Source organism: Rhineura floridana, chromosome 11, assembly GCF_030035675.1.
Source record: "Rhineura floridana isolate rRhiFlo1 chromosome 11, rRhiFlo1.hap2, whole genome shotgun sequence".
NCBI lineage: Eukaryota > Metazoa > Chordata > Lepidosauria > Squamata > Rhineuridae > Rhineura > Rhineura floridana.
In genome coordinates, this window is record NC_084490.1 from 5343299 (window position 1) to 5414292 (window position 70994).

A 70994-nucleotide genomic window follows, 5' to 3' on the forward strand; every position below is an offset into this window, starting at 1 on the left:
CGAAAAGGATTTCTGGCCTTGGTTTTTACTGTGGATTTTATTCTGGCTCTTCTGTCCTGGAGACAGTTCTTGTGAGTCGCGTTGAATAGTTCATTTTAGGATGGAGAAAAAGAAGATGAAGAAAGCACCCCTCTCCCCAAAAATGAATTACTCAAAGTGACCCAAATAATAATAATAATTTTAAAAAGTTTTGATATTTGTTTGTTAAGAGTCATTGATTAACAATATTTAATCTACTAAAAAAGTGTCGCCAATTGCAGGCAGCAGATTTAAAAACATTTATGTGTAATTTTTTGGGGGGGTACCTGTGTTCAGAAAAACTGCAGCTGGCAGGCACTATCTTCAAAGGCAACGAGTCTTTGTAAATTTGTAATTTATATATTTGCAAATTTGTATCATTCTTTAATGCTTTCAATGGGATAGTGTATTTATGTTTTAAATGTGTTGCATTTACTTGGAGACCTTTGGGTAATGAGCAACAAGTTTACTTTAATAATAATAATAAAACTATTATTATTACAAAATTTATTGGTTTTTAAGTCGCCAAAAGACAACTTGGTGGTGTTTTTGCTGCAAAAGACTAAGGCTGCAATCCAACACACACTTACTTCTGAGTAGACATGTACAGCCTTAACCAGCTACTACTTTGGAAATCATCTTAAAAGAGGCATTCTCTTGTATTTTCTCTCACTCTAAGGTGGGGATGCCTCTTCAGAGATGTAGGCTCAGGGTTCTCGCTTCAGAAACACCGTTTTACCAAGATGCAAATGTATGCTAATTTAATTGATATGTTATTTGATTAATCGGCTCAAACTCATATGATGAAGCAATTAAAATGACTCCTGATTGGGTTGCAGCCTTAAATAATGATGGATAGTGATGACAATATTTGGAGGAAGGAAATGGCCAGAACAAAACACTGGGATTGGAATGTACAGATCCAACTACTAACGGTTTCTTATGGAGTGGGATGGATCACTGTTGAGGGCGGTGAAAAGAATTGCAGGAATAAAATGGGTAGGTGGGTGGGTGGGAGACTGGAGATCTACTAGGATTGCCAACTTTGTTTTTCCTGGCCCTGCTCCTAAGAACATGAGAAGAGCTAGCTGAACCAGGCCAGTGGCCCATCTAGTCCAGCATCCTATTTCTCACACTGGCCAGCTGATACCATTGCCTTTAATAAGTGTGACACACTGAAGTTTATCTGGAAAACCTTTCCCAGGCAAGGATTCACTAAGCCAGGGCCAGGCAAAAATAGCTCAGGATTCCTGGGTAGATCTCTGGGTGCTTCTTAGCACAGAGCTTCTGATTTATCAAGAGCCAATCAAAATGAATAAATCTCGCCTGGTGCAAAATCTCTGCTTTTCTCCCTGCCTCAGTGTTCCTCATCTGTAAAACAGGGATACTAACTGACTCTCTTTGTCTACCTCTGCTGGCCAAGTTTTGGAGTTTTGCGTAAAAATTCCAGATCTGTAATAATTCAAGTGTAGTTTTGTGTCTGGCTAGGTCAAGCAGAGCAATTAGGAAGAACCGCGCATCTCCAATATTTAAAGCGCAGCTATGAGCTACTAGGCCCAATTCGCAGTGTTGGTACTGGTGTACAAAGCCCTAAATAGTTTCGGTCCCAAGCACTTAAAGGAGAACCTCTCCCAGTACTCACTGACCCATGTCTTAAGATTGGCAGGAGAGGCCCTATCATGGTTCCAACAGCATGGCGTGTGAGACGGAGCCTTTTAGTGGTGGCATCCTGACTGTAGAATTCCCTCCTGGGGGAGGTATATCTGTCCCCCGACATTGCCATTTTTCAGATGCCAGCTAAAGAGATATTTGTTCACCTGGGCTTTTGGGATATAAATATTCAGGGACTCAGCAGTTTTAGTACAGGTTACATTTAGATACGTCATACAGAAATTTAACTAAGGTTTTGTGATTATTATATCTCAAGAAGTTATATATCAGACATCTGGTCTCCTATAGGAGGAAGGGTGATGTGGAATGAATGAACGAATGAATGATGATGATGATATCATTCCTATGATTTTTTGCATCTGGCTGCACCTCCCCCACACACTATTTTTGCACCTTGGGGTCCCACAGACCTTCAGTCTGCTTCCTTCTGCACTCAGCTAGACACAGCCACATCAGAAATAAACCATGGGGAGGTTTCCTCTGCTGGTAACCTGAGCAACATTTAGTTGGGAGTAAAAAACCCACTGACTTCAAAGGGACTTATACCTCAGTGAGCATGCAGGGGATGGCAGCCTAAATTTCTATGTCCCAAACTGCTGATAAAGGCATTTATTTATTTATTTATTTTATTTATTAAATTTATATACCGCCCGACTAGCAATAGCTCTCTGGGCGGTGAACATAAAATAGCATAAAAATACAATGAATAACAAAATAATACTAAAATACAATCATCAATCCAATACAATAAACATTTTAAAAAGTAAATCAGTGTAACTTAAAATGCTTCAGAGAATAGGAAGGTTTTGACCTGGCGCCGGAAGGAGAGCAGAGTCGGCGCCAGGTGTACTTCCTCGGGGAGACTGTTCCATAGTTTGGGGGCCACCACTGAGAAGGCCCTAGATCTTGTCATCACCCTCCGGGCCTCCCTGTGAGTTGGAACCCGGAGGAGGGCCTTCGTAGCAGAACGTAGTGCACGGGCCGGTTCATATCGGAAGAGGCGTTCTGCAAGGTATCGTGGCATAGGAGCAGAGCCAGGTAAAAGAGTTGGCAACCCTACCATGAATGTCCCAAAGTCATTCAATAACAATGTATGGCTGAAATGCTCCATAATCCTTGGTTCCCTAGTCAGGGTTTGAGGAAGATGGTCTCAAGAGACCAATAGAGGCCAATGGACTGTTAGGAGAGTGAGTCTACAGCAGTGGCAGCTGGTAGCTCTGTGTCAGTGGGGCAGTGGAATATGCTCCTGGTTTTAGTCCGAATCGGGAAGGGCCATAGCTCAGTGGCAGAATATCTGCCTTGCATGCAGAAGGTCCCAGGTGCAATCCCTGGCATCTCCAGGTAGTGCTGAGAGACAATCCTGCCTGAAACCCTGCCAAGCCCCTGCCAGTCAGTGCAGACAGTACCAAGCTAGATGGACTGACTCAATAGAAGGCAGCTTCCTATGAGACAAGTTCTATGAGAACTTTCAAGCGGCTGTCCAAAGTACTTCGGACTAAAACCCGGAGTGGATTCCACTGCCCCGCTGACATGGAGCCACCAGTAGCCACTGTTCTACAGAGGACAGGAAATGGGGTCTCTCTTTTCCTCTCTTAAAAAACAAATGTTCATCTTGCCCCTTCTGCTTTACAAAGAAAAACACCACATCCTCCACCAAATGGTGTCAGCTGGTCTCTACAGATTAAAGGCCCTTGCTGAAAAATTAGAATTTAGGGCTGTTCTGCCTTTCACACATCATCTCTTGTAGCTCTAAGGCAGGAGTGGGCAGCCTCAGGCCTGGGGCCCGAATGTGGCCTTCTAGGCCTCTCTGTCTGGCCCTCAGGACTCTCTCCCTCCCCAGGCCAACCCCCTCTTGAGTCACACCACTCACTAGCCCTGCTTTGCACTCTGTTTGAGGCGTTTTTGCCTCACTGGAATGTGCCCGTGAGCTCTGTAATGTTCCTTTATTTATTGAATTTATTTATTTATTGAATTTCTTAGTCTCCCATCTGTCTGGCTATCCAGCCACTCTGGGCGATGTACAAAATAGGCATACAAATATAATAAACATTAAAATCTGAAAACAATGACGATAAAATCTATCCCACCCCAAAAGCCTGCCTGAAGAGCCAGGTCTTCACGGCCTGGAAGAAACTCATTATAGAGGTGGCATGGCGGAGATCATTTGGGAGGGAGTTCCACAGGGTGGGGGCCACAATTGAAAAAGGCCTCTCTCTAGTCCTCACCAGTCTTGCCTAGAGGAAGGAATGAGGTGTGTGTGTGTGTAGAAACTATACTGTACAAAAGATACAATTCGCATTCCATCCACTTTTGCCTCCACTCATCGCTGTCCTGTGGTTGCCCATGAGGAAATGCATCCCTCCGACTGAGAAAGTTTCTCCGCTTCTGCTTGAAAGAACATGCATCCGTCCTCTCCCCAGCTCTAAAAGGCATTGGGTTGTACTAAACTGAGTCAGAGTAGGCCCATTGAAATGAATGAGCCTAAGTTAGTCATGTCTGTTAACTTTGACGGGCGTACTCTCAGTGGGCTAGCACTAGATGCCTCTTATTGTGTCTGTCTTCTCCCCAGCCACCCCCCATCCTACTCCACAGATCTTGTTCATTCCAATGGGGCTGGTGCAGAACATCCCGCTGGATCAAGCCCCATGGATCAGATCTGTCTGCTGCCCTTAATAGCCGTCTGAATCTGCCTTGTCTGATGGTAGGGCTGCCTGGGGAGGGGGAGAGTTGGGGCATAATTTGAGCCAGGAGCCATCCAGGCCTCAACCAGTGTAGGCCCCTAGAATTTGATATAAGAGACACTCAGAATATGGAGAGTACCTTTCCCTCACCAAGGAGTAATCACAACCAGCCCCATCATATCTGGGCACAGGACAAAAGAGCGCACTTGAGCCTCACACTCGCCATCCTTGTAACTCTCATCAGGCCCAGCCAGATAGGGCCAATGGCCAAGGATGATGGGAGCTACAGTTCAGCAACATGGGGAGGGCCACAGGTTTGCCACCTCTGAGTTAAAAGGATCCCTATAGAAAAGTCTGGTTTGTTAGAAGGAATGGGGCTCTCACTCCGCCACCAACCTCAGCCAGCCCCTATCTGCCTGCCTTTTTACAAGTCCATGGGATGACTCTGACTGTCAGCCTCTTTCTCCTTAGCCTAACCTGCCCTTGTAAATTGAGCAGGGGTCAGGATGGGGACAAAACTAGAATGAGTTGGCTCTGCCTGTCACTGGCCCTGGCTCCACCTTCTGTTGGCCAGGGGTGTAGTTGTCCAGGGTCTCAGGGGGTCTTAGATCTCTTGCTTTTTTGGGAGCAGGGTCCTTATGTCTCCAACATTCTGCTAGCCAATCAGCATGAAAGGGGAGTGTGTTAGCCACTGAGAAGAGTCTTCTAACATGCTTCCTTGTCCTTTCCTGCTGATTGTAGCCAATCAGAGTGAAAGGAGGTGACTCAGCCACTGAGAAGACTCTTTTCAGTAGCTAACACTCTCCCTTTCATGTTAATGGGCTCCTGTTGTGGAAGAAGGCATTAACAAGGTTCTCATTCTCAACCCAGCAGCAAAAAAAGAGGGGAGGGGTGGCTGTGACTATCACATAGGGATCTGGCATGTCTGAATTTGCTGCTACACTACTGCTGTTGGCCTCCCTGCCTTCTGCCCTACCAGTATCAGTGGACACCAGCCATCACTTCATCTCATTGCAGGCATCCTGTCCTCTTTTGCACTTGGACACCCCACCTCAGCCTCTCCAAACCTTTGGGTCTCCAGATATTGTTGGACTACAACTCCCATCAGCCCCCACCCAGCATGGCCCAATGGTCAGGAATGATGGGAACTGTAGTCCAGCAACATCTAGGGACCCAAGCATTTGGAAAGGCTGCGGCCTACCTGAGAGCCCGGGACAGTTGCTGCCAGTCAGAGGCAGACAGTCCTGGCCTCTGCAGAAGCCAGTTTCTTGCATTTACAGATGGCAGACCCCAGGGCAAAAGACTAGCTGAGCCAGCGATGGGCAGGGAGAGAGGACACAGTCCCTCAGCCCTGCCCTTTGCCATGTGGGGATGATAACATTATTGACAGGCCTCTCAGACATCTTGTACAACAACCACCGTGCTGAGGAATCAAGGCCATGATTGGGGTGTCTCTCATTTCTGGCAAAATAATGGCAGGAGTTCAGTGATAAAGTGCATGCTGCAAAGGCCTGGATTCAATCCCGCCACCTCCGGCCAAAAGGATCAGGTGGCCCAGAAGACCCTTCTTGGTCCCAGAACCTGAGGGAGCTGCTACCAGCCTGAGAAGCCAATACAAGGCTAGATGGGCAAACCATTTGGCCCAGTATAAGACACAGGAGTATCAGAAGAGCCCATCTCTTGGATCAGGCCAAAGGCCCATCCAGACAAGCATCCTGTTCTCACAGTGGCTTCTTTGGGGAAGCCCAGGAGGAGGGCAGTTCGGTGCAACAGCACTTTTCTTGTGGGTTGACCTACCTAGCAGGGCGGTTGCACGAATAACAAGAAGGTAGTGTCTGTGGAGTGTCCTGGGCACTCTGAAAGAACCATGATATTCAAAGCCACAACACAAAACAAATCAGAATTGCCAGTAACCGGGAAATAGCCTGATTTTTTTTGGGGGGGGGGTTTGTTGATGATGGTGTAGCCTTGACCTTGCCTGCTGGCTCTGCTCCCAGGGACTACATTTCCCATCCTGCTCGGCTGCACCTGCGGAGTGGCTCCTCCCCCCCTCCCTCCCCGCTCGTCTGTGTGTGTGTGTGTGTGTGTGAATGTGAGGTTGGAGGAAGGGGGGGGAGTGAGGAGGACTGAATTGATTATTCCATTGTGTTGGAAGGCAGCCGCCAGGTCCGCGGAGCGAGGGAACGAGGCAGGCTGCGAGGCGGACGAGTGTAAATCAATGGGGAAGCCCCGGCGCGGCGAACCCCATCGATTTTTGCCTGCCTGAGCCGAGCGAGGAACGGCGCGGAGGAGCAGCCAGACGGCGGAGCGCTGACAACTGAGCCTGCCTTGCCAGCCTGCCTGCGCTCCCCCTCCGATCCACCCGTCCTTCCACCGCCGCCGCCCCCCCCCGCCAGCCCAGCCCAGCCCAGCCAGCCACCCCACCCCGGCGGCCAAGAGCGTCAGCGGCGCCTGCTGGTCCCCCTCTCTGTTCCCGCGGAGGTGTAAGTGGCATCGATTTCCTATCCCTCGCTTCGAGCCAGCGAGCGCGTAAGCGGGGAGAGAGGCGAGGCGAGAGGAAGGCAGGCAGGCGGGCGGGCGGGCGGATGGGGGGAAGGAGAGGACAGCAGGAGGAGCGGGAGGAGGAGGAAACGCGGCGCGTCGGAGCGAGCGAGCGCCGAAGGGGAAGGAGGAGAAGCCGGAGGCGGGGAGGGGGAGAGAGGCTGGAGGGCAGGAGGGTGGCCGGAACGCGGAAGGGCAGAGACGCAGGGAGAGGAGGCGAGACGCGGCAGAAGGCTGGCCGGGGAGGAAAGGAGGAAGGGAAGGGAAGCCCCTGGCAGGCGTCGGCGCCGGGCGAGGCGGGCAGGAGGGCGCGCGCTTGGCTGGAGGATGGAGACCTGGGAAGCCGGTGGCAGGAGGAGGGCGCGGGGGAGAGGACGGCCGGCCGGCCGGCTGCTGCTGCTGCGCTGGCCCGGATGGGATGGGATGGAGAGGCTCTTCTGGGCCAAGGGAGGAAATGATTGCGGGGGGGGGGAGCGAGCGAAGGCGGGCGGCTCTGCTGGAGCGCAAAGGCTGGCGGAGGGAGGGATGGCGGGACAATGCGCGGGCGGAGAAGGGGGAAAGCGAGGGATGGCGAGACGTAAGGGATCCGGGGGGGGGGTGACTCGAGAGGGAGGGGTTCGTGTGTTTGCGGCGGGGGGAGGGAAGAGGGCAAAGCGCATCCGGAGGTGTCCGGGAACGCGGGGGCCGGTGCGTGGGGCGGGGAGGTCGATGGCCGGGATGGAGGCGGAGGACGGGTCGGAGCGAAGAGTTTGGCCGGAGGGGTCCAAGGAGAAAGTGATGGAGAGAGGGGGCATGTGGGGTTGAAAAGCCGGGTGAAGGAGGTGAGGCGAGGGGGCGCTGCTGGCAAGTGTGGCAGTTTCTGAAGGTGACAGCAGAAGTGGGGGGATGAGGGGTCTGGTGGTATCCCGCATTCCCTCCCTCTTCCCGCCCCCTTTTTGTTTGGGGTCTTAATCCTGCCTCCCCCCTCATAAGAGAGGAGACAGCGGCTCCCTCCCCATCACCGAAGAGAACCGAGGGGGGCACTAAGGAGTAAGTGGCACTGGGGGGGGTTAAAGGGGAAAGGAAGACAAGGAGATGGGGAAGTCTTTCTCTCCTGCCTTTCTCCTTGCAACGCCCCCTCCTACCCACCCCTGCTTTTTTGGGGCGGGTGGGTCTTCTGCCACCAATCCTTAATCTCCAGTTCCCCCCGTTTTCTGAGGAGAGGAGTTGCTTGGGCCCCATTTCCTTTTTTCGGGGCCCCCTTTTGCCCCCATCGCCCAGGTCAAGCCAGTCACCTCCCCAACACTCTGCCCATTCCCCCAAAGATCTCTCTCCCCACACTCTTTTTTCCCCTTTCCCTCTGGCTGCATCTCCCCTGCACAGATCCCTTTCTCCAGTGATTCTTTCTTTTCTTCGTTTCCTCCTCTCTCTCTCTCTCTTCCTTGCCAGCCTCCATCTAACGGCTCCCTCCACCTTCTTCAATCTAGACCCGTAAAACACCCCTGGGTGCCCCCCCATCTCTCCTGCCCTGGCTCTCATCTTCCTTTCCTCCTCCCCCGCCTTCTGACCCCTCACCGGCCTGGGACAGTCCCTTCCCGGCCACCCCTGTATCCTCAGACCTCTGACAGACAGGTGGAGTAATGATGGAAGGGCCCCAGGAAGGCCGACTGGCAGAGGTGTGGAAACCAGGAGTGTATTTGGGCAGCTCATATTTTCCACTCGGCGACAGATTGTCGACACGACGCTCCGTTAGCAACTCATTTAATTGATTTTACAATCTTTCTTCCTTCCCGGCCTCCCTCCCTCGCCTTCTGCCTCCTCACTCTCTCTGTCGCGCTTCCTTATAGCCCTCAGGTACCCTCTCCGGATCAAGGTGGACGTTTAAAAGTGGAACAGAAAATTAACCACCACCACCCCCCAAAAAGGGGGGAAGAAAATAAAATTAGGCTGGCAGGTGTCTGGACCAGGACCCTTGGGTTCTCCAGAACCAGGGGAGGGGGGTTTAGAAAGAGCAACAGGGGAGGTGGTCTCCTTTCTCTAAAGAGGCTCTGGTGGATTAAAGTGGCAGGAAGGGACCAGGGCATTGCTGCCCCCTCCCTGCCCCCCCCAGGCCCCACATAGATTTCAGGTGTTTGAATGCTTCTCTTTTGTCCATGTACACTTCAGTTCAGGACTTAATGCTGAGTCCCCTGATGTGGATCCCTTCTCCTCTCCATCCCAGAAATATGGGGGCAGGCTACATGGTGAGCAAAATACACTTTTTACATGTTCAGGGGGCACCCTGGCCTTTCTTTTAGTAATAGTGGTCCATATATGCTGGTCCTGGTGTTGATGCCATCAAGGCTGCAATCCTTGCCCCTCTTACCTGGGAGTAAGCTGATTTCAATTCAGTAGGGCTGACTTCTGAGTAAAACACAGGTTAGGATTGTGCTGTAAGTCCTTTTTGGATGTGTATCTATGTTTTCATGGCCGTTTTGTCGAGTGCTTTTTAAATTTGCAAAAGCATTGTATGGTTCTTAGATCCTGTTTTCCCTATGACATCCCTATGTGATGGGTCCTCGTTATTCCCATCTTGTAGATAGGGAGACTGAGGCTCAATGGAATCCACTCCTGAAAGCTTAGACTGAGCCTTCAAGGAGCTGTCCAAGGTATTTTGGACTAAAGCCTGAAGCAGATTCTGCTTCCCTACTGACATGGAGCCACAAGACATCACTGATTCTTAGGTTTCCTAGGTCCAGGTTCCGTTTAAATTAATTTGAGGTGTGAGTTTGTGTTTGTGTAATTCACAAAGTCTCCTTTACTTTGAATTTGCTAGTTACATTTTAAATTCTAGTAAGACTTGGGATGGAGAGGAGGTGTAAAAAAACCTGGGTTTGTTGAGATCATACAGACCTGTACTGCTTTACCGACGAGTATTTTTTTCAAAGTCGTGTTTCATATATGAACATCTGCACATGTTTGGAATTCAAAAAGGGTTTGAAATGTTTGCCAAGTTTTCTACATGGTGTTAAACTTCATTTCTGTTCTCTCCCCCCCCCCCCGCCATCCCCCTAGGCTATGTTTTTTAATGCTCCCGATTTCAGGAATTTCAGCTGAAGGATGATATCAGCATGTTGGACAGAAAGTCAGGACTCAATGGGGCAGCGCTTTGGGAAGGAAATCATGCTGGGGGCTGGGGGGTTATATTAGCATACCTAACACCACAGGAATCCTTGTAGCCTCTTGTACTGTGGATCCCTCTTGCCTTTGAGTATCATGTTGCGTTTGAAACGTGGAGTGCTTTGGGGCACCTTGTGGTGCTGTCTGGTGATGTAGGCTAAAGGCACTGGGCTGAGTTTTATCTATTTGTAAGAGTATGATTTGCATACGTTCCAGAATACTACATTAGGGTGAGGCTAGAAGTGGCCGCAACTGCTGGGAGAGCGGCAGATGGTATACCACAAAGTTAAAAATAATTTCAAAAAATCAAGTGACTCACACTGCCAAACCTTTTCAAAGCCACGACAAAAAAAAATAGCCCTTCTTCCCTCAAAATTGGACAACACCAAGCAATGCTTCAGTCCCTTGCATGGTCTGAAATTGGGTACCCAACTAAATTTGCAATGGCAACATGGCCCCAGATAAAACAACAAATCAGTTGTGCAAAGAGGCTTGCCCTGTGCAAGGTGACTTGTGTTGTAATCAGAAATGGTTTGCTTCTAACTCTCAATATGTTGGAGCTATGTATAATCAATAGCACAGTTTTATTTTGCAAGGAGCCTCAAAATTGATTAAAAACAAACAATCTTCTTACAACAAGGCTGCGAGGGGAGCCCCTTGCATTCCTATTTTACGTCTGGAGAACAGAGGCTGAGTGTCAGTGACTTTCTCAACATCTCCCAATGAATCCTAGGCAGGTCTGAGACTTGAAGCTAGGTCTTTCAGTTTGCACTCAAACCTTATGTTGTCTTTACTGCACTAGACCTCCAGAGTGACACTTCCTAAGCCTTGAAGTCCTGTCTCCAGTCCAAAATATATGTGGGCTTCCTTGGCTGTCTGCTGAGAGAAGAATGTTGATATCGATGCCATTATTTTCTTATCTCACACCCTGATAATTTTAGCAAAGGGTGGCCCACCATTAAAAAAAATGAATAAATAAAAGAAGGCATTCTGCACGTGGCCAGAGGCTCTGTATTTACTATTACATGCTCCATTGAAGATTTGTTCAGTGGCTGACTCAGACGAAGCCCCAGGAATAGTAAAATCCCACACTACTCAATAAATCAATTACGTACAATCCCATGCAGACGCTGCACAAACTACCACTACAGTCAACTTCTTCACACAGCGCATAATTAACTTATGGAATTCAGTTGCTCAAGATGTAACGGTCACAGACTCTGAAGCTTTTAAAAGAGGATTAGACTCGTTCATGGAGGAGAGGACTCACAATATCTGTTTGCCACCCCAGCTGAACTGAACCTCCATATACCAAGCCAGTCTACCTATGAATTACCAGATTCTGAAGTCAAACAACATGAGAGGGTTGCTGCTGTCATGCCCTGCATGTGAGTGCCTAGAGGTATCTGGGGACCAGGGGAACAATGCCAGCTTATGTGGATATTCTGATTAATCTGTTGTTCAGTTTAAAAAAAGAAAGAATATTCTGAGCACTTGGACTCAGATGCACAGAAGGGCAAACAAACAGGTGCAACAAACTTGTGTGCAATCCTACCCTGAGCATGTGTGTCACAGCCTCGCACACACAGAATGGCAGCACAGCAACCCTCCGCCACAGAACGTAAAAGTTCCCACAACACAACTCAAACCCCGAGCGGGGACTCCAGCATTCAAGCTTCTGCAACAGTTGTGGATGGTGTAATTGTTGCAAAGTTCAATGTTAGGAACATACATAACTCGACTCCACCATTAAATATAAAATGGTAGGGCTGTGGAATTGCAAAGTTGAAAGAGGCCTTATAGTGCATCCCCAACAGATGGCTGTCCCCCCCTTTGCTTATAAACCTCCAGCTAGGGATAGCCAAGCCCCACATTCAACATGCAGTCCTAGATTAACCATTGCACGAGAAAGTGGGGTTAGGTCTCTGTCCCTTAAGAGTCAACAGCTCTGGAAGCAATCAAATAATTCAAATATACAAAGTCCAAGTTAATTGTCATAAAGACACAGCTGGTGTCTTTATATTGTTTTGAGAAAATGTATGAAATGTATTTTAAAAGGATATATAAGACACATAACAACGAGAGAAAGATACAGAGTGCCCAAAACAATGGTTAATCAGTTGCTCTTGTAAAGACATAGTGGACACATATGTAAATCTCAGTAATCTGTGCAACACTCCTGTAAGGTAGGCACAGAACTGCATACATTATAGCAGGCCACCAGAGCCAGGTCTTCACCACTGTGATAATCCTCATTCTTCATAACTCCCCTTTGATCCACCCAGCTTCCCAAAAGCAACAACACATAACCAGCCTTGCTGTTGGTCATTTACCATGCAGTGGTTTCAGACCCTCCTATGTCAGTACGCACGCATGCACCCAACCAAGATTAGTGCACAGTCATATGGACACACTGAGGGTCTGTCTTGTGAGATTGTTTCACCACGAGTTGCATTTGCAACTTCATCCACATTTCCCACGGCATCAGGAAGCTGCCCAAGTGGACTCATTGCAGGAGAAGAAAGTGTGGTCCTGTAGACAAAGAATCTTGTGCCATGGATTTGTGGCCTTAATCAAGTCACTTACCTTTCAGAAATGCACCCCTTTTCCTCAACCGTACAATCTGTCAGGGCCATGCAATGCATAGGAGTTCTAGACCCCAAAGCCACTGAAGTCCTTGGGATGCATCCCCAGATAACATCTCTAGTGCCCAGTGTGCACATCCTCCATGCCCCCAGCCTTGGGTTGAGGTAATCTTAAATTGAATGGTACCAAAACAATCTTGTGAATGGTCCAGCTATGGTGCCATGTGGCTTTCTTTCTGAAAATGAAAGCCAAGTTGCTAATCCTTATGAAGCCAAAAATCGGCTTGAAAGATTCTATCAGAAGGTAGATCGGAACGCCTGAAGAGGCTTTCTAGAGTCGGTTGTTGACCTACCCAATGTAGCTCTTTTAGCCCTTCTTGTTAGCACAAGCAGAATAAGTTATGCAAATATATGCAAATGTGTGTGATTTATGTCGTTATCAGAATTGGCTCTTTTGGGTGTCAAATTCAAGATTTCTTTACACCCAGTGTGCACTCTGATTTGTTGACTCTGGTTTGGGTTGTGTTGCTGCTGCTGTTGTATTGTAGGCAGGTATGTGGGGGGGGGGAAACAGGCATAAGAAAATGATGTCCCTGCAAACAATGAGAGCATGCCCCATAATCTTCTGTGGCATAGCAAAGCATTCTGGGACATTACTCAGTTTTTGCTGGAAGCAGACCACCCATACTGGCAGCAGCATGCAGTGGCGGCTGGTGGCTCCATTTCATTGGGGCAGTGGAATCTGCTCCAGGTTTTAGTCTGAACTTTCAGGGAGCTGTCCAAGGTGCCAGAGTGGATCCCACTGCCTGACTGACATGGAGCCGCCACTGGCAGGAGGAAAGTGGGCGAGCAGCCCTTGAAATCATGCTGCCTTAGCAGGCTGCTTAATCTACCTGTGTGGACAGGCTAGCTGTGCCTCTGCTTGCAGTCCCAGGATGGGCGGCACACAGGTGTAGACCTCTGAGCTTCCGTAGTTGCCATCTGCACTCTGTGTGAAAAGCTCTTTCGAACTGTACTTGAAATGATTTCAAGCCATTGCTGTATAATGCAGTTTGGGGGAAGTGTTCTCAGAAGTGCAGCAGCAGAAACAGAAGCCTGCCCAGTTGGATCACACCTAAACCATTGGCGGTTGCCCTGGGGGATGCTGGGATAGCTTAGTCCTCCAAAGGTACACATGTAAAAGCTTTCAAGCAACTCTTGTTAGCGTTATTTATTCTTTGAACAGCACCATCAATGCATGGCAGGGGTGGAGAACCTGTGGCCCTCCAAGCTTCTATATCTGGCCCTCAGGACTCTTTTAAGGCCATACCCCTCACCTGCCTTGCTTCACATCCTCCCCAAATGCTTTTGCCTGGCTGGAGTGGGTCCTGGAACTCTTGCTTCCCTTGATGAGGGACAGAGAGGAGTGTGTGAGTATGTGTTAGCCTACTGTGCAAAACTACAATGTACATTCCTGGCTCCTCCCAGTTTTGCCTGTGGCCCTGCCCACCACTGGCATGTGGCCCCCAGAAGGCTGCCCAGAAAGGAATGTGGCCCTTGGGCTGGAAAAGTTTCTTTGCCCCTGGTGTTCATGTTTGCAGGGCAAACAGAAGCAAAATAAAGGAAAGGGCAAGTCCTTGCCCCAAGGAGTTTACAAAACATGGCAATGCACGTTTCTTAAAATGCTTCTCAACAAAGTGCTTCATTTTAGATGCCTGTCACCTAATAGGAAGCTGGTGCATTTGATTAGGCCCTCTACATCTCCCCTTCCCCTCGTTCTGTGGCCTTAGAATGGATGCTGGTATCCGAGCCTCACCCCCCCCCGCATTTCCTTGTGGTGTTGTGCAATTGTCTTTAAGATGTAGATGTCCTTGGAGAGGACACAAGCCTCATATTATAGCAATGCGTGCACAAGCACATTTTTCTGTCTTTCACACTCCACAAGCATACATACACACCCTGAAATGAAATTTCACACACATTCAAAACTCAGCAAAACCTTGCCATTCAAATTCACCCTTAAAAAAAAAAGTTGGAACATTTTAAAACGTCCCTTTTGATGTTCAACTTTAATTCTCAAAACACACACTCACACCAAAAAACCAGCCCCCAAGCCTTATATCTTGTTAATGAATTGTTAAGGCAATCATGCTAATCAGATTGTGAAGCTCCATAATTTTTCCACCTTTGACTTTTCTCTCCCACCCCCACCTCCACCTCCACCCCAGCTGTATCTATAACTGGTAAAATGCTTTGGGGTTGACAGAATCCAGATTAGGAAGAATCTCATTTGGCTTTGCACTTTTGCAGGCTTGGTTCCCCCCAAATTGGCCCAGGATCTAATACAGCTGTTGTACAAACTGGGTTTTGATGGGACAGCTTCAAATGGAGGGTTTTTTTAGGGGGGGGACTAACATAATCTTTTTTATCCTGACTCTCATACTAACTTTCACACCAACACAGCAGGCCCTGGTGCTCTCCGGATGGTGCAAAGTATATATTTGCATACACCATTTGGGGCATGTCTTTAAGCCACCCCCTCTCTGTGCCCCCTCCCCCTCAGGCGTCAGGTTGGAGGGTGCACAACACAACCAGCCAGAAAGCCTCTGCTAAATATTGTATGCAAATCATATACAAATGAAATCCTAAATGCGTTGCAGGATTAAACAAAAGCAGCGAGGAGAGGGTAGGGGGGAGGAGGCGCATTACTCCGGATCTTTGCACAGCCCTGGCCCCTCCCGACCCAGCAATTGCCCCTTAGAGGAAAGACAATAGGTGGAGAGCCCCCCCCCTTTAACAAAAGCAACTCCCTTCCAGACCACGCTGGGAATCTGTTGTCAAAACCACCCTTCACCTCCCCCCCCCTTCCCTCTCCTGGCTGTTCACATTACTCTGATCAAACAGTTTAGCAAATATTTGATGATGGGGTGAGGGAGGAATATATATCTATATCTGGGGAGGGCTACAGCGTGGGCTTGAAGGGCATTAGCCCAAGTGTGGGGAGGGGGGTGGAGATCTGCGAGCGCCTCCCCCTCCCCTCCCCGCTGCGCAGGGTAATTTAAAGCGCTGCCTGTCACTGTGCTTCTCGTTTTATTGACTCTCGCTGCCTCCCCTGTCACCCCTCGGCATTAATCTCCCCGTTAATCGCCCTGCACGGAGCCCCTCCCCTCCCCCTGCAGCCCCCTCACCTCTCCCCCCTCCCAACACGCCGCCGCCTCCGTTTCTCTCTTTTCTTTCACGCCCGGGCCTGCCTTTCCTTTCCTTCCCCCCCCCAACATCTATCTGGAGAGGAAGCCTCTCTGTGTCCCCCCCCCCGTGCCATTTCTCTTCTCTCCCTCTTTTTCGCTCCCCCTTTCTCTTCCAGGAAGCTCTCTCTTTGCATTCTCTGTTCTGGTTTCCCCAAATGCCACTTCCTTCCACCTCCATAGTTGCTTGTCTTTCCTTCAACCTCTGTCCCCCCCCATTCAATCCTTCCCTACCCCCCCCCATTTCTCTCTCTCTCTGGGTTCCTGTCGGCCCTTTTCATCTCCTCCACCATCTCTCTCTCTCTCTCCTGCCTTTTTCTGTCTGGTGTTTCCCTCCCTCATCTGTCACGCTTTGTCCTTTCCTTTCCCTCCACTTCATCATGTTGGGTTTGCCCCCCTTTTCTCCCTCTCCCTCCTTCTCCTCCCCCACCACTTTGGCTGAGGCCTGATGCGTCGCCTACCAGGAAGTAAGCCCCACTGAAACAAGTGGGGCTTCCGTCCATGTAAAATAAAGGCATTTAGGACTGAGGCCTTTATCTGTGTATTCGTTCTTTCAGCCCTCAGTTGCGTCTCCTCCATTCCCCCCCTTCATATTCATTCTCTCTTCCTCATTCCTATTTCATACTCTGCCTCATGTCTCTCTCCTGCAATTTCATCTCTTCCTTTTTTTAACTCCCACCTACCCACCCACCTCCTATTTCTTTCTTTCCATCCATCCGCTCTTTCATTCCTCCCTTCACACTCTCCCCCCCCCCATGCCTTTGTGTCTCTGGCTTCCCCATAATAAATATGCAGCAGCCGCCTAATTATGTCTCCCGCCTCCTTTCCTCCTTAATGAGACAATTTGCATTGACTAACCACCCTCTGAAAGGGGGAGGGAAAGGGGGGAGCAAGGGCGCAAGAAAGCACATTTCCTTTTTCTCGCTCTCTCACACACACCCCATTCCTTCTTCCTCCTCCCTTCCGAGCAGAGGAATGAACAGAAAATATTAAAAGTTAACAAGGTGTCTTTACTACTCCAGGGACACAAAGATGATAATGTTAAAGGGCTGAGGTGGACAGATGTGGGGGGGGGCAGAAAGCGATAGGCATGGGCAGGGCCATAGCTCAGTGGCAGAGCCTATTCAGTTGCCATGGATTCTGGGATGAGGGTGGGGCTAAGGAATCTCTCCCCCAAATTCTTCCCATCTTGAATTCCCAGGATTCTCTGGGGGACGCCATGACAGCCAACACCTGTGTCAACCCAATTTTGGCACATCATTTGAGTCGCACTGTTGAACTCTGAAGTTGGAAAAGCCCAACAAGGAATAGACAAAGGAAGATTCCCCGTCTTTGCTTTTCTTAGGAGCCCCCAACCCCAAACTTGCAGTGACCCACAATCTTGGTAGATTAGGTTGCTCCCATGACCTCCAGCCATGCTATCTGGAGTTTGTGAGTCCAACAACATCTAGATGGCCACACGTTCCCCACCCTTGATCTTAACTATAAGACAAACCGGTTGTGTGGATCCTTCGCTGCAATGTCATGGCTGAGTTGGCCGAGACATAGAATGTTAACAAGGAAAGGTGAAAGGATTTGTGATTGAATTGATGGATGAGTCATATTGTTCTTGGAAATGGGGAAAGGACAAGTGTTTGGTGGACAGGTGTGTCAAGTTCACAGAATTATCCCCTGGAATTGATATGATGGAAGTTTATGGTAAACAAAAGGTGTTTTGTTTTGGGTTTTTTACACATAAAGCACCATTAATTTATGGAATTTATTGCCACAGGATGTTGCGACTGCCACTAGCATGCCCCCCCACCTCCACCAAAGGAATGATGGATCTGTAAAGGACCGGTCAGTTTGTTGATGACAACTAGTCATACCTGCTAGATGAACCACCTCCATTTTCAGAAATGTGAGCTCCCACCCTCTCTTAGTCACTTGGCTCACACCCTATGGAAGATAGAAATCTTGAGCTAGGGTGGACCTTCGGCCCAACCTACTGTGGCAATTTCTGCATACACATGTTGGGGGAAAGGATAGATGGTGATGGTGATAGAATTGTAAAAGGGGCTTAAGGAAGTGGGGAAGGATGCTACAGAGGGGAGAGAAAGGATTAAGTGGATAGACAGGTGGACAAATGGGGGGTACCTAGGCTAGTGTGTTGTGACTGGGAGAAATGGAAACAAACAAGCATGGGGGGGCCAAATAGACAGGGCCTTCTTGATGGTGGCACTTAGATTATGTGGAACTCCCAACTAAAACCAGGCAATTGCCCTCTTTACCTGCATTCAGGAAACATGTAAAGTTATCCAGGCTTTTGGCCAATAGTTTATTAAGTGTTTGTTCTTCTGCTGTTGGTTTTTTCCCCCCATGTTGTTATTTTAAACAAAAAGGAAAATGATTCTGATGATTTTAACTGCTGTGAGTAATATAATGTTGTGTTTAATTGTCTTTATGCAATTTTATTGTTGTGACCTGCCCTGGGATCCTTTTGGGGAGGAAGGGTGGGTTTTAAATTTGAAATAATGACAGCGATGATGTGCGATGGAGGAAGGCACAGAAAATGCATTCAAGTTAAGTGTCCTGTGGATAGACTTGGGATAAGATTGTAGTTCAAGTGGAATGTCAGGCGCAGGCTAGTAGCAGTATTGATCTTCAATCTTCCTGCCAGGCTCTCGGCCCGGTATTATGGTTGCTGCTGTACTCAATTGGAGTCTGGCCTGGGGAGACTTAGAGATAGGTGGATTTGTCTATTCAGGTACTTAATTTAAGTTTTTCTTGAACCCCCCCCTTCCCAGATATCTGGGGAATTAGTTTTGGTTTCTCAGCAGTGAAGAAAAGGCATTTTGCACATGCTCAGATGCACTTTTATGAATTCGGGATGAGCTAAGTGTCGTGTGGAGAACAGGTATTACTGATTGACAGAGCAGCTGCATTTTCCATAGGGAAGTCTGCCGTTCCTTGAGGTGATGTGAACCTGGCACATTCAGTGTATAAAGCCTGCACTTTCTCCCTGATTCAGGAGCAGAGGAAGGTGCCTTATATCTGGCCATACAACCTTGTATGTGCCTATTCTGTCTACCAGCAGGTCTCCAAGCAGGAATAGTTCCTGTCCTCTGTTATCTGACGCTTTTTGGCTGGAGGTGCCGGGGATTGAACCTGACACCTCCTGCATGCAAAGCAGGTGCCCTACTACTGAGCTACGGTCCCTCCCATAGAGTTTGATCTGCAGCACCTCCTTCATACATACAAGGCATCCCTTGATGTTAAAGTCATCAGCTGGAGAACAGTATGTGTGGACGCTTCCCCGGAGGGAAAGTCATTTGATGTCTGCCGATCCCTCTGCCCATCTGGATATATTGCCCCGAGTACAGTTACATAGAGCAGCCTCCCCCAGCCTGGTGCCCCCCAGCTGTTTTGGACTAAATCCCATCAGCCCTAACTAGCACGGCCATGATGGGAATTATAGTCCACAACAGCTGGAGGACGACCAAGTTTGGGAATGGCTGACACAAAGGGAGGTTATCTGTTTCTTCTTTAGGAAAGAGACAACAGAAAAGATTCACACATGGTTGTCTTTTTTCCTGTTTTCTCCTCCAGGGTCTCGGCTCCCGTGCTGAGATGACCCCTCCGTGCTCCTCGCGCCCGTACCGCCATGGACGCCCCCTCTAACTCTGCCTCCTCCTCCTCCTCTTGTCCCTCCGCTGCTGTCCCCCCGGCCGACAGGCAGGATGACAGGGCCGTGGTTTGGCCCGCTCAGGACTCTCCTGCCTCTCCAGCCACCAAAGAACCCCCCCTCTTGGACCCTTCCTCCTCCAACTCCCCCTCTCCCCAGGAAACCATGAGGCCCTGCTCTAGTCCCCAAGCAGCACTCGGCTCTGCGAAGCTCCCAGCAGCCATCTTATCTGCACCGCTACTCCAAGCAGACTGCGGCCTGGTGACACCAAACCCCTCACTTTTTCCCCAAGCAACACCTCCTGGAGATGGGCAGAAGCAAGAACCAGAAGACTACAGAGAGGAGGAAGAGGATGGTGGACGCAAGGCCCAGCTCTTCTTCTCTGCCGAGGGCTCGGCCTACCTTCTCAGTGGTGGCTATGTTCTCTTACCAAAGGGCTCCCCAAGCACCACAGCTTCCCAGGTGTCCATCCTCCACGTCCAGCGCGGTGGAGGCCCTAACCAAGGCTTTATGTCTACTGACCAAATGTCCCAGAATACCTCAACGCCAGGCGAGTGGACCCCTCATGGCGCCTTCTACAGTTACCGACTGGCCAGGGCCCCCACTCGAACCACATCTGCCAAAAACGCTCCCACCAAACCCAAAGATGCCCCCACCGCCCTCGTGGAGGATGAGGAAAACCTCAAAGGGGAAGCCAACCTTGGCCAAGAAGAGGAGCTCCTGGAGTCACCCATCTGGCTTTGCCTAATATGCCACCTCTCTTTCTGCCAGGGCCATTCCTTGGCCACTCATGCCCATGTGGCCCATGGGGTGCAGCTGAGCACTGACGAATGCCAGACCCTCTCCAGAGGGGTTTCTGCCGTGTTCCAGGGTACCACACTTGGCTTCCTAGAACCAAATAATCCCACCACCGAGGCAGACCTCAATGCCAGAATGTGTAGCAGATGGGTGAATGTAACAGTGGAGGAGGAGGGGAGCCCAGAAAGACAATGTGAGCCATCAGATGCCAAAGATTCAAGGGTCGGTGGCACACACTGGGCAAAGGGGGGCATGGAGGACAAACCAGAAGAAGAAAAGGAGGAGGAGGAGGCAGCATCAGCAGTGGTGGCTGAAAACAAGAAAGAGGAGGGGAGGCTTCTCCCAGACCAAAGCTCACTCGGCCAAAGCCCACCCACGGGTGTTCACACCCCACTCTCAGAGTCCCCGCTGAAGAATGCCAACAGCGACGATGCCACAGTTCACATTGGGTCGCCCAAGGAAGTCGTTGACGTGGAGTTGGCCAACGAAGCTGTTGGGTTGGCCAACCAAGGTGTCAATACAGAATTGGCTCATGGTGTTGCTCCCCTTGAATTAGCTGGCGGAATCAACAGCTCTGGGTTGGCCACCAAGGTTCAAAACGACAGCCTAGCTAACAACTTGGATGTTGGTAGGGTTGGGTTGACCCATGACGTCGGTGCTGCTGAGTCGACACATACTGCTGGTAACGTTGGGATGGCCAGCGATATTGGTAACATTGGGTTTGAGGTCAACAATGGGATAAGCAACAGCAGTCACAACGGAGGGCATTCCCTTGCCTTTGGGGAAGATTTTACAGCCATGGCCTACTCTGGGTTGACTCTATCCGGCCACATGTCCTTGCTTCATTCGCGCAACTCCTGCAAGACTCTTAAATGTCCAAAGTGCAACTGGCATTATAAATACCAGCAAACCTTAGATGTGCATATGAAGGAGAAGCACCCTGAAAACAACAGCCACTGTGCTTACTGTAGCACGGGGGGACCTCACCCTCGCTTGGCCAGAGGCGAGAGCTACAACTGCGGCTACAAGCCGTACCGCTGCGAGGCCTGTAACTATTCCACCACTACCAAGGGCAACCTCAGCATCCACATGCAATCTGACAAGCACTTGGCCAACTTGCAGGGCTACCAGGCCACAGGAGGAGGCGGGCCCCCCTCAGCGGCCCCTCCGGCAGCGCCGACCCCATCCTCCCCTGAGGAGAAGGAGTCGAAAGGCAAATCCTCCTGGCAGTGCAAAGTCTGCAGCTATGAGACCAACATCTCCCGCAACCTGCGGATCCACATGACATCAGAGAAGCACATGCAGAACATGCTCTTGCTCCATCAAGGGCTGCCTTTGGCACTGCCCGGACTGCTGGGGCAAGGCCAAGTCTCGCCAGGAGGCAAGGCGCAGCCAGAGCTCTTCCAGTTCTATGGGACGCAGGCCCTTGGCCATTCCCATCACTCCCATCCCCACCATACTCACTCTGGGGGAAGCTCGGCCCTACGGGGGGACAAGCCCATGGACCAAACCCAGCTCTTACTCAACGGAGGCTTCCCACACCTCAACACTACTGGTAGGAAGATGGCTGCCTTGGGGTCAGGTAAGAGGCGATGGCCTTTCCCCCACTCATCTCTCTGTCACACACACACCCTGATTCTTGTAATGCCACCACTACTTCAGTCCAGACAGGATTTAAAGGTTGGATGTGAATCTTCAATTGACAATGAACAGGCCTTTTTTTTTGCTCTCTTTCTCTCATGGCCTCTGCTACAATTTTATATGTGCGTTTTCCTTCCTGATATACACAACCTTTCATGTGCCCTTTCTAAGCTTTGCTCCTCTGTTCCCTCATTCCCTTGCCGCTTTTCCTGCTTCATGCCTGTTCACACATTGCACTGTGCGTATCTTTTTAAGATCTTGGTTTCCCTGTCTAAGTCCCCCCCCAAATCTTTGAGCTAACTTCCTTCTCTCCTTTGCTTTCTCTCTGTCTTGCTCACCTGTTTTGTTTTGAAGTAGCCCTCATTTGCCCCTATGTAGTCATTTTGTCTTCCCCCTCACTCATTTTCTTCTTCCTGCAGCCCCTGCGTCACTCTCTCCGGAGCCATCGCCACCATCCCCTTTGCTACCCTCTTCTGCGTCAGACCTGGTGACTCCCCAGAGGTTGTTTGGCTGCCTGGTGTGCCAAGTTTTCAGCACGGACAGCCTCGAGGCGCTCCTGAGGCACGCATCAGCCCCGCGCTCCTTGCCTGAGGCTGAGTGGAAGGAGGTGTCTGGTGACTTGCACCGGTGCAGACTCTGTGCTTATGGCACCCAGCTGAAGGCCAACTTCCAGCTTCACCTCAAGACGGACAAACATGCCTTGAAATACCAGCTGGCAGCCCACCTGCGCGAAGGGGGTGTCATTGGAGCCCACATGGGGGCGGAGCTTCCCCTTGGCCCGCCCCTTCACCTGCACTGCAACCTCTGTGAATATGAGACCAATAGCAAGGAGAAAATGCGGCTGCATGTGGCAGGGACTGGCCACCAGGAGGCGCTGCAAGGTTACAAGGTGCCAAACTGGGGAGGTGTACCTCAGGGAAGTGGGTGGGGCTTAAGGATGACAGGAAGAGCAAATGCCCAAAAAAGGGGTAAAGCACAACATCTTTTCAGGATGGTCGCAAAAGGATATGGGTGGAGGCAAATGGAAAAGGGGTGGAGCCCAGAAATGGGAGGGACTTTAGAGGGACATGAGCATGGTGCTTCCTAAATAACATGAGGGAAGGAGGAATGGGAGTGGGGGGGTGGGAGAAGGGGCAGGTGGGGTCTGATTTTCAGGTGGGACCTGGAAGGTCGGATGGTAGTGGAGCAGATCCCTTAGTCTTGCTTCCTTCTTGCTATCTGTTAATTCTTTATGCCTCCCACCAGTTCCTCTTGGAAATGGAGGCCACATTGGCGGCACCATCAGGCCCCGAACCTTCCCAGTTCCGCTGTCTCCTGTGTAATGTGGATGCTCTGAACCGTCTGGCAATGATCCAGCACCTCCGTTCCCCCCAGCACCGTGACACCCATGGCCAGTGGCGCCTCCAGCTACTCCAGAACGGGGAAGGAACTCCAGGTCTCGAGAGATATGTCTGCTTTGCTCCGGCAAATTCCGCTGATAACGGCCCTGCAGGTTAGCCATTGTGGGTGCTCTGCCTGTGGTGGCAGCGAGAATTGCTTCAGGATTGCAAAAACACAGAAGATGGCAGGCTGTAAGGCTTGTGCTGAAAGGATGGCACATGCCTGTAAGGGCGAGTGGGGAGGATCAGGAGGCGCTGCATTTTAAGGATTGAGGAGGGGGGGGAATTAAGTGCAAATCCGTAATCTTAGCACGATTTTAGAAAGTGGCTAGTTTGTGGGAGTCTTGGGTGGGTGCGGGGCAGGGGGAAGTGAAGGGCAGGTACCAAATACCCTTCTGCTCCTCTGTCATTACTGGGTCCCCCCTCCCCACCACTACAGCTTCCCCTTTGCTGTGTTTAATGCATGTCTGTGTCTGTGGATACTGAAGCGCAAAGCAGCTGGATGTTCCATCCTCCTCCTCCTCCTTCCACCGCCAACCTCTCTCCCCCCCCCCGCTTCATAATGGATTATGACAGATACTGGGGTGGTTGCCTAGCAACCCGCAGGAAGAATGAAGGAGAGAAATGAGAGAGAGAGATGTAGGGGACCGCAGCTGGGGGGGAGTGGGGGGAGAGAGTAGAAGAGTGAGTAAAGGGAAGAAAGGAGCAGGAAGGAGAGATCTATCTATCTCCTTCCCTGCCTTCTCCTCCTTCAGCTAGTAGCTGCCCTTGCCCCCTCCTGTCCTGTGCCCTGGGGGACCCTGTCCAAGTGATGCCAGTTGGCCCCGTTCCCAGCTTCCATTTATCATTCAAAACATTGTTGACCCTGCAAGTGTCCCTAACCTGGATGTGGAAGTCAACAAGGACCAGCTTTATAAGATTTAAAAAAAAAAAATGGGAGAAGGCTGTTTGGGTGGTGGGTAGGGGATGACCTCTGACTGAAGGCAGAGCTATGGCCAAGAGGTGTGGAGGCAGGGGCAGTGGCGGCGCAGAGGCCCAGCTAAGTGGAGGGCTGGCAAAGGATGAGGAAAGAATTTGGGTGGACCATGGCTTGAGGGTAACATGGGGAGGACGGGGAAGGAGGGTTGGGGCAGAGACTTCAGGTGGTTAGAATGGCACGATAGCAAAGGTGCTCGTCTGTGTGCTGGGGGGAGGGTGAACACCCTGTGTAGTGAAAAATGGAGGTCTTAACATCTTGGCGGGTGTATTGAATAGTGTTAATTGAGTTGCCAATGGCAGTGAGGTTGCTGCTACCGGGCGGGGAGGCAAGCCCGTTCGATATTAACGATCCCACTTGGGTTGAGAGTTTAATTAGTCTCTGACGAGGATAAAGTCCTGGATCGTGCGTCATTCCAACTCTCGCAATGTCGGAGGCGGAATTCCCTCCTCTCTTCCTTTCCCCCCCCCTTCCCTACCCCCCTTCTCTCTGATCTCACTTTTTTCCCCACCTTCCAAACTTCTGAATAAGAGCAATATTAGACTATCCACAGGGGGTGGGGGTGAAGGAGGGCCCTCTAGAAGAGAGGTGATCAAGGAGGAATGAATGGCAATGGTTATACCTAGGACCCGGGTGGAGAACCAGTGGCCCTCCAGTTGTTGCTGGACACCAGCTCCCATCGTCTCTGATGGTTCACCATGCTGACTGGGACTCATAGGAGTTGAAGCCCGGCAACATCTGGAAGGCCACAAGTTCAGTCATCTCTAACTTAAGCCCACCCACTCTTCTTCCTGTCTGTCCCCCCCCTGCCGCCCCTCTCCCATGTATGGTTCTTTCCCCATTTCTAGGCAAAGAAACTGTGCCAGGGGCCTCATCTCCTGCAAAAGAAACACAGAAAAAAGCCCAGACTCCTGGTGAGTAACTTCTCATGCAAGCCACACCCCCTAAGTCAGGGCCGGATTAAGTTGAGGAGGGCCCCTAGGCTGATTGGTGATTGGGAGGCCCTTCTCCCTACCTTTCTGCTTTTTTTGCGGCTGCGTGCACTGCGCACATAGGTTTGCCATCAGTCAAGATGGCAGCCGAGGTTTCCCTAAGGGGCTGAAGCCTCTGCCGCCATCTTGGTTGATGGCAAACCGCAAAAAACAGCGGAGAAAAAGGAAAGTGAAGTGGGGGGATGGCGGGCAGTTTGGAAGCTCTTGTCCCGCGATCATTTTTTTTAGCTTATGCACGGGCCCCCAAGAGCTCCAGGCCCCTAGGCTTCAGCCTACTAAGCCTAACGGATAATCCAGCCCTGCCCGTGATGTTACTTCTCCTTGAGGTCACTTCTTTGCTGTATGGTTCTGTTATTAGCCACCACCCCCACTCCTCTCTCTTGCATAGGTAAAAGGCTCCTCCCATCCAGAGCCGTCCAGCCCCCCCAATGTGTTTACCTCTTTTGCTTCCCTCTACGCCATCCGCCGCCAAGAACAAAACATTGTGTTGAAAGGCTGAACCTCTGGAGAAAACCCTGTGGCTGGGTGAGAGAGGTCCATCCCACCCAAGGGGGAACTTCTCAGAGATTTGGGAGGACCTGGAACACACACACCCTCCAGTTTTGTGTGTCACGCAGAGCCCAAACAGATTTTGCAAGGGTGCACATATTTACTGCAAAAGGAATATCAGGGCACATGCAGGTGGACCCTAGTGATTATTTCTCCTTGCGGCTGTTGGCCAAGGCTGGGTGGGGTGGCCAAGCCATTGTTTTCAGGGGAGGAAGGTTGTTGAACTGGGTGTAGGGCCAACGCCTGGTTAACTCTTCCCTACTGCAGGGTGGGGGGGAGGTCCTTGTCACAGTGCTCCTGCTCTGGGACACCCCTCCCCCAAAAAGCCTCCTCTCTCATTATACCTGGAGGTTTGGGTTACACAACTGCTCCCTCAGTCAGGCCACACAGCCACTTGGAACGTTCAGCTGCCCGTAGTAACGTTTTGGAAGTGTTTGCATGAAAACACAACAAATCCTTCTCCCCTCCCCCCAAACCCACTCCCTGTGCAGGTTCTGATGAGACCGAAACGAAAGCTGGAGGTGTGGGCGACATCACAGTGAGTGGAGCCTATTGGGAGCTTTGATGGAGGGAGGTGTTGAGGAATCATATAGAAGTTTTAAGGTGGTCCACTCACCCATTCACTCCACATATTTCATGTGCGGCGAAGCACTTGAAATAAGCATCCAATAAAACTTCCCTCGGCAGATGAACTGGGGTTTTTTTTTTGTTATTGTTCCTGGTAGGTGTTCAAATGGGTGAATTAACGCAGAAATGAAGCATTTCTGCCTGGCGGGGTTGGGAGGATGAGATCCACCCAGGGGATACAAATTGGGCATGACCAGCAGTGAATAGCGAGTTAACCACATTACTGAGCATATTACCACCCCTTGGTATTTACCATTAGAACTGTTAATTGTCGGGTAACTAAAGTGATAGGGGTCTGAAAAATTATCTGCCTGTTCTGACTCCACCCTGGTTTAGCCCAGAAAGACCGGTTATTTCTAAAATAAAAACCCTGAAAAGGCAACACATTTTTTTGTCAGATGAATCCTTATACTGGCAAAGTAGCCTGGAGGTTTTTTTTATGCCCATTTCGCAGCTGTCTACACTGAGTGCACCGAGTTCAAACCTGGCTTGGAGCCAGAGGTCTAGGAAAGACACAGAACTGTTCCTTATCACTGGGCTCAACCTTTGACCTCCACCTTTTGTAGATACTCATCTGTCCTTCAGACCAGTGGCTCACAAACTTTTTCCCCCCACAGACCACTTGAAAATTGCAGATGGTCTTGGCAGACCACCGAATGATTTTTCTGCCTGTCATAGCAATTGTAAGGCCCTGTGCGAGATGCTTTTAATTGTTATTGCTTCTTTTATTTCTGATATTGCATTCCATAGAATTCAAATTGTAATACCATAAAATACAGTACGTATAGAAACAAATAAAAGCAATAAAATACAATTAAAAATTAATATGAACGGTTCATGCAGACACACCGAAGCCCACCTGAATGAAGGACCAGTGGTCGTCTATGGACCACAATTTGGGAACCCTTTCTTTAGACAAAATCCTGACAAAACATCTCCCTCTCCATCTTCCTTTATCATCATTGGCCCTTTAAAGAGCATTTCTCCTGTTGGCCACTTGGGGTGCTAGCTCATTTTCCTTCCAAGGAAAAGAAGGAAGTGACAAAGTGATATGGGGGAGGGGGAAGAGTTGGGGAGCGGTTCCCCTGCTGACTGTGGCACAGATGAGCAGGTGGGAGCAAGAAGCCCGTACATGTCATCTCTACTTTGTTTTTAAATGGTCCTTTGTGACTTCCCTCATTTTAAAAACTTTCGTTTGTTCTATTCGCCCAACCAGCACCTCTCCCTCCGTTGGAACGGTCAATAAACCAGAGCTTGGAAAAGTTACTTTTTTTTTTAACTACAACTCCCATCAGCCCCTGCCAGCACTGCCACTGGATTGGGCTGATGGGAGTTGTACTTCAAAAAAGTAACTTTTCCAAGCTCTGCAATAAACACACACACACACACACACACGTAAATCCCCTTTCCTCAGGCCAGGGGACAGGGTGGTGGATCATCTGTGCCTACTTCCTTGATCTAATACTCGTTCTTTTCTCACTCGTGCACCCTCCCACCGTCCCTGCCTTTTCCTGCAAAGCAGGTCTTCTGCTGCCCCTATTGCAACTACGTTGACCAATCAGCAGAAGCTGTGCGGGCTCACACAATCACCCAGCATGCCGTGCAGCCCAAGTTCCGGTGCCCGCTCTGCCAGGAGCAGCTGGTGGGCCGTACCAATCTCCACTTCCACCTCAGCCACATTCACAATGTGGTGCCCGAATGCGTGGAGAAGCTCTTGCTGGTGGTGAGTGTCTGATCAATGGGGGCCTTCCCCTCTGCCCTGTTCTCCCCCACTTAATGTTGGAATCAGATCATTCCCCCCCCATTTTTGGCTGGGCTCCTGCGGCTCTCACAGACTGCACAGCAAGCATAATTCAGCAGGTGACACTTTTCCTTCCATGGAGCTAAAATGATGAGGAAAACCTGACCTGTTGAGTCTGTCTGTGCCTATTGTGCTACTGTTAAAGGGATGCTTGACAAAAGGGGTGGGGGGGAGATGTGGGGTAGTCTGATTTTTGGCAGGGGGATGTTTGTGGTTCCACTGACTGGTGGGCTTTAGCCTCAATTTCCCCTGTCCATGAAATGGCCACAGCCACATTTTGTAAAACTAAATGCTTTACAAATCAGGTGTGGGGAACCTGTGGCTCCATGTATGTTGCTGAACTACATCTCCCCTCAGCCCTGACCATTGGCCATGCTGGCTGGGGGCTGATGGGAGTTGGAGTCCAATAACATCTGGAGGGCCACAGGTGTTCCCCATCCCTGCTGTAAAGTATCACCCATAACTGCGCTGCCACCTGCCATCCCTTTGGCTCCTGTAATTCTGCTTTATCTTTTTCTTTCTGGTCAATCTCCAGGCCACGACTGTGGAAATGACCTTTCTCACCAAAGTTGTTCCTGGCCTCAACCTCCCTCCTGACCCACCAAAGCCAGGTGGGACACCCAGCTCAGAACAAGGGGCTAGGAATGAACCCGAAAGCCCCCTTGCAGGTAAGTAGTGTGGGCTGTGGAGGATAGTAGCAAGGATAGGATCAAGATGCCAGGAATTGCTACTGTGCTCTGACCTGTCCTGCTGGCTGTCAGTTTATTTCATGACAACTAAGTTGTCCGCTTGGCACCAACTCCCCCCCCCCAGCAGTCCTTGCACCACCACCAAAAAAAATGAGCGGGAAGAGGCAGCGGCTGGCAGGGCTAATCGATAGCTCTGGTATGGAGCATCTTTGTGATGCTTATTATCAAGCTTCTCTTTCTGGAGTCATGTGGACTAGAAACGTGCTTCCTAGGAAACTCAAAAAGGATTCCAAGGATGCCATAAATGACAAGAATTTAAGCAGTACAAGTATAAGCCAATGGTGGATTGTCAGAGGTAAAGCATAATAGCACAAGTCACTCTTGCAACCCTCTCTCACAGGGAGCATAAACTCTCAATGTCCCAGATATTTAGCCCTCCTAAGGGCCAAGACTGTCCTTATCCTACACAGCTCTGCCTACCCCCAGAATTCATTCAACTAATTTACACAGTTCTACATTGACAGACAAGTGTTTTAGTGTGTTAATGCCAATCTGGGCTTCAGGTAATTTAGGATTGTATTGCAAGACAGGAAGTGTCAAAGTGGAACTCAGGGTTAAAGAGACTCAGAATTGCCCCCCACACACACACACACAAATAGCAAATTCTGCACTTTGGTAGGAAACACATCTGCTCTCAGCAGGTGCCACTGGGGATTCCCAGCCATCTTTGGACAAACCCTCTACCAAACATATCTACCAGCACTGGCTAAGAAAAGACAAATAGTATTTTAGGCTGGGGAAACAACTGAAGATATGTAACAATCCTTCCCTGCCCCCATCTCTCCTCCTCCAGCACCATCTACAGGGGAGAAAACTCCTCCAGCTCCTGCGCTTTGCCCTGAAACAACTCCTCCTCCTCTGCCGCCTCCTCCTCTTCCACCTGCCATCTCCCCAGCTCAACCTCCTGACCCTCCAGAAAAGCCACCCCCTGCCTCTTCAACTCCTCCTCCAGTTGCTCCTCCGGAGTTTGAAGATGAAGAATCTCCTCGTCCAAATGCCTCACCTGAGGAACAGCTGCTGCCCTCACACATATTGACTGAGTTCCATGAGGCCTCGCCACTTGCCCTACCCAACCAAGATCCCCGCCACCCTCTGTCCTATCGCAAGGCAACCAATTTTGCCTTAGATAAGTTCCTGGACCCAGCCCGTCCATATAAATGCACGGTATGCAAGGAGTCTTTCACACAGAAGAACATCCTCCTGGTGCACTACAACTCTGTCTCCCACCTGCACAAGATGAAGAAAGCCTCATCTGACCCTTCAGTGCCATCTCGGAGTGAGCCAGGCATGCCAGGGGTTCTCCAGCCATCCTCGGATAAGCCCTACAAGTGTACCACCTGCCGCGTCTCGTACAACCAGAGCTCCACGTTGGAGATCCACATGCGCTCTGTTCTGCACCAGACCCGTTCCCGCGTGGCTAAGATGGAAGCCGCCGGCAAAGTGGAGCTGGCGTCCGCCGAATCGGAGCCCCCAAGTGAAACGCCGCTGGAAACGGATGCCCCCAAGCTCCTGGAGACAGGCTGTGTGCAGGTGCCGGCTCTCCCATTTTTGGCACCCTCTGCAGAACTACAGCGCTTCCCCACGCCCATATTTACTCCGCCGCTGCTGCCGCCCTTCCCATTGGTGCCAGAGTCCCTTCTGAAACTGCAGCAGCAACAGCAGCAGCTACTGCTGCCCTTTTATTTACATGATCTCAAGGTGGCCCCCAAGCTGGCTTTAGCAGCCCCAGCGCTGGCCCTCCCAACCACAGCACCTGTGCTGCTGCCACCTCTGCCAGCCAAGGAAGAACAGGCACCGGCAGCAGCCGGCAGCTCCAAACCGGAGCCTACCGAAGAGGCTGAAGCAGAGGAGGCCGAGGGGAGCCAGCCAGGGAATGAAGCATCTCGCACAGCAGCCAAAGCCCTTCTAGAGAACTTTGGATTTGAGCTGGTGATCCAGTACAATGAGGGCAAGCAGCCTGCAGCAGCTGCTCCAGCCATCCCCCCACGCCCCCCAGCAGGCAAGCTGCTGTGCGGCACCTGCAGGAAGCAGTTTTCCAACATGCTCATCCTGAAAACGCATGAGGAGCATGTGCACCGGCGGTTCCTGCCTTTTGAGGCACTCAATCGCTATGCTGCTCAGTTCCGAAAGAGCTATGACAGCATGTATCCACCGCCACCGGCACTCCCGATTGAGACTACCACTGCCTCCGCTGCCACCACAACCGCCGTTGTCGCCACAGAGACGACCACAGTCACCGTTACGCCAGCCTCCCTGCCTCTAGAGATCCCCCCCCTCTGCCCTCCTTTTTTAATGCAACCTATGCCTGTGGTGGTACCACCACCGGAAAGCGAGACTCCTCACGTGTCTCCTGAATGCTTGAAACCTCTGTGGTTTCGGGGGGAGGATGAGGAAGGTGGCAGTGTATCTGGGGTTCTCGATCCCTCCCGTGGGGGGTTTCCCTCAACCCGACGCTTCTCCCGCACCAAATTCACTGAGTTCCAATCTCAAGCTCTGCAGTCCTTTTTTGAGTCCAGCGCATACCCCAAAGATGGCGAGGTCGAGCGGCTCTCAGTGCTCTTGGGCTTGCCTAATAGAGTCATTGTGGTCTGGTTCCAAAATGCCCGCCAGAAGGCTCGGAAGTGTGGAGGAAGTGAAACCAGCGTGGGCAGTGGAGGCGCCGTAGCGCAGCCCTCCTGCAAGAAATGCCAGACATCTTTTCGCTGCATCTTTGAACTCGTGCGCCACCTTAAGAAGTGTTACAATGACCAGCCAGAGGATGGGGATGGAGATGGTATTGAGGAAGAGAATGACGCCCCTGAGGAAGAGGAACAGGAGGAGGAAGAGGAGGAGCAGCAGGAGCAACAGCAGCAGGAGCCTTCAGGGACTGATGGAGAAGTGAAGATTGATGGTGCTGGAGACAAACCTCTGGAGGAAGAGCGAACAGCAGCCCCGCCAGAAAGCTCAAACACCCATCCCTGTGACCAGTGCACAGCCAAATTCTCAACCGTTGACCTCCTCAATATCCACCGTGTCAGCCACATCCCAGCAACTGCTCCTCCACCAGCCCCTGCTGCCCCCCAGCCTCCCTTGGAGTTGGCCCCGCTGGCGTTTGGTGAGCGTGCTGCCCACCTGGACTCCTCCCGTGCACAGAAACGGAAGCATGAGGATGGGAGCTTGTCTCCCACTGGGAGTGAGTGTGCCAGTGTGGTAGGCGGGGACAGTGAGCCCCCGCGGGACAAGCGCCTGCGCACCACCATTTTGCCAGAGCAGCTGGAGATTCTGTATCGCTGGTACATGCAGGACTCCAATCCGACACGGAAGATGCTCGACTGTATCTCTGAAGAAGTTGGGCTCAAAAAGAGGGTTGTCCAAGTGTGGTTCCAGAACACAAGAGCCCGTGAGAGAAAGGGCCAGTTCCGGTGTAACACCAGCACCACCAACCCAACCAGTAAGCCCTCACCCATGCTCCCTTCCGCCTTCCCAAAGTTCAACCCTCCACCACGAGATCCACCCGTCCACTATGGTGCTGCGTTCACCCCCAGCCTCCCTGCAGTGAGCTTACAGCTACCTACGGCTAAGCCAGAAGTTCTTGCTGATCCACAAACGCAGGAAGAAGCGGCTGAAGAAGAGGTGCCGAAGGAGAACGAAGACCGGAGCCTGTCGGGAGGGGAGCTGAGCGACTCGTCATCCTCATCGTCGTCTTCGCTGGCTGATCTGGATTTCTCCGGCAGCCGGCAGAGTCGAGGGATGGATGGCGGGCTGGGAGGCATGCATGACTCTCTGGGCCAGCGCCGATATCGCACGCAGATGTCCAGCCTCCAGCTTAAGATCATGAAGGTTTGTTACGAGGCCTACCGAACTCCCACCATGCAGGAGTGTGAGGTGCTGGGCGAGGAGATAGGGCTGCCCAAACGAGTGATTCAGGTGTGGTTTCAGAATGCCAGGGCCAAGGAGAAAAAGGCTAAGGCTGCGAGCGGCAGTGAGGAGGGCCTTCTTGGCACTCCAGCTCAGTCCGAGTGTCCCTACTGTGAAGTCAAGTATGATTTTTACGTGTCCTGCCGCGGACACCTCTTCTCCCGTGGCCACCTAGCCCGACTCAAGGAGGCCATCAAGGCCCAGCTCAAGAACGAGAGCAAGTGCTATGAGCTTGTGCCAGACAAAGGGATGCCATCCCCAACCAGACTGGGTGCCTCTATGCCTCCAACAACTGTGCCATCTTCCCTTGGGAGCATGGCCCCCTTTGCGCCAGGTGAGTGAGAGGTAAAAAAGGTAAGGTATGTTACGGCTAAGGCTGGGGATGGGGCCTCATTATTAAACCATGTTATGGCTTCCCAGTTAACTCTTATAATGCTCCTTCCCCTATGGGAGGTTTCCATCCTTGCCTCCTCAGCTTCTCTCCACAAGCATCTCCAGATCTCTGCATGTTACCTTAACCCTCCTCCTCCTCCCCACGATTCACCCTTTCTGCCATTTTGCATTGATGTTCTCAAGATGGCTGCCCAGGCATTATTTTTATTCTGTAATTCCCATTGGCTTTCTGGTTCTAGCCCAACCATTCTCCTCTCCCCTCCTGGTTTTATTATCTTCCCCATTGCCATATCCACTCCTTTGCCCTTTCCGTCCCCAAGATTTCTACTGTGCGCACTGGAGTAGGGGGAGATGGTTAAGGTGGAAACAGCAGCGGAGTATCGTACTCTGTGCCCCTGTGTCTCCATCAGTTGCTTATGAGAGCTGCAGGTGGAATCTTTTGCCAGAATGAGAGGGCGTGTATCTTAGCAGCTGGAGGAGTGGGGCTTATCTGTCACCCTGTGAAGGCGCTGGCCCTAGAACTTTAATGGAAAGAATGAACCGAGGCTGTCGGGAAGGGAGACATTGAGAAAACAAGAGAAGGACGATGGAAAACTTCCTAACTGTTAGAGCCATACGACAATGGAACCAATGACCTAGAGAGGTAGTGGGCTCTCCGACACTGGAGGCATTCAAGAGGCAGCTGGACAGCCATCTGTCGGGAATGCTTTGATTTGGATTCCTGCATTGAGCAGGGGGTTAGACTGGATGGCCTTATAGGATCCTTCCAACTCTACTATTCTGTGATTCTATGACTCACACCTCTTTTCTTTCCCCCTCCCAACAGGCCCTTCCTCTTCCTCTGTGGGGGTTCTGAGCACCCCTTTGGCCTCCACCCAGCCGGGGGCCCCCTTACCTCAGCGCCACACGCCGGAACCAGCCCAGCTTGGCCCCTCCGCAGAGCCGGCACCTGCTCCAGATACCGCCCCGAGCGACAGTCAGGCAGACCCCACGTCAGGCTCAGCCCAGGAACCCTCCTTGTCGTCCACTGCCATGGTGAAAAACCTCAAGACGTTGAAGGCCACAGTGCCGGCCTTGCTGGGTGGTCAGTTCCTGCCCTTCCCGTTGCCGGCAGCAACAGCAGCAGCCCCTTCACTATTTGGAGCACAGCTGCCCGGGGCCTACTTCCAGCAGCTTTACGGCATGAAGAAGGGTCTATTCCCCATGAACCCCGTCATACCTCAGACACTTATGGGGCTGCTGCCCAGTCCCCTGCTCCCAACATCCACGCCAGAGCCACCCGTCGAGGTGTCTGAGGCCCCTGGCATCTCTACGGTTGACGTGACTCACCAGTACCTTTGCCGCCAGTGCAAGGCAGCCTTTGAGAGCGAAGGGGCCGCTGCCGCCCACCAGGCTGCTTTCTGCTACTTTGGGAGCCATCCCCCAGCGGCCCCACCCCCGCTGCGTGTGCCTGTGTGCACCTACCACTGCCTGGCCTGCGAGGTGCTTGTGAGTGGGCGTGAGGCACTGGGGTCCCACCTGCGCTCCAGTGCTCACCGGCGCAAGGCCGGATCCAACGCAGCAACTGCATCGGTGTTTGCCAAAGAGGAATCCAAATTACCTCACTCGGACTCCAACCCAAAAAGTAATGCTACCTCTACGACACTACTAGCTTTATAGAGACGGATGGTACACTGCCACCAATTGAGAGAGAATGACTAACCAACCAGCCAGTGGCGGGATGGACACACGCTTGGGTGCCCCCTCTGCTGTTACACATAACACTCAGCCCACCCACCCCCAAGCCCAACCTCTGTCCTTTCTTATTGCCCGCAAGGAGAAGTGACCAGTAAACTCCAGAAATGGCCGTTTTCCCAAAGTGACGTCCACTGCCCTAAGGCAACACCCTTCCCAGCCCACTGGGACATGTGTACAAGCAGAATCCAACTACCCAGCCTCCCCACCCTGCCCCCAATATAAGAAAGATTTGTATTGAGCCATCCATCTTGACGGAAGACCAATTGACCTGATGTTGGACAGAAGTGCAGACTGCCCACTGAGGAACCCTGCCCACTTTACAACTGCCTTGCACTCTCTCTAAAGGATGTTGATTTCCTTCAACTCCTCCCCCAGCCACAGTCCTCTGTTGCCTCCATGCACAGATCCTTGCCACCATGGCTCCTCTACAAGTCGGTCCTCCCACATCCCAGCCAACACTCAGTCCCTGCTTCTCCCTGCCCTGAAAAGATAATTGGATCTTAATGGGCCATCCACAGATGCCCATATCCAACACCGATGCCAAACCCATGCCCTTCCCCCTCACTTGTTGACTCATCGTTCCCTCACACATACCTGTGTATTCCAGAGTCTTCCATCTCCTGTGGCATACACAGGTACCTCACGTGAGAGAGCCACAAGAGGCTCTCTCTTTTCCCACATACCTGTCTTCGTTCAGGGCTTTATGTCCTTTCCCTCCGCCCCCTTTTTTCTGTGAGGAACATCTCAAGATGATTCCTGTTATGGTAATGACTTCAGACGTTCCTCGGACATTGAGCACCTCACCTCTGCAGGGTGGGGGTAAGGTCTCCCTTCCCTCAATGGCTTTTGCCAGAGTGTCTCTCCTCATGTCAACGGAAGGCTCCCCAATTTCCTCCCTGTTGCCTCTCATATCGCCGCACGTGACCCAAATCCCTCCCCTTACCTGTATTGTGTGTGTGCTAGAACCACACTGCCTCCCCCCCAAAAAAACCCACATTTGTGACAGCTGCTGGCACACTCTCAACACCCATCATACACCCTTGTGGACCCAGTCTCCTCTCTCTCTGCTTATATTCACACAAACCTGTTAAAGCTCCTACTCTCACACTCACCTTCCACCCTTTTACTGTGTTACCAATTGAGAAAGGCCAAAAAAAAAAAAATAGCAAACAAAAAGAGTGGACAGAAAGAAAGAAAATGATTAACCCAAGGAAACAAAAGGGAGGGGGGGCAAAGACGAGAAACTGAACCCCCCTCCAAAACCCTCCACCCCTCCCAGAGCATGTGCTGCCCATTGTGTATAATAATTACCGTCACGGACGGACGGATGGACAGACTCCCGAACTGTCGATGGCTTTGAACGACTTGAACAGCAACCAAACAGGGAAAGAAAGGCGCCTCTCTCTTCTTTCCCGCCATTTTCTCTCTCTCTCCTCTCCTCCTCGTCCCCAGTTGGGTCTTTACCTGCACTGAGGAACCAAATAAAACCGACAACCTCGCTGTCTTTTTCCTCCTGATAGACGTGACTTCTGTCTCCGCGCGGGAAACGACACAAAAACCTACTCCGATGGCTTTAAGAAAGAAAGATAGAAAGAAAAGAGAAAAAAAAAAACCCAGAAGGATCCTCCTGTCTAAACACACACGGCCATTTGCCACGTGCTTGTGTGCCGACGTCCTTGCAAAAAAAAGAAAAAAACTCAAAAACCCTCTTTATGAATCCAAAGCTCTTAAAAACTTCTATACAATAACCAAAAAAGAAAAAACCAACAGTGAGAGAGAGAATACCCACCAACAAAAAGGAATCATAAAAAGCAAACTGGAAATAATTTTTTTTAAAAGACATAAGTTGATGATGATGAAGAAGAAAAGTTAACCCCTCACGTTTTTCTTCTGCTTTGTGTCAATTGTTTTGGGGTTCCTATTCCTGTTCTTTTCATTCCCCCCCTCACCTGTTCCACCCGCCAAGTGTTTTTTAAGCCCCCTCCCACTTAACAAAGATGGACAAGAATTTTAAGAAGTGGAAACCTGTGGGGTAGAGAAAGGGATACAACCCCCCCCCCTACACAAATAACCAAACGAACTACATATGGGGTGTTAGAGGGATGGGTTTATACAGAGGCTCACCCTCTGGACCACCCTGTTTTCCTCAGACCACCCCCTTCTCCCTACAACTCTACACCCCAGAATGGGGAAGGGAAAAAATGTCTTTCTGTTGTGTATTTAAAGGGGGGGATGGGGAACAATAAAAAATAAAAAGAAATAAAAATTATATTAAAGATGGTTGGAGAAAAAAATCAAACGTTTTTGGTGGGAGGGGATGAATTGAGCTACGCATATTTGGAAGCAATGGGGAAGAAGATAAAAGAAGTGTGAACGATACTGGTCTGGGCCAAGGTTGGCTTTTCTTGTGTGAGGTGGTTCGGGTGACCTTTAAAACGCACCAGTTTTAACTGGCCATATGCTCTTCTGGCTTCACTTAGAGATGCCCCTGTTTTCTTTCCTCATCCCTGGTCTTGTTTTCCCTGCATCCTTAAAGCTCGCATGCACCCAAGACAGCAATTTTAAAAAAAATCCCTTGATCTTGGGATTATTTACACAGTACAAATGAAAGCAAGTTAACAGGGTGGAACGGATCTCCTAAACAACCAGGGGCTTTAGATTGGCTCTGTTTCACTCTTGGGGAAACTGATCTAATCCATATGCCCGCTGGGGAAGAGAGGGGCATAGCATTGTAAGCCCCAGAGACAGGGATTTTCTCAGGCTGGTACACTGTGAATTGGGCCCTCCAATGCACTTGCAAAAGAGTACATGGATTAGCATATGTTTTGTGTCATATGAAAATTTGTGCCCTCTTTTGCAGGTAGGGTGGAGGTTCCAATAATAAATCAATGGCTACACGTGTAATAAAATGACAAGACAGAATGTGAGCAGGTGAAGCTTTCCCCGTAATTATATTTCCATACCGGAAAAGATAACCTGATGAATTTCTGCCTGCCACACAGCTGTTAAAGGCTCAAGAACCTTGCCTTCCCTTAGTGCCAGACCTAAACCAAAGCTGAGGCTGCCATCCTGTACCCACTTACCTGGGAGTAAGCCCCATTAAACACAAAGAGACTTACTTCTGAATGGACATGTATACTAGTGTACTTTAAGTTATTTATACAGTGAAGTTTAATGAGCCTGGTCTTAGCTCCTGCAAAGCAGGAGACATGCCTAAGCCTCTCTGCAAAGTTTTAACATTTTGAATTTGCCATTTGAGGGGATAGGGATTCTTTAACATCCACCCACACTTACTGTGTAGTAAACAATTTAGATTAACTGAGCACAGGAAAGATGCATCCTGGTTACTAGAAAGGGCAAAATCCGGAGATTTCAAGGACTAGAAAGATGAAATGGAAGCAGGAAAGTACACTAAAGGGGAGGGGAAAACAGCAATTCTTTAGCAGCCTGGGGATTTCTATTGCTTGATGTCTAAATTACTTATTCATCAGTCACAGTTCTGACTCCACTCATTGGCTAGAAACACTGAAGGCAGGAGCAGGCAAGCTGGCTCAGTTCACAGAAATCCCTTTGATGTGTACCTGCACATTTTGCTTCATAACTTTCTTTTTAGAAAGGCTAGAGACTTACTTTACAAAAATAAAAGCTCAGAGACCGGGAGCCCTACTGGCTGTGTGTCTGTTACATCAGTACCCTCTATATCCACCTCTCGAAAACCCTGGTCCATGGGTACAAACCCAAATAAAGTTTGGGGTAAACAAACCCACAATTATTAACTTTTCATTAAAAAAAAAAGCCAAATCAGACATTCTGTGTTCTATCTCAAAACCTCTGATGCAATACAGAAGTATACTAGAACATTTTTGTGTAGCATACCCAGAAACAAGGTCCATGGAAAGAAAATTTTTTTCAACCAAAGGCAGGCAATCCAATTATTCTGAAACTCACAAGATTGATTTGGAGGGGGAGACCAAGACCAAACCAGTTTGGCTACTGGGTTAAACTAAGTACACCATTATGGTGTTTAGATATTATTCTGATTCCTTTTATTTCTATGCTGTTAGCTACTCTAGAGTTCTCTGTTGGAAGAAAAGCAGGACATTCATTTAAAAAATCATTGTTTCTTACATCAGGCAGGACTTGCTATCTTAACTATGACATCTATCCGTCTTAACAGCAGTTTCCAAAATTCCATCACACTGTAGTGTGACCAAGGAACAGAAGAAAGGAGGAGACTATGCGGGTAGGAGCAGATACGATTCTCTGTGGCCCAGATCATCCAATGCTGCCAGCAAGGGTGGGGAACCACATGCCAGTGGGCCAGATGTGAAACCAGAGGCTTCTGCAGGGCTTTTCCAAGGGGAGGTGGGAATAACCAAATAAATGTACAAAACTGAAATGTGGGGCCGGGCGAGTTTTTCGCAAAACAAACGTGGAGAAGAGTGCATGTTTTGCCTCCGGTCACAGGTTCTCTAAATGCTAGAAACATGCTCTGTTTTTAAATGAAATCTGGGGATAAGGGTCCATGGGGGGGGGCAACTGCCCCCTTGCCCCACTCGCCCTGCGGAGGCCCATGCTCCAAGCCTCTCTGTTGGGTGGGCCCTCAGGACACTCCCACCCTGCCCTCAGGCTGAAAAGGACTCTTCCCCTCCCCCCCCGCCACCGGTAGCATCTGTTCAGATGATGTTCCATAGGCCAGATTCACATACCTGTGGCCCATCTAGACCTAGCACGGTGCAGAAGAACGTAAGAGTCCTGCTGGATCAGGCCAATGGCCCATCTAGTCCAGCATCTTGTTCTCACTGTGGACAACCAGGTGCCCGTGGGAAGCTGGCAAGCAGGACCAGAGCATAACAGCACTCTCCCCTCCTGCGGTTCCCAGCAGCTGGTATCCGGAAGCATCCTGCCTCTGACAGTGTAGTGGGTGGAATATTGGACGTAGGCTGGGGAGCCTTTGGTTCAAAACAGTCGTCGTCAGCATAAAAATGGGGGAAAGGAGGGGTACTCTTTATTTCTTCAGACAGATAAAATAAAAGCAGACAGCACTCAACAAAAGATATGCCAGACTAGTTTCAAAAGTAGCTGATCGCTACAATGAGATATCCCGGGATAATGCTACGGTGGGCCGACATCAGTCTTCGTGTATTCAGAGGCTCAAGGAGTCAATCTGACTTCACTAATTCAGCAACAGCCGGCCTCACTTTGTCCCCACCTGCACTAAACATTTAAAGCTGTGTGAACCTGGGACCTTCAACAAGAAGAGCAGATGTCCTACCACTGAGCCAGGGCCCTTCCCTGCGATCATTGCATTTGACCTCAAAGTCCCATGGAAGGAAGAGACCGAGGATCCAACATTAGTGCCTGGTATTCAGAGATCTACGGGAAGGGCCGTAGCTCAGTGGTAGGGCATCAGATCTTGGAAAAGTTACTTTTTTGAACTATAACTCCCATGGCCACTGGATTGGGCTGATGGGAGCTGTAGTTCAAAAAAGTAACTTTTCCAAGCTCTGCTGCTTTGCAGGCAGAAGGTGCCAGGTTCAATCCCCGACATTCCCAGGTAGGGCTGACAAAAAGATTCTGTTTGAAACCTTGCAGAGCTGGTGCCAGTCAGTGAGAACAATATAGCACTAGATGGACCACTGGTCTGACTCAGAGAAAGGCAGATCCCTGTTCCTGTGATCCTGCTCATCAGCATTTTGGGGGCGCGGTGGGGGAGGGGTCATCAGTTTACTAAGGTTGCTTCCAGATTACCTGTTTATTGAGCCTTCGTCCTGATTTGGCATGCATTACCGAGACCTGGGTGGGTGAGCAGGGAGGGGCTAGTCTTTTCCAGCTCTGCCCACCGGGTTATTCAGTTCAGCATCATGGTAGATCTGAGGGTCGGGGAGGTGGGGTTGCTGTGGTCTATCGGAGTTCCATCTCTCTCATCAAGCACCATGTCCATGTAGCAACTGGTCTGGAGTGTCTGTACCTTGTGATGGGTCAAAGGGACAGACTGGGAATATTGTTGGTGTACCGCCCACCTTGCTGCCCAATGACTTCCCTAACTGAGCTGACGGAAGTGGTCTCGGAGGTATTGCTGAGATCCCCCAGACTATTGGTACTGGGGGATGTCAACATCCATGCCGAGGCTACTTTATCTGGGGCGGCTCAGGACTTCATGGCCTCCATGACAACCATGGGGCTGTCCCAATATGTTAGTGGCCCAACACATGTGCTGGGACATACTCTAGATCTTATTTTTGCTACTGGACATGGAGATGGTGATCTGGATGTGGGGAGTTTTACATCTCTCCCTTTGTCATGGACAGATCACCGCTTGTTGAAGTTTAGACTTACAGCGGCTTTTCCCCTCCGCAAGGGTGGGGGACCTATTAAATTGGTCCGCCCCCAGAGACTAATGAATCCTGAAGGTTTTCAAAGGGCTCTGGGGGAGTTTCTGGCTGATAAGACTGGCACTCCTGTTGAAGCCCTGGTTGAACTGTGGAATACGGAGACGACCCGGGCTGTTGACACGATTGCTCCTGCGTGCCCTCTCCTGTGTAGAGCTCATACAGCTCCATGGTACACTCCAGAGCTGAGAGCGATGAAACAGGATAGGAGGCGGCTTGAGCGGAGGTGGAGGCGAACTCCTGACGGATGTAATTATGCACTGGTGAGTGCCTCTACTAACCTGTATTTAGGAGCGGTGAGGGTGGCGAAAAAACAATACTTTGTTGCCACTATTAAGTCATCTCTTTGCCGCCCAGCGGAGCTTTTAAGAGTTGTCCGAGGGCTACTTCATTCTGGCCCTGAGGACATGATAGTGCAATCGGTAGCCCAATGTAATGAATTTGCTGGGCACTTCCAGAATAAGATCTTATGCATCCGCCGGGACTTGGACTCCCAGTTTACAGCAGTTGATCCTAATGAGGTGTCCGGAGCACAGTCTTGTCATGTTTTATTGGATGAGTTTCAGTTGGCTCAGCTCAAGGACGTGGACAAGGTACTTGGACAGGTGCATGCAACCACTTCGGTACTAGATCCTTGCCCCTCTTGGCTAATAAAAACTAGCAGGGATGGAACAGCTGGCTGGGCCAGGGAAGTGATAAACGCCTCTTTACGAGAGGGAGTGGTTCCTAGCTGTCTGAAAGAGGCAGTAGTGAGACCACTTCTGAAAAAACCTTCCTTGGACCCAGAAGACCTTACTAGCTACAGACCAGTAGCAAATGTTCCATTCCTGGGCAAGATCTTGGAACGAGTGGTTGCTGCCCAGCTCCAGGCGCTATTGGATGAAACCGATTATCTAGATCCATTTCAATCGGGTTTTAGGCCCGGTTTTAGCACCGAGACAGCCTTGGTCGCCCTGTACGATGACTTATGTTGGGAGAGGGACGGAGGGAGTGTAACTCTGTTGATTCTCCTTGATCTCTCAGCGGCTTTTGATACCATCGACCATGGTATCCTTCTGGAGAGGCTCGTGGAGTTGGGAGTTGGGGGCACTGCTTGGCAGTGGTTCCGCTCCTACCTGGCGGGTCGTCTCCAGAAGGTAGTGCTTGGGGAACATTGCTCAACACCGTGGGCTCTCCAATGTGGAGTCCCGCAGGGGTCAGTTCTGTCCCCCATGCTTTTTAACATCTACATGAAGCCGCTGAGTGTGGTCATCAGGAGTTTTGGAGTGCGCTGCCACCAGTACGCTGATGACACGCAGCTCTATTTCTCCTTTTCATCTTCTTCAGGTGAGGCTGTCAATGTGCTGAACCGTTGCCTGGCTGCGATAATGGACTGGATGAGAGCTAATAAACTGAGGCTAAATCCAGACAAGACTGAGATGCTGTTGGTGGGTGATTTCTCTGATCAAATGGTGGATATGCACCCTGTTCTGGATGGGGTTACACTCCCCCTGAAGGAGCGGGTTCGTAGTCTGGGAGTACTCTTAGATCCTTCCCTGTCACTCGAGGCTCAAGTAGCCTCGGTGGCACGGAATGCGTTCTACCAACTTCGGTTGGTAGCCCAGCTACGTCCCTATCTGGACAGGGAGGACCTCACCTCAGTTGTCCATGCTCTGGTAACCTCTCGATTGGATTACTGCAATGCGCTCTACGTAGGGCTGCCTTTGAAGACGGTTCGGAAACTACAGCTTGTGCAAAACGTGGCGGCCAGGCTGATAACGAGGACCAGGCGGTCCGAACATATAACACCTGTTCTGGCCCGCTTGCACTGGCTACCTATATGTTTCCGGGCCAGATTCAAAGTGTTGGTTTTAACCTATAAAGCCTTATACGGCGCGGGACCACAATACCTCCTGGAACACCTCTCCCGATATGAACCTGCCCGTACACTACGTTCAACATCGAAGGCCCTCCTCCGAGTTCCGACTCATAGAGAGGCTCGGAGGATGGTTACAAGAACCAGGGCCTTCTCAGTGGTGGCTCCTGAATTGTGGAATAGTCTTCCCATTGAGGTGTGCTTGGCGCCGACATTGCTATCTTTTCGGCGCCAAGTTAAAACCTTTCTCTTTGCTCAGGCATTTTAGTTTAATATGTTCAAATTGGTTTTAGATTTGTGGATTTTTATATATATGTTTTTGTACCAATTTATGTGATTTTATTGTATATACTTTCTGTTGTACACCGCCCAGAGAGCTATGCTAGTGGGGCGGTATAAAAATTTAACAAATAAAATAAAATAAATTTGCTCGCACAACATTTGTGGGGAGGTTGAACAGAATGGTTTAGTAATCAATCCCTCTTCCCTAGGGAACTCTGGGAACTGTAGCTCTGTGAGGGGAATAGGGGTATCCTAAGTCTCAGCACCCTTAAGAAACTACAGTTCCCAGGATTATTTGGAGGGAGCTATGACGGATTAAAATGGTATAATAGTGCTATAAATGTATAGTGCAGATGGAGCCTTAGTTCAGATTAGTTGGTGAAATTCAGTCCCCAGGCCCTAACTATCTCTTCGGATCCCTTTGCCTGCTCATATCACACAGTCCCCGCTATCCTTTGGCTCTGTGTAAGAAGTTCCTGCACTACCATCAGCTCTGCCATTCCTAGTGTATACAACTTGTAAGGGCAGGAAACAGAATCAGCCTCAGGCAAATGATCCTGTGTTCAGTCTCAGCCTGTGGTAGAATCTGAGCTTTAAGACTTTCCCCACAAACTCCCTATAAGGGCCAACCCTGACACGTTTCCTGAAACGGAAATGAATACGAATCTGCACATAGCCAAAAAATATGGACTGTACAAATAAACTAGTGGAGGATGGCCTACATAGAAGCAGCACTGATGAAAACGTCATTTGGGGTTTGTGGTGTAGACGGACTTGCATTATAAATATTTTGGTTTCCGAGAATCTCAGCGCTCTATTTTTAAAAGACGTTTCTAGCCTTCATGACTTGGGGAGGGCGTTTTGAGATGTGTTTCTGCTGGAACCAAAAAAGCTAAAGAAACAAAATAGGAGGCGGGAAATTTTTCATCCATGTGTGGGCAGGGCTTAAAGCAAAGAAGCGTATATTCTTCACACAGCACACATTTAAACTATGAAATTTGCTCCCACAAAGAGTAGTGAAGGCCTCCAATCACAAGTAGAGAGAGTGCTCTTGCACTCAGATCCTGCTTGTGGGTTTCCCATGGGCTCCTCGTTGGCCACTGTGAGAACAGGATGGTGGACTAGATGGGCCACTGGCCTGATCCAGCAGGCTCTTCTTATGTTCGCCATCTAGGACCTTGGCATCGTGATACTTCACCTCTTTCTGCTTTGACTTCTTCCCAGGGAAATGGAAGAGGCAAGCAGGAGGGGCTGCACTCTGATTCTGATGGGAACCCCTGGAGGAATGGGGCTCACCTCTGCACCTGCCTTCTTTTCAAGGGAAATATGACCCCAAGCTGATTCAAATATTCAGAAACAATACATAGTACAGTCCTTCCTGGACTGTAACATTTCAGACCGCATGTTTCAACGTAAAACAAACAAAATTCCGTTTGTAGAAACTGAGGATGTCAGACAGAAGAATTCGAACCTTAACATCTCCTTGACTTGCTAGATTCCCCCCCCCCCGGGAAAGCATTCAGACAGGTGATCCTCCATCCGTAGTCTGAAGTGGTACAGTCCAGCATGGATATTTCTGCAAATGGTCAGGTAACATTTGCATTCCTTTTTGCCTCAGCATTCTGAATCTCTGACACACACAAAAGTACAATCCGACTCAAATCAAGCCTCACCTCTCTTAAAGCATCTTGCATTACAAGGATATTCAAAAACTATTATCAGCATTGATTAGCAAAAATATTTCACTGATTTCTCTCAGGTTACTGAAAAAAGGCTCCTCTCCTGAAGCATCTCACATTCAAGGATATCCAAAAACCATTATCAGCATTGATTTAGCAAAAATATTTTGCCACTTACTGTGGACTGATTAAAATCTCCCCAATTCAGCATCAGCAAATCAACAGACTCATCAGCTGTAAAATACATACATGTCTCTTTATAAACACACAAATATTAGGAAGAGGTTACTCTCATTTATTCTCTATCCCAAATGTATGACATACTTTACAGTGAAATATTGAACTAGTAATCTAAAAGCTACATCCACGCTACTGATCTGAACTATTTCAAAGCCTGCTCATCTCCCAGTGTTGTTCCCAAAGGATCCTGGGAACTGCAGTCTTGTGAAGGTGCTGAAAATTATTCTCATGGTCACAGCCTTTTTGTTGCTGAGCATGACTAGGCACCAAGTTTGAAACCAGCCTAACATCTACAGAGTAGACTTTATCCAATCCCAAGCTCTTGAAATGTTTGCATTGAGCTATCTGCCTACAGTGTTGCCATAACACCATTGTTTATAACATCATACAGACTTAGCGGTTGGCATGCCATTTATTTGCCAGTAAAAGTGGTAAATGATTTCACCGCACCAGGTGCAGGGAGCTCTGTGGAACCAATGTGGTGCCTTCCCCACAATTCTTCTAGGTAGCAGAACACAATGCGCCAGACCTGTGCCGCCACCCCCTCCCTAAAGCAGTCCCCTCCCCAACATGAAATTTGCTGTCAGCTGCTTCACACACAATGCTAAGCAAAACCATGGCTTGAAACGTGAAGGTTCCCACAAAGGAGAACTGCAGCTGCTGCACTCCTCCCCCAGTCCTGTTGCTGCTGAGAGCAAAGCCATGGTTTGACTTAGCGTATTGTCCAGACTCAGACTCACAGGTTGTCTGGAGGAGCCAAACCACCAGCTGTAAACCAAGAACAAACCTTGGTTGCCGCTCGTGGTTTGTCTGAACTGGAGCAAATCATGAGCCAAGGTTTGGAAACACGCCAAGCTAAACCATGGCTTAGCTCACAGCAGCAATAGCACCAAAGAAGAAGCAAAGTGGCTGCAGTCTCCTCTCCAGAAACCTGCACACTCCGCTCATTGCCTGTTGCTGAGATTCACAAAAAATTTACTTTCACTAGTGAAAAACTACTACAGTATAGTTCTGACGCTCAGGAAAGAAATAAAATGGGTAGAGTCAGGAAGCATTGTAAATCTGTGGCCCAGATTAAGAGAGGAAGAGCTTTGGTCCTGGATACTCTGGTTCACAGCAGGATGATTAATTTCTATATTACATTTGGCTGTAGATGTCTATTTGTTTCGTTGGCTGCTAAGTTGTCTGTCTATCCCACCCTTTCCAAAGGACTTGGGAGGGTAACTACAGCTGAAGAACAAAAAATGCCATGCAAACAAGAGGCATGGTCACCACAGATCCCAAAACACAGAAAAAAGTCTTGCGTCATTATGTGTCGAGGAATTCAGCACATATGTGTGAAACACTCAGCTGTGTATCCATAAAAAAATAACAAAATAAAATTCACACAATGCTTAACTCTGGCTACTGAAGACCAACCCAAGAAAGAAAAAAACAGAGCAGACACAACACTTCATTATGGTTTGTGCTAACTATGGTTTGGGGTCTTAACCCCTGGTTACTATCTCAAATAAATAGTAAAAACCATAATGTAGGTTACTAAACTAAGCCCTAGATCACATGTATAGGAAGATCTCAATGAGACCTGCTTGTTCACTAGCAGCTGCCTGAACCATGGTTGGCTGGGTGCAGATGTAATGATCAGCCATGGTTAATGCACACCAGTTTGCAAATCCACTTCAAACCAGTTTTACAGTATGGATTGGTAGCTGACCCTTGAACCATGGTTTAGGTATTCGGACACAACACTTAAGCATACCTAAGGAAAACAAACCGTGGTTCAGCTGTTGCCATTCTACTGGTTGTTATAAAAAAATTGTAACTAAAAATTAGTGCTTGATTTGATATTTTCCCCCAACCCTTTTTTCCTGTTGTATTGTCAAATGCTCTCCTCAGGGATGCACACCTGGCACCATCATTGTCTGTTTATAGGCACCAGGCAAAGACATGTTTATTCACCCATATCTTTGACCATTAATTTGGAGGGTTCTTAGATATATTCTGTGTCCTCTTTTTGCACTCATTTTTAGTGGACTGAGTTGGATCTTCCAAATATAGATGAGCATTTTATTTTATATTTGGTTTTAATGTCTTGTTTTTATATTGTAAGTCACTTTGAGATACTTTTGCGTGAAAGCGTTAAAAATATAGTAATAATAAATGTATCAATGTATAAATAATTTATTGATTGTTGCAAACTGCTCTGGGAGCCATTTTCAGCTGAAGAGCAGGCTAAAAATGTTTCAAACAATTAGATAGGCATTAGGTCTGCATGGGGCCAATGTCTTAATATGGGAGGAGCCATCATAGTGCCCTGCAGATGTTGTTGGATTACAGCTCCCATCAGCCCCAGGCAGCACGGCCAGTGATCAAGGATGATGGGAGCTGTAGTCCAACAACATATGAAGGGAACCACGTTGGCTATCCCTGTCTTAAAGGCATTCCTGGAAGACATTCAGATCCTAAGCAGATTTATTCGAGAGTAACCCCTACTGAGTTCAATGGGACTTACTTCTGAGTAAAAATGATTAATCTTCAAGGGAAGGAAGCTCTGCATTCGCAACTGCGCCAACAAAAACCCTTCTGTTTGGGTTGGGTGGCTAACCTGTGCGTCTCCAGATGTCGTTGGACATTGGCCATGCTGGCTGAGGCTGATGGAAGTTGGAGTCCAATAACAGCTGGCATGCCATGCATCCCTGTCCGCCCATGCTCTATGTCCATGATGGTTAGAACTGGCGTAGGGACAGTACAGTCAAGAGGGTGCCTAAGGCTGATCTTAGAGCGTTGGATGGAACTAAAGAGAGGAGGCAGTCTTTGGGGTATGTAGGATCCAGATCATTAAAGGATTTATCCATCAAAATAAATAATGGGGTTTTGTGGGAACTTTTTTGCATTTTAAACTGTGCTCGAGTATTTATTTCTATAGAAAAAAATTGAATTGGTGGGGGAGCACCCAACCAAACCCTATGGAGAGGTGGGCGGAAACTGACTGAAGAGTAACAAGGGTGCATGAAGTTTGAAATTCTGAAAGGGCCCAGGATTAGACAGAAAAGGATCCCTCCACACACCATCCTTGTTTGGACTCTGGATCTGCACCTGCCAACTATAATATGTTTCACTTTAAGGCTTTTGGAAATCGAAAATGCTTCTCCTTGATGAAAATTATCTCTTAAGAGTTTATTAGGGCTAGAAACTTGATAATGATTAATCAAGTAATTTATTAATCACAGATTAAAACCTGGGGTTTTAATCAGATTTTACTCAGAGCTGTTTGGGCAGGCATCTTTGTTTTTAAGTCATCTATGTGTATCTCTTGACTCAAGCAACACGGTTGAGATAAACTCCTAGCCAATAAAGATCCATAGTCGAACTGGCTTACATGTATATTCTTCTGTGGGTATAGTCCTGGACCTGAAGACTCCAACAGTGATTGGCTAAGCTTCTGTGATGGTACAGAATGTTTACAAATATTCCAGGTTCCCAGGGAACAAAGCTATTGGAATATTTGTAAGTCCAACTTCTGTGAGGGAAGGAAAAACAATGAGATTGGCTGGGATTTAAATCTCACATAGGCCTTTGGGAAAGTAGTTTTATAGTACAGGATGAGGACGGAGAAGGTAAGGAAGCTAAGAGGCCAGGAGCCCAGAGGCAAGGTGGATGAAGAAAGGTTGCAGAACCGGTAGCATTCCCCCTCCCAAAACAAAACAGGAACCCAATGAGAGGACAGGTGAAAGAGAAAGAAGCTTCAGCAAAAGGGAAGAGAAAATAAGGAACCAAGAAGGACCTAAAGAGAAAGGAGGAGTTGGGCTGAATTATACAAACTAAGATGAATTAAGCACCTAATTCTTGGATTGCAGGTTTCTAGTCGAGTTTAATGGAACTCATTTGACTGTACACAGATCACATTAATGATTAGCACATATGGCATAAGCCATTATCTTCATCAAAAAGTTTTTAATTAATGTGCATGAGTGCATTTCCTTTTAAAAAAGTAAAGCACATGGAAAATTAGATTGCCAGCCCAGTTAATATATATATATATATATATATATTTTTTTTTTTTTTTTTTTTTTTAAATCAATAAGAACATTTCAAGAGAATTTTGTTTTGTTTGAGCCACAAAGGACATGAAAGTTATTTATATAGAGTCAGTACCGATGGGGGGTAAACAAGGACTTGATTTTCCAAGCTCCACCAGTAGAGGAAGAGGGGGAGAGGAATCAAATGGAATCATCTTGAAATTTAAAGGTTTCAGAAAGGATCTTTAAGAAAACAAACCCTATGAATACCTCCGCAAAAGTCTGCAAATATTAATATTTATATTGCCCTTTCACCTTTTGCCCCTTCTATATACCATTTCTGTAGACCTGAAATGACCATTTGTAGCCAAACCCCTACCCTGCGGCCACTACAAGCGTCAAAAGCCGCACTGAGCAGTTGAGATTGTTCCCATCAGCCTTCCACTCCACCAATCAGAATAAAGTGTACTCTTAGCCTCCCATTATGGATAGCTGGGCACCCAACATGCCCATCCTAGGATATTCCCAACAACAACAAGCACTTCTTGTGTCAGTCCCCCCCTTCCCCCAAATGGCTATTGGAAAACCCACAACCACTGCTCCTGGAGGTCTAGGAGAAGAAATTTTGAGTCTAACCTTGATTGTCCATGAAGGAAAGTGGTGGAAGATCCCAGAACTTTCTAGCATCTGGTCTTGACTTGTAGACATCCACAATCCAATGTTCAACGCGGGCAGATAGATCGCTATTGAGAAAAAGAAAATAGATGGATGGATGGATGGATGGATGGATGGATGGATGGATGGATGGATGGATGGATGGATGGATGGGTAGACAGTAGCAGAAGGAACCAAAAGACACTCAGTCTACACCACTTCCCGTGCCTGCTCTCTTCCATGCCCACCAGCGTCTCTACTTGCTACTACTAGGCTATGCCCAGGCAGCAGTAATGGCAATGACTTATCATTCTCCTCTCCTTCCCGCTGTTTGCCGCAGTGCCAGGATCAGTGACTCTGTTCACGTGCCCGTGCGGGTGATACCAGCCCCAACAGGCTTTGACTCGGTGCCAACTTCGGATGGTCACAGGTGTGCCAGTGCAGGAAAGAGGGTGGGGGTGAGAGAGAGAAAGGAAGAGGCATTTAATCCAGAACTGATCTGGGTGCCAATAATGCCCGTGGCTCGATCAGGCAGCTGCACTCCTCCCCCATGGAACCCTCCCAGATGCTGCGACCCACCCATCCCCATGCTTGCCATCGCCCTGCTTGCTTGCCTACCTCCCTACAACCCTCCCATGCTCAGGACAAACCCCTGCCTGTGTCCTTCTCTCTCTCAAATCCCCATTCTTCTATAATTCCCGGACTCTTGTCCCAAGTGCCCGCAGCTCAGCCCAGGTCCAACCTCAGATGCCCACCGCCATCAAAGCCCACCAACTCCTCCTCATATCCCCTTTCTGCTTTTCCGCCCCCTTCATGCCTCCCAACACTTTGCCACCCGCCAGCTGGTGCCAAATGAAGTGGATGGGGCCAGGGGCTCTATGCCAGCACTCCCAAAAGGCACACACACTCACACGCACAGCTATCTATACAGACACACCATCCCAGCCTCCACCCTGGTGCCAGTCAGTTGCGCTGGCCCTCTCTGCCTTCGTCTCCCTGCGGGCACCGCCTTGCCAGCTGCTCCTTGCTTCCCTTGCCTTGCCCCTCTCCCCACCCTTTGCTGCAATCGCGCACCAACCTGGCATCTCAAGCTCTGTCTCTCCCCCCCCACCCGCACACACACACACACACCACCACCCTGCCCGGTTGGCATGAAAGCTGGTGAGTGAAGCAAATGCCGCAGAGGGAAGGGAGGGTGGCAGGGCGGGCGGCTGCTCCGTGCCAGCTGTCGTCGCCCCTCCCCCGTGCAGAATCGCTCCGGGGATCGGGCTGGCATATGCCACCTCCTCTCTTTGTGCTCCCCCCTGCATCCTTCTGCCTTCTCTCTATCCCTGCCCTTATCATTCGCTTTCTCGTTCTATCCATCTTTTGCTTCTCTGGCCCCTCTTTCCCTTCTCTCTCTTACTCTTTCCATACCCTCTGTGCAACCCTAGTCCTCCACATTCTCCTCCTTTTTCTATCAACCTCTCTTTTCCTTCCCTCTCTTCTCTCTCTCCTTTGCCAGTGCCAACCTCGTTCCAGCACCCAGTTCATCTACCTCCTCTGGTGCAGGTGCCCTGTTCTTTATGCCAACCACGGCTGGGGGTTTGGTGGGGGGAGATACAAGGGCGCTCTGTGTGTGTGCGTGCGTGTAAGTACATGTGTGACCAAGCCTGGCGTCCCTTCCGGAGAAGACACTCCCCCCCTGTGCTGACACACACACACCCTGACTCCTTTGGCTTTCGTCTCGCCCACCCTACTGCCGTTGAAAGTGGCACAGTGCCAGCCCAGAAAGAACCATCTGTGCCCCTGTCTACAGCACCCCTCCCCCGCCACAGCACTAATTGGCAAGTGAATTAATTAAATCCTGGATGCTAATTAACATTCCGACGGTGCGATGGTGGGGGAGGAAGAGGAGCTGGGCGGAAGGAATCTCAGCTGGGCACCGAGGCAGGAAAAATATGGGTGAGAAAAGTCAAGCATTTCAGGGTGCTTCTTATTGGGGTGGGGAGCAATTTTGTCCTCAGTCCTTGGAGGAAAGTAGAGGGTTAAGAGACTGCAAAAACAGGATATTTAGGGAGAGAACCCAATCATAAAAAGGTAATTAGGAGAAATGATAAATTATATTGCAATCATTTTAAAAAGGTTTCAAAAATTAACCTTGGGTTTGATGTCTAGAGGCTTCAGCGTAACCAATATTCCTCTTGGCGATGACAGCATTTTTGGGGAACCGACAAAGTGTAATTATTACACTGAAATAATGAGACATATTTAAAATAGTAACTTTTAAGGGAGAAAGAAAATGTTGTGCTAAAAGAGAGAGACAGAGAGAGAAAAGACACTCCCCCTCCCAAACCAATCCTGAATATTTCATTTAAAAACACATGCACAAAAAACCCTCCAAAGTTACATCACAGGGAGAAAAATCGATTTGGTACACTTTGTTTAAAATGGCTGAGCTGAACACAGATCGTTCATAGGCACAATCTGGCTTAAGTCAAACACTTAAAAGCCCCACTGATTCCAGCGGCAGAGTTAAGCACATATTGTACACTGGCCTATAAATAAATGTGATTTTAATGTGCATCATGTTGACTAAACCATGCCCTAAGTCAGTAGTACTGTGACCACAGAAAGGTTGCAGCACCTTAGCTATTAACTGGTTTTGATTGTGATTTGAAGCTCAGTTTTCCTTCATAAGGACTAGAAACCCACTCTTCTCATTTCTTCCCTTCTTTTTTAATGAGTGCTTCAGAAATTAACTCAAACACGGTCCAATTTTTATGAGATGGAGATGAAAAATATGGGTTGCATCTAACTATGTTGTACTCAGAGTTGATCCATTAAAATGAATGAATCCAAGTTAGCCATGTCCATTAATTTCAAGAGGTCTGCCCCAATAATGACAACCAACTGATACAACCCACAGTTTCTAGGTTCAGTTCAACGGGTTAGACTTTCTTTTTGGAGCCTGGATACCTAAAGAACGGACTCCTTTAAGTGGCTGAGGAGGATGCTCTCTTTCATATTCCACCAAGGCACATTTGGAAGAACATAAGAGAGGTCTTCCCCTGTAGCTGTGCCCAAACTAGGGAACTGTCTGCCCTGGGAGAACAGTCTTGTTGGTTTTTCAGTGCCTGTTGAAGACTTATTTATTCCATCAGCTGTATCTGATTAGTTTTGCTCTACGTGGTCTTAGATTTAAGTTTTTAGCTGTTTTAATATGATCTTTGACTGTTTTTCAATAACTTCACCAGTCTGCCCCAGAAGGAGAGAATGGAAGCAGAGCCACTCCACTAGCTTAGCGGAGAAGACAGCTCCATGGGCCTTTTCATCCCCCTCAACAGTAACAGTCATTCCATCAGGCTGCAGCAAAGGGAGAAAATGGAACCAGGGCCACTCCATCGGCTCAGCTGAAAAGACAGCGCCTTCAGGTTTTTCCTCTCCGTCACCTGTCCTCCAGTAAAATAATTAATCCGAGTCTTGAGAAGCCCATCAAGGTGAAAGAGGAAGTGCGAAAAAGTGTCACTCTTCCAACTTCTTCCATTCTATGTACTTTTCATGGGACAAAAAGTAACCACCCTCACCACCTTTTGACCAAGGGAACAGTGGGGTGGGGGGGGAGAAGTTTCATGGGCACCAGGGTAAGACTTCAGGGTGCCATTGTGCCCACCAAGTTATATAGTTTGCTATATATATATAGTCTCCATATATATATATATACACACACACATACAATATCTTTCTGCAATAGAATTGATTTCTGATTTTAATTTTTATATGGTTGTATGGAGACGGATTGATTCCATAAAGGAAGCCACAGACCTGAACTTACAAGATCTGAACAGGGTGGTTCATGACAGATGCTCTTGGAGTTATAGGGTCGCCATAAGTCGTAGTCGACTTGGAGGCACATGACAACAACAATTCTGTGTTTATACATGTTGTAATGCAAACTGCTTTGTGAGGTCCGCCTGAAAAGCAGAACGTAAATATCTTATATAAATAAATAATAAGTGTCCCATATATACATGTACATAGATACACAAGCATATTTTCTTAAATGTTAATAAGAAAATATGTAGCTTTGATAAATAATTTATTTGATCTAATAAAATCATCCAAATCTCCCTTCAGTCACAGTTTTAGCATAGTTTCTGAACTCAAAAATTCCATATAGTTATCAGGGCTAGTAGCTAAGGATAGATCAGGTGAGACAAGTAGAACCAGCAACAAAATGTTGCCAATGTGGAGTACACCCATCCCAGATTCCAGCCAGCCATGCCCTCTTTCAGGCTACTCCATTCCATTCCCCTCTCTGGTTTTCCAGTCCCCTCCCCAACTACCTTCACAACACTCATCCAGCATTCTGTACTCACTGAGCATGCTCAGTATTTGATGGGCTGTTTTGCGGGTTGTCCACTTACAGATTTATTTTCCTAAATAATTTTCATACTTCTACAAAAACGTGGGGCTCCCCAGGCCTGACAGCTCCCTCTTGTGCATGTGCGGTGCTGTTGTGTTTATAATAAGGACCCGTACTCGGAGACTAAATTTGCTATTAGCATGTAATTACTGTATAGAATAGATGTGGGGAATTTTTTTCAACCTGAGGGCCGCATTCCTTTCTGGGAAACCTTCTAAGGACCACTTGCCAGTGGCAGGCAAGGCCAAAGGCAAAAGTGGGCAGAGCGGCAAATGTAAATTTTACTTTTGTACAGTAGGGTAGTTTTAGGGTTGCCAGGTTCAGGGCCTGAGACTGATCCTGTATCTTTAGGAGAAGAGAAAGTCAGCCAAGTGCAGGTGTTCTTGCAACCCTATAATGGGAAAAACCACAAGGTGGAATTCTCCCTTCCCCCTGCACAACTTTTAAAGATACAGAAGACCTCTTAGACACCTATCTCTGTCCTCCACTTAGGTAAGCAAGAAGCATTGTCCGGGTTCAAGGACACATGCTGCTACGCAAAAATACTCAGGTTGTGCAGCAGGGCCATGCAGAGGCGTGGTTTGGGGAGAGTTCTGAGAGCCAGGACAAGATGCCTGGATGGCCACATTTGACCCCCCGGGCCTGAGGTTTCCCACCCTGGTATATAAGAACTGCTGAATAAACCCTCCATGTTTAGAGGCAGTATACCACCAAAGACCAGTTGCAAACCACGAGCAAACAGCAGGGAAAAGCTAATAGTGCCTAGAGACTCTGCTTGTGGGCTACCCAGAGCCATCAATCAAAACAATAGGAAATAACAAAATCATCACATACCCACCCAATATGCCTTTGTGAGCTGCATTTATGCACTCGCCACAGACACAGCTTCAACTCTCACTTGGGAGCCACGTTAATGCTTATCTTGTCCCCCCACTCTTCGCCCAACCTTTCCGATCTCTCTCTTAGGAGCAACCCCAGTTATAACCAGTCGCCCACGGGGAGAGCCTTTGCCCTCACAAAGGTGTGGTGAGACCCGCAGAACACAGAATGCCAGTGTGATTGGTGGGCACCTGGCAATTTTGCTATTTCATATTGTTTTGATCAATTCATTGTACTTTGATTGGCTCTTTCCTTCTGTATTAAGACGCTGTTCACTGCTTTCGGGGGCCTTTGGTAAAAAAGAGAAATATAAGTAAACCTGACCAGAACCACCTGGGAAACAGAGGCTGCAGCAGGGAGACTGAGTGGACCATCATGGGACAAGTCTCTCACCTAAGCCACATTCACACCATAAATTTATTCCACTATTATTCCACTTTAAACCATCATGGCTTCCCCCAAAGAATCCCGGGAAGTGTAGTTTGTGAAGGGTGCTGTCCCCCTCAGAGAGCTACAATTCCTTGAGCGATTTAACGATCAATCCCTCTTCCCAGAGAACTCTCGGAACTGCAGGCCTGCGAGGGGAATTGGGGTCCCCTAACAACTCTTGAAGGCAGTCCACTTCCATTTTTAACAACTCTCAGCACCCTTTACAAACTACACTTCCCAGGATCCATTGGGGGAAGTCATGACTGTTTAAAATGGAATAATAGTGGAATAAATGTACAATGTGAATGCAGCCCTACTCTGCCCCCCTGCTTAGGAAGGGGCCTTATAAAGAGGAGCTCCTACCTCAGAGATGCATCCTGATAGTTACACCAGGGGTGGGGAGCCTTGGAACTGTCCCCAGGTCCCAACCTGCTCCAGTCCTCACCTCCATCCTCCATGAATGCTTTTGCTTAGCTAAAACGTGTCTTTGAGCTGTGGTAATGCCTCTCACATGCCTGGGGTTGGGGAACTCTGTGTCTGAGTCTCTGTTTATACAAAGTCACACACCGATTGCACCACCCACTTTTCCCTCTGGCGCCCCCCACAACTGTTATGCACCCTCCAGATTCCCTACAAGGGAATGTGACCCCACCCATCATTACACCCAAAGTCTCTCTTCAACATGTGTGTGCGTGTGCGCGCTGGTCTTTGCTTTAAGGAAGAAGGGTGTAGAATCATAGAATAGTAGAGTTGGAAGGGGCCTATAAGGCCATCAAGTCCAACCTCCTGCGCAATGCAGGTCATTAGTTCCACTGTCATACCGCTCTTCCAGTGAGGAAGTTTTTCCTTATGTTCAGTGGAAATCTGGCTTCCTGCAACTTGAGCCCATTATTCCGTGTCCTGCACTCTGGGACAATCCAGAAGAAATCCTGGCCCTCCTCTGTGTGACAGCCTTTCAAGTACTTGAAGAGTGAGATCATAGAATCATAGAACAGTAGAGTTGGAAGGGGCCTATAAGGCCATCAAGTCCAACCCCCTGCTCAATGCAGGAATCCAAATCACAGCATTCCCGACAGATGGCTGTCCAGCTGCCTCTTGAATGCCTCCAGTGTCGGAGAGCCCACTACCTCTCTAGGTAATTAGTCCCATTGTCATATGGCTCTAACAGTTAGGAAGTTTTTCCTGATGTTCAGCTGAAATCTGGCTTCCTGCAACTTGAGCCCATTATTCCGTGTCCTGCACTCTGGGACGATCGAGAAGAGATCCCAGCCCTCCTCTATGCGACAACCTTTCATGTACTTGAAGAGTGCTATCCTATCTCCCCTCAGTCTTCTCTTCTCAAGGCTAAACATGCCCAGTTCCTTCAGTCTCTCCTCATAGGGCTTTGTTTCCAGTCCCCTGATCATCCTTGTTGCCCTCTGAACCTGTTCCAGTGGTTCCAGTATTTGGACATTAAGTTTTGTTGTTTTTTTAAAGATGCTGTTGGGTTTTTGTTTTTTAAATTTTGTAAGCTGTACCTTCATTTCTTGAAATTTGTATATTTGCTGACCTGTTGTGAGCCACCTTGAGGGCCCGAAAGCAGCACAGGAATAAACTCTTGTTTTATGTATTATTAAATTTATATCCTGCCCTTCCTCCCAAAGGGAGCCCAGGGGGGCAAATAACAGTGATAAAATACTAAAAAAAATTATTGAAAAACATATTTAAAACAAAACACCTATCTCTATTTAAGGGGAGGGAATCCCAAAGGGTAAGTGCAATAACACTAAAGGTCTGCTTCCTATGTTGTGCGGAAAGGACCTCTTAATAAGATGGTATCTACAGGAGGCTCTCACCTGCAGAGCACAGTGATCAACCGGGTCTATAAGGGGTAAGGTGATGTTTCAGGTACCTGGTCCCAAGCTGTATAGGACTTTATACACCAAAACCAGCACTTTGAACTTAGGCCAGTAGCTAACGGGCAGCCAGCTAAACTCTGGACTAACTATAACCGGACGCTGGGCTGAAGTGGACATTTGGTCTGATCCAGAAGTGCTCTTCTTTATGTACTGGAAAGTCATGATGATTTAGCTGACCAATGAGGCGTTAAGTTACCTGCTCTAAAAGCCAAACACCCACCAGCATGAAACATCCAAGGGACTCCTAAGGGAAGGTATGCAGCAAAGGTTTGGCAGACTATACAGGTAAAAAGCTGAGGAAATTGTATACTTTGATGGCTGTCAAGAGACATTGAGCACAGCCAGCCCTGTGCACTATGTGTGCTCTGGGCAGAGATTTAGACATGCTGGAAATTTCACCTTTCATCTTTATTAAAAATAAACATTTAAAAATAAAGCAAGCCTCTAGTACCATGATGTAAATGGAGGCATTGCCTGCACAGGTGTAAGCATAGCCAAATACTAATCAACATGGAAAGGGGGACACTGCAAGCATTCACAGGCATAAAAACGCCACCAAACTGGGCTTCAGGACAGTTACACATTTCATTTATTTTATTTAAAGCAACATGTGAGCTCTCATGAGAGATCCTGAAAAGTGCACAGGCAAAAGCCCATTGAATCTCTTTCAGCAGAGACAAGGCACTTGCCAGAGAGCTATGACCTGGGATAGTCATTCCATCCAAAGGTCTTTCCCCTCAACGCCAATGCAATTATAACTGTCCACAAAGCACATGAAAGGAGGTCAGAGGCAATATGAGAGAATTTGCAGTTCACATGCCCTGTGTCATATTCTAGACTGGATTACTGCAGTGCACTCTATGTGGGGCTTCCCTGTCACCTGACCCGGAAGCTGCAGTTAGTGCAATATGCTGCAACATGGTTGTTGATGGGAGCTCTGGTAACACCTCTGCTCAGAGATCTACAATGGTTTCCGATTTGTTGCCAGGCCAGGTTCAAGGTATTACTATTAGCGTACAAAGCCGTTCACAGCTTGGGACCAGTTGACTTGCAGGACCGCCGTACCCCCATACGTTCCCACGCAACCACTTCGATCTGCAGAACTGGCACTATTAGAGGTGCCACATAAATACTTGCTCCGCACTTGTAAGAAATTGCTCTTTTAGTGTGGCAGCACCTGCTCTCTGGAACGCCCCTGCCTATTGACCTCAGGCAGGCTCCTTTGCTGTATTATTTTCGGCACCTGCTTAAAACGTGTTTAGGCAAGCCTGTCCAGACACATAGATGTTGGTGTGTTTCAGTCTATTTTTAGTCTACTACTGTTTTCGTCATTTAAAAATGCTTCACATTACTTGTTTGTAACTGTTTTTATTGCTAATTGTAATGTTTCTTGAAAATCAATTAAGAGGTGTTTTTTTTAATGAAGCAGTACATACACTTTGTTAAATAAATAAATAAAATATCAGCCTTCCCTGACCTGGTGCCCTTCAGCTGTTTTGGATTACAACTCCCATCATCCCTGCCCGCTGGGCATGCTGGCAGAGGCAGATAGGAGGTGTAGTCAAAAACATCTGGAGGGCACCGGGTTGGGGAAGGTCACCCTACGTCTTCCAGCTGAAGGGAGCCTGCTGAGAGTGCCTTGCCCAGTGTCCTCGACATTTTGTGATGGCCAGGAAGAGGTGCTGACCCACCAAAGTAGCCCTCAGTGGTTACAGTTGCTCCTTGATCTTCCCTGATCATCATCAGGATCACCATGCTATTGCGGTGATCGGGAATTTCAGGCCTAGGGGCCAAATGCAGCCCTCCAGGCCTCTCTGTTGGGCCCTTGGCACTCTCCCCAGCCAACACTCCTCGGCAGCCCTGCTTTGCCCCTACTCAAGTGTTTTTGCCTGGCTGGAATATGCCTTTGAACTCTGACAATGCATCTTACTTGCCTAGATGTAGGATACAGACCGTGTATGTGAAGAAACCAGCCTTATTCATTTGAAATGTGGTGTTGGAGGAGAGCTTTGCGCATACCATGGACTGCAACAAAGACAAATAATTGGGTGCTAGAACAAATTAAACCAGAACTGTCACTAGAAGCTAAAATGATGAAACTGAGGTTATCATACTTTGGACACATCATGAGAAGACATGATTCATTAGAAAAGATAATAATGCTTGGAAAAACAGAAGGAAGTAGAAAAAGAGGAAGGCCAAATAAGAGATGCATTGATTCCATCAAGGAAGCCACAGACCTGAACTTACAAGATCTGAACAGGGTGGTTCATGACAGATGCTCTTGGAGGTCACTGATTCATAGGGTCGCCATAAGTCGTCATTGACTTGAAGGCACACAACAAAGACAACAAAATGCACTTTTGCCTCTAGCTCCACCCACCATTGGCACGTGGCCTCCAGAAGGCTGCCCAGAACAGAATGTGGCTCTTGGGTTGAAAAAGGTTCTCTACCTCTGTGCTATGGAATAGCAGCCACTGCAGAACTAAACTGCAAAATATCGGCCTGTTTACATAATTTTCTTATTTTGCACAGGTTACTTCATTCAGAGTTTTGTTTTGTTCAAGCACAGAGAAAATCCAGTTCAAGACAGCGGATGACAGCTGGGGAAAACCGTGCCACCGCCACTGAGAGGCCAAACGCCCATAGCTAAGTTAATACTGCTGGTGAGCTAAGAGCCACAGCATTTGGGCAGCCCTCTGGTGCTATTAACTTACCACCGGGGGCATGTCATTTTCTCTTGCATCGCAGTAAGTGCGAGCAAGGCTGGCATTCTTGGCCACATTTAAGCAAATGCCGGCATTATAAACATAGTTTGGAAGGGATTGATAGGAGGGTTACAGCACATGCTTTGCATGCGGAAGATCCCAAATTCAGTCCCTGCCAACTGCAGTGAAAAGGTTATCAGGTGGCAAGGCAGGGAAGGTCCTTCTGTGCCCAATGCCTTGAAGAGCCACTGAGTGGATGGTACTAAGGGAGACCAAAGACCTGTTCTGGTGTAAAGCAGGTTCCCAAACTCTCCCCCTCCCCCACCCCACAGACCACTTGGAAACTGCCTGTGGTGTTGGCGGACCACAATGATTTTTTTCCTGCCTGTTGTAGCAATTGTAACGCCCTGTGCTAGATGCTGTATGATTTTTAAGTGTGTTTTTATGGCTTCTTTGAGTAATTTTATTGCATTTTATTGCAGCCTCATTCACACCAGACATTTATTCCACTATTCTTCCACTTTAAACTGTCTTGGCTTCCCCCAAAGAATCTTGGGAAGTGTAGTTTGTGAAGCGTGCTGAGAATTGTTAGGAGGCACCTATTCTCATCAGAGTTACAGTTTACAGAGTGGTTTAACAGTCACTTCCTCTTCCCAGAAAATGCAGAATTGTAGCTGTGTGGGGGAAACAGGAATCTTCTGACAGCTTTTACTACCCTTCACGAACTACACTTCCAAGGATTCTTTGAGGGACGCCATGACTGTTCGAAGTGGAATAATAGTGGAATAAATGTCTGTTGTGAATGCTCCCTGTGTTATGATCTGCATTCCATATAATCCAAATGGTGGTACAATAGAAGCAATAAGAGGAATAAAAAGACAGTTAAAAATCTATGAGAACATTTAATATGGACATGCTACAGACCCCCTGAATGGACCACAGTTTGGGAAACTGTCCTACCCTATTACCAGGCTGCTTATATAAAATGGCAATACAAAACCTATAACAGCAGATTGAACACACCAAGAGAACAAAGTGATATAATCAAGGCTATTTTTAAAAGTCTGCTTAAATAAGACCATTTTCACCGCCTGGCTAAAAGCAAACAGTGAAAAGGTCAGTTGCACCTCTCTTTGCCAGGGGGACGGGACTCCAGATCCTGAATGGTATAATCCCAAGGACTCTCTCCTGTGTACTGTCCACCCCAGCCTTGGCACAGACAGCGCAGGACCCAGAAGAGTCTCCAATGCGGAACTAAAATACTGGGCAACCTTGCATTTAGGGCATGGGAGAAAGAAGATGCACTTCCAAAAGGTGTTCTGATCCCACATTGTTTCTGGACAGCACTTATTGGAGTAGTTACACGGAGCATCAGCCATGAAAGCCATACTGCTTGGGGTCTCCTAAAACAAGGATGGAGAACCTATGGCCTTCCCACTGTTGTTGGACTACAACTCCCATCAGCCCCAACCAGCAGGGCCAATGCTCAGGATGCTGGGAGCTGGAGTATCGTCATCTGGAAGGCCACAGGTTCCCCATTCCTGCCTTAAGATGACCCTGTTGATTATTTGCGTCTCTCATTTCAACAAGCCTTTTAAGCAGATATCTGCATCTGTACTGGAATTGGTTTTAAGCTGTTTAAGATGCGATGTTTTTAAGATGTCTTATCCCTTATGCTACCCTAGGCTCCTTTTGGACTGAAAGGTGGGATATGTATCTAATAATAAATAAGAATAAATAACAGGCAAGTAAGATAGGAAGCTGCATTAGTTTGAGTCAAACCATTGGTCCATCAAGCTCAGCATCGCCGATACTGACTTAGGCCTACCTGGAGATGCTGGGGGTTGAACATGGGACCTTCTGCATGCAAAGCCAGATGCTCTACTACTGAGCTAAGTGGTGGGGATGAGTAGGGATTTGAAGACAGGTCACCCCAATCCAAGTCCAGCGCTATCTGTGACACTACCCTGGCCAGACACATCCTGCTCAGAAAGCCACAAAGGGCAAGCCATATATTGGTCGGGGGGGGGGGAATTCTCCCAGCGGGCATCTGAAGTGAAAGAAGTTGCCCCACCACTATGGGTTGCTATTTGAAGTCACCACTTCCCCATGAGATGGTGCACAGGCCATGGTAAGCAACCACCTTTGTCAACCAGGTGCTCCTCCAATATTTTGGACTACAGCTGGCTGGGGCTGGTGGGAGCTGCAAACCAAATCACCCGGGAGGCAATGGTCATTTTGGCTCCCTTGTACTCAACAAAAGGTCAAATGTCCTTGGAGGCAGGAGGTGATGGTGCCTTAAAGTAAGTCAGGCCCCATAACCCCCAAGGCCCCAGAGCAGACACCATCTCCTCAAAGAATTTCCACCAGCCCTTACACCACAAGCCTTTCCCTAGATCAGCCTTCCCTAGTCTAGATGGACTACAACTCTCATCAGCCCCACCCAGGATGGCCATTTTTCAGAGGATCAAGTCTGTGACCTCCCACAGAGCAGCCCCACAACTCTGGATGTAATACCCTTTCGGAAGTGAAGCAGGTTTGGCAAATACATGGGATGGGAGACACAGACACCCCTTTTCCAGCAACTGAAGCTCTCTATTCCTTACAGCAGAGGTGGGCAGAAGAGAAATCAGGATCTACTGGCAGATACCAGAAAATCATAGAGGGGCATCTGGACAGCCATCTGTTGGGAATGCTTTGATTTTGATTCCTGCATTGAGCAGGGGGTTGGACTTGATGGCCTTATAGGCCCCTTCCAACTCTACTGTTCTATGATCTACAGTAGGCTGGAAAGTATTTGACTCCTAGTTGTTTAATAGCAGCAATGACAAAAACTGGCAGCCTCTTCCTGGTTAACATTAGGTGTAGATATGGCATCCACATGGATGGCTTTAAAAGGCGATTATAAATGTCAATGGAGTATAAAGCTCTCAAAGGCCACTACCTTTGATGGATGTCTCTGCCTCCACTGTCGGAGGCAGTATAACTGGGAAATTGCAAGCGGGGAGAGTGATGTTGTACTCAAGCCCTGCTTATGACCTCCCCATAGAGGGGCATCTGGATGGTCACTGTGAGAACAGAAAGCTGAACTAGACGGGCCTCTGGTCTGACCCAGCTGGCTCTCCTTTTATCCTCATGGGAAGGACAGAAAACAAATGTAACCCAGTAGCTGAGAGCAATGCTGGCCTGAAGGAGCTCAGCTGTCAGCCAGGATATTTTTGTGTATGTGTATTTCTATGTGAAAGAGAATAAAAAAACTGCGCCCTCATTTCCCCCTCCAGGGACACTATCCCTCCAACCTGGCTCTTTGCTGCTGGTGGACACCATTTTAGTTTTTGGGAATACCCCATCCTACAGCACAACACAGTGTTGTTTCTAGGGGTGTTCTAGGGCAGTCAAAATGGCAGCCAGCAGCAGCGATGAGCCAAGGGGGAGCAGCAGCAGCGTCTCACACACAGACTTAAATTTTGTTCCTACCCAGCAAACAGCCCAAATCCCTCCAATCTGCAAATGGGGCCATTAAAGTGGGGGGGGGGGAGAGATTTTCACTCAGCCCTAGAATTTCAACTATCTACCTTTAAGGAGCATACCTGAAGGCATGCACCTCCGTATACCTGCCACAGAACCCTCTCATGCCCCACAGGACTCTGGGAAGGGTCTTAGGGTGCATTTGCAGGGTCACACTATTGTTGGGGGGGGAGGAAGAGAAGCAAGACACTGCATCCTGTGACAGAGCTTCTCACTGAGGAACCCACAGTACGTTTGCAAAAAGGCCCAAACGTCTCCAAGGGCAAAGGCTCAACAACTCAGCTGGTCACGCAAGTCAGTCATCAAACCCTGCTAAACCTAATGGATGACTGTGACCACTGCTCTAAACCCAGATGCAGACCCCAGGAAGAAGGTATTTTGGTGGATAGATGCAGACCAGTGCAGAGGGTCAGGGTGCTGGTCTGAAAAAATGGAAACGGACTTGGAACATGCAGCCCTCCAGCGGTTGTTGAATTCCATCTCCCATCATCAGAGCATTAAGAGGAGCCTTGCTGGATCAGACCAAGGGACCATTTAGTCCAGGATCATTCTCACAGTTGCCAACCAGGTGCATCTGGGAAGCCAACAAGCAGGATCTAAGTGCCAATAGCAACTTTCTTCACTTGCGATTCCCTACAGTTGGCATTCAGAGGCACAAGCCTCTGAGCAGAGGCAGAACATAGCCATCGTTGTTAGTAGCCACTGATAGCGAGCCTTATCCTCCCATCAGCTTCAGCCAGCATGGCCAATGGTCAGAGATGATGGGAGTTGTATTCTAACATTTGGGAGGGCCACAGGTTCTCCATGCCTGAACAGCACTTAAAAATATGAGTATTTTAAATAATAGTAAAAAACCTGGAGAATCACAGGTTCAAGTCACCACTCTATGGTGAAGCTTTTTTGGTGACCTTGACCTAATAATCTCTCCTACTAAGCTAACCTCACAGGGTTGTTGTGAGGATAAAGGGGGAGAAATAAGCTATGTATGGTTCCCTGTGTTCTTTGGAAGAGCAAGATAAAACTGTCTTTACAGTACAATCATGTATACACTTACTCAGAAGTAAAGCCGGTTGAGTTCAGTGAGAATTACTCCCAGGGGGGTGTATATGCAATTGTTTTATATATATGTTTTATTGTATTGCGAAATCACTTGGAGATGCTTCATAGGAAGCAATTCATAAATGAAATGATAATAATAACACAAGATTGCAACCTTAAATAAATAAAAGTAACATTCATGCAGAAGTGAAGAACAAATCCACAGAAATAAAAAAATAGGAAGAAATGGGAGGGGGTGAAAACTGGCACGTCGAGAGGGGGGTACACACTGACCCAGATGTATTTTATTTTAAATGGAAAATCCTTATATATTTAATGGTATCACGCCTGGCCTCACACTGGCCCCGTTGATAAATTATAAAATGATTTTCTCATGCTGGCTCTCTGCTGTGTTCGTCCCCCCCCCCATCGTACTTACATCCTCTCACTCCCCCCCCTGCACCCCACTTTGCCCATGTATCTGCCCTTTGGGAATTTAATGTATGGAACAGAAGGGGGGGAGAGGCATAGAAAACCCCCAACAGAGACAAGAACAGGAGGGGGAAAATCAGAATGGACCGACAGTACGAGGCAAGCAGGCAGAGATACAGACAGGGAGGGGATGTAGTCAGAGTGAAACTGCAGCAATACACAGCACCAAATTAATTTGAGGACGGGAGCGGGAGGCTGCGTGGATAGAATGAAAATGAAGCCAATGGGGGGGGGGCGAGGGACTGAAGGAGTTGGGATGGGGTACCTGCTGCAGTGCCACCTGGAGGAAAAGCCAGGAAGTGCACTGGCATTACAGAAATGGTACTGGCAGCGGCAGGGGGAATCTCCCAGAAAAATCAGCAGCAGTCTGTCCAAAGGTGGCCAGGGGGTGTTATGCGTGCCAGATGTACAAGCTGCCAGGCCAGTGTGGGATTCCCCCCCCCCCTTACAGCTGGAGATCTAGCAACCGGCTCTGAGACTTGCAGCTTGCTCCCCAAAACCTCTCCTCCTTGCTGACTGTAATGTTGTTTATCCACTATTCTTGAGCTTCAACTCTCCCACATATTTAAACCACAAGGCCGCTCTCATGCGCACCCAAGGCAGTCCGCTGGATTTGCACTTGGGGTCCCCGCACCCTTTCGCTCCTGAAGCGCAACCCCCCTTCCCTCCCACACGCCCGTGCCTCCCCACTGCCTTCACCCCCTCGCGATAAACGTGCTAATGAATTAATCTATTTCTCCTTTGCACTCTGCTAAAGGTTGTGGCAGCTACTGCTGACTCAGGGAAGCAATGCTGGTGGGGGCGGCGTTTGAGACATTGTTGGTGGTGGTGGGGAAAATAGTCCTTAAGCAAAGAGGAGAAAAAATAATCCCAGTCTGGATGGCTTCTGAGCCAGAGGGAAAACATTATGCCCAATTGGGGGATTCGTGCAAGAAGGGAGAGGGAATTGTTATGATAGCACTCCAAGTCACACCCCCCCTGCAAACAGCCCTTGCTCCTCCATCCTGTGGGATCCTGCCCCCCGCTCACCGAAAAGCCAGGCCTCCCTTCCTCCCCCCCGCTGCCATTCCTCGAGCGTGTCAGGCGATTGATTTCCTCCCTGTGTTTATTGGATTCCACTTAGCCCGATCAGGGTTTAACGCAGCTGAGGATTCCCTTTCCTGCTCCAACCCCCCCAAAACCAGGTCGATGGCATTGATTCTGCCAGTAGCTTTAAACCAGACAAGGCGGCGAGGGGGGGGGGGGGGAGATGAAGAAAGAGTGAGAGAGATACAAGCGTGGGGATTCCCATATTAAAAAGGTCTCCTTGCTCAGGGGAGAAAAAAGAAACAGAGGTTAATGCAAACTTACATGCCTCTTTCTCAGTGAGCAGATGGGGGCAACAGTCATGATTGGGGGAGAATTCTGCACATGCCAGGCAAAAGGGTACAATTGAATGTTAGAGGGTATCCAGTGTTCATTGACCCTGGTAAAAAATTTTTTTAACTGTGCTTGATCTATTAAAAAACCAATGGTCTCATCTTCCGCCCTGCCAGATGAACCCTAAGCCCCAGATTCTCAGCTTCCATTTTAGAAGGAAAAAACAGTTTCCAGCATTTGTAGAATCTGAGATACAAGGGGAAATGCACAGGCACTTTTTTTTTTTTTTACAAAATGAGAAACTAGCTTGCTCCCCCCCTTTCTGAGTTTCTTTGCCCCCACCCCACCCCTGGAAAAAAAAAATCCTGCGGAGGCCCATGGATCTCTCTTCTCCCCCCTCCCCCACCTCATTAGCAGGGAAAAGGCCCAAGGGAACCCCCTCAAACTGACTAGGGCACCCCCCCATACTTAAAAGCGAAAGAAAAACTCGACAAGTTTTAGACAGGAAAAGATGGCGCTTCGGCTTTATTGTTACCAAATCTGTCCTTTCGCCCTCATGCATGGCAACAGGTGTGAAAATCCAAGATATTGGGGTTGGTAGAGATCGATCCCAAGTACTGAGGGGGGGATTATCACTTCTTGTGGAAACCTAGAAGAACCAGAGGGATGGATTTTTTTGGGGGGGGGGAACAAGAGAGAAAAGAATGAGCTAGTATAGGACAGGATTAGCAAGTACTATGTTATTTCATGCAGCTAGACATCTCTGAGGAACATTAACAAGGGTGGAGGAAAATATGGTCAGATGCTACAGGATAGTCTCCTGCAAGGATTTTCAAGTCAGGGTAGGGTTGGGGGGGCATTGGGGGGGGGTGTAGTTTGCACAAGGAGCAAAAGTGAAAAAACACTGTTCCTGGCCTATATTACCATTTCTGGAGGAGGGAAGAAGAGACGCACTCTTCACTGTGAAGTGTTCTCTGCTCATAGAAAACAAGACAATGCCGGAGGGGGAGATGTGTGTGTGTGTGTGTTTTGGGATCCCCAATTAGGGAAGCATTTAACTATGAGATTTCCCACACACACCCTGTAGTGAGAACTGGTGCAGTCCACATACAAATTTTCACCACCAGACTCTGGTGAGCTGAAGGGCTGAGGATTTGCCAAGAAAAAACACAAAACGAGAGTCTTTTGCTAGCATTTACCTTTTTTCTGCTTTCTCCGCTTCGTCCCGACCTTCTTCCTTTTTTTCTTCTGGGGGGCTAAATCCTGAGAGACGGGAAGAGAATGAGAAAAAAAACGCAAAGAGAATTTTTAAAAAGGGGGGGAGAGCAACACTGCCTCGTGTCCTTCTGAAACAGCGTCTTTAGAACATTTGTTGGCACACGGCCTAAGGTTTTTCAACTGACTGGTAACCGTTCACAATAGTCATCGGCTGAGAGCTGTTAGGAGACCCCTACTCCCTTCACAGAACTACAATTCTGAGTACTCTGAGAAGAAGGGCTGACTGTTAAACCGCTCTGAGAATTGTAGCTCCGTGAGGGGAATAGGAAGCACCCTTAACAAACTACAGCTCCCAGGATTCTATGGTGGAAGCCATGACTTAAAATGGTAGAAGGGTGATTTGAAGGTATAGTGTGAATGTGATCTTTATGACACAACTGAACACGGGAAGGGACTTTACCAAACACACTGTGCTTGAGGGGATATCATGCCATACGAAAAGCCTCTTAGCTGCATTTGATCTGCAAGGGCCATTTTGCACATACCAGCCATCACTTCAACATAACAAAGGGAAGAGGCCTTGGGCTGGATAACTGGGTCACGGACCCTTCCAGCCAAACAGTTTGCCTTCAACTGAGGTCAGTGTGCGCGCGTATGTCAGCCACATCCTTCTTAGATAGCGTTCTTCAACCTCGTATCCCCAGATGCAAGGACTACAACTCTCATCATCCCCTGCTAGCTTAGCCAATAGTCAGAGTTGATGGGAGTTGTAGTCCAACATCATCTGGAGGATGCACGATTGAAGAACACCATTCTAAGAAGCTCATTATCTGGGAAAGGTCCCTCCTGCTGCTTCTCCGTAACTCCAAATCACTCATGAAAAAGTTAAATAGCTGCGGTTCCAATACAGGTCTTTGGGGCGGTCCCCAAAACTCCCTTCCCTTCAACATGAAAACAGTGTATGCATTCCAATATTCTGCTTCCTATTGCAGAGAAATACTTGTGTGAGATACCGGCTCTAGACACGCATAAAAGCAAAGCACACATCTACCCACTACCGAAGAGCCTTCCGTGCTGACCAAACACCCACACAAAAGGCTCACCTCGCCCAATGGGGCCGCTGCCCCAGTCAATGCGCTGATGTCCCCAAAGTGGGTGAGGGAGCTGAGCTGGGAGCTAAGGGCACCCACTCGCCTCCGGCGGGCTTTCTCCTTCCGCGTCATGTTGAGACGGACCATCATGCTCTCCTCATAGTTGGTCCTACAGAAAGAAGCCGCAGGGGAACAGAACAGTCACAATTATGAGGTGCACCCAGGATTAAGCAAGTGTGAGGCAACTTTAACTGGAACTACCGTTCTAAAGAAGCAATGGGTGTCAGTGAAAACTGAAAAAAGGCATTACACCCAGAGATCCAAGCTCCCAGCTCCCATTCTAGTTATTTAGCATGCAAGAAGATCCCTGGCGGATCAGAGCAAAACCTATCTAAGCCCAGGGATGGGGGAACCTGTAGCCTTATTGATTGATTGATTTCCTGCCCTTCCTCCCAGCAGGAGCCGAAGGCGGCAAACAGAAGCGCTAAAAACACATCAAAACATAATAAAAACAGACCCTAAAATACACCAAAACAAAACAACTTTAAAAACATTTTTTAAAAAAAACTTTTAAAAAGGGGTAAAAACATATTGTTTTAAAAAAAGTATTAAAAATTAATTCCAACAGACCCAGACTGGGATAGATCTCTACTTAAAAGGCTTGTTGAAAGAGGAAAGTCTTCAATAGGCGCTGAAAAGATAACAGAGATGGCGCCTGTCTAATATTTAAGGGGAGGGAATTCAACAGGGTGGGTACAGCCATACTAAAGGTCCGTTTCCTATGTTGTGCAGAATTGACCTCCAGATAAGATGGTAACTGCAGGAGGCCCTCACCTTCACAGCACAGTGATCGACTGGGTATATAAGGAGTAAGACGGTCTTTCAGGTATCCTGGTCCCCAGCTGTATAGGGCTTTGTACACCAAAACTAGAACTTTGAACTTGGCCCTTAGCCTTCCAGATGTTGCTGAACTACAACTCCCATCATTCCTGACCAGTGGCCATGCTGGCTGGGGGCCATAGGTCCCCGAGCCCTGATCTAGTCCAACACCCCATTTCCAACCAGATGCCTCCAGGAAGTGCACCGGCAGGGAGTGAAGACATTGGCTTTCCCGTTAGCTCCTCCAGCAACTGATTTTCAGATGCACAATGCTTCTGAACATGGAGGCTCAATTAGCTGTCATGGTCAAGATCAACAGAAAGACCTACCCTGGACTCCACTCTTTGGAGGAGCTCTTTAATACTGTGCCATGCCTTGCTCGTTTGAGCATTAGGAGGAAATTCTTGACAAAAAGAGCAGCTCAGTGATGAAACCAATCGCCTATGGAAGGTGATGGGCTCTCCCTCCCTGGAGATCTTCAGACAGACAGAGGCTAGACAGCAGCTAGAGAATCTCTTGCTCCAGAAATCCTGTTCTGAACAGGGGCTGGACAAGAGCCGTCCAAACTCTATGAAAGACCAGGCCTCCAACTTTCTTGTTCCAACCAACAGAACACATGACTTTTCTAGTTCTAGAACTCAAGCTCCCATCATGCTCCATTAAGCTCTACTCTCTGCCTGAAACCAGCTCCCAGAATCCCCTGCACCCACACTCCACTGCCAGAGAAGCCATAACTCCCAGCTGCCCTGGGGACAGGACATGACAGAGGTGTATAGTGCATTGGCATGGAGAAAGCAAGGAGGGAGACATTTTCCCTCATTCTCTCCTAATACTAGAATCCAATGGGGCCATCCAACAAAGCTAAATTGGGGGGGGGGATTCAGGAGA

General features: G+C 48.7%; 2 protein-coding genes across 7 annotated transcripts in view; one reads left to right on the top strand and one right to left on the bottom strand.

The window, feature by feature from the left end:
- The first annotated feature begins 6448 nt into the window (after positions 1-6448).
- Positions 6449-37970, top strand: ZFHX2 (zinc finger homeobox 2). 6 transcript variants are annotated; one of them, XM_061588378.1, is made up of 11 exons: positions 6449-6853; positions 17630-17758; positions 19447-21902; positions 22381-22850; positions 23207-23453; positions 25165-25230; positions 26349-26395; positions 28004-28207; positions 28821-28953; positions 29828-33265; positions 34151-37970. In XM_061588378.1, the coding sequence occupies exons 3-11, from the start codon at positions 19502-19504 to the stop codon at positions 34981-34983; spliced, it is 7839 nt and encodes a 2612-aa protein (XP_061444362.1). In that variant the 5' UTR covers positions 6449-6853; positions 17630-17758; positions 19447-19501; the 3' UTR covers positions 34984-37970. The 6 variants fall into 6 exon arrangements, with proteins under 6 accessions (XP_061444362.1, XP_061444359.1, XP_061444363.1 ...); XM_061588376.1 differs by lacking the exon at positions 6449-6853 and adding an exon at positions 8986-9133; XM_061588375.1 differs by lacking the exon at positions 17630-17758.
- A 29443-nt stretch (positions 37971-67413) lies between these two features.
- The window catches only part of LOC133366819 (neuroguidin-like), an 8125-nt gene continuing 4544 nt past the window's right edge, over positions 67414-70994 (bottom strand). Inside the window, exons 7-9 of the mRNA XM_061590335.1 lie at positions 69240-69396; positions 68118-68181; positions 67414-67567 (exon numbers count right to left, since the gene is read on the bottom strand). Of these exons, the coding sequence (XP_061446319.1) occupies positions 67551-67567; positions 68118-68181; positions 69240-69396 (238 nt within the window). The 3' untranslated portion in view covers positions 67414-67550. The remainder of the gene's footprint in view (positions 67568-68117; positions 68182-69239; positions 69397-70994) is intronic.

Coding starts and splice junctions, on each gene's coding strand:
- ZFHX2 (XM_061588378.1), top strand. CDS start 19,502: ATGGACGCCCCCTCTAACTCTGCCTCCTCCTCCTCCTCTTGTCCCTCC. Junction 28,954..29,827: donor ACCCGAAAGCCCCCTTGCAG/GTAAGTAGTGTG, acceptor CTCCTCCTCCAG/CACCATCTACAGGGGAGAAA. Junction 33,266..34,150: donor CATGGCCCCCTTTGCGCCAG/GTGAGTGAGAGG, acceptor CCCTCCCAACAG/GCCCTTCCTCTTCCTCTGTG.